This window comes from Zonotrichia leucophrys, chromosome 7 (assembly GCF_028769735.1).
Source record: "Zonotrichia leucophrys gambelii isolate GWCS_2022_RI chromosome 7, RI_Zleu_2.0, whole genome shotgun sequence".
In the NCBI taxonomy this organism is placed as follows: Eukaryota; Metazoa; Chordata; class Aves; order Passeriformes; family Passerellidae; genus Zonotrichia; species Zonotrichia leucophrys.
The window spans coordinates 8,613,985-8,685,914 of record NC_088177.1 but is presented as its reverse complement, the minus strand read 5'-3'; the positions used below and the strand labels follow the sequence as shown (position 1 = coordinate 8,685,914).

The 71,930-nt window shown below is 40.3% G+C and overlaps 2 protein-coding genes across 4 annotated transcripts in view; one reads left to right on the top strand and one right to left on the bottom strand.

The window, feature by feature from the left end:
* Positions 1-2,395, bottom strand: part of INSIG2 (insulin induced gene 2) — an 11,928-nt gene extending 9,533 nt beyond the window's left edge. Inside the window, exon 1 of one of the 2 annotated variants that reach the window (XM_064718235.1) lies at positions 2,240-2,395. The gene's annotated coding sequence lies outside the window, so the exon portion shown is untranslated. Of the gene's footprint in view, positions 1-1,689; positions 1,912-2,239 lie in introns of those variants that run through there. The other variant, XM_064718236.1, reaches the window with a different exon arrangement.
* Positions 2,396-36,448: 34,053 nt separating this feature from the next.
* Positions 36,449-68,782, top strand: CCDC93 (coiled-coil domain containing 93). 2 transcript variants are annotated; one of them, XM_064717647.1, is made up of 23 exons: positions 36,449-36,657; positions 37,658-37,771; positions 39,510-39,604; positions 42,117-42,228; positions 44,650-44,748; positions 45,769-45,825; positions 47,431-47,531; positions 48,405-48,444; positions 49,822-49,914; positions 50,383-50,433; positions 51,404-51,490; positions 54,517-54,633; positions 56,048-56,110; positions 56,294-56,367; positions 56,918-56,999; positions 57,363-57,434; positions 58,569-58,640; positions 58,909-59,017; positions 61,526-61,608; positions 64,668-64,705; positions 65,519-65,603; positions 66,260-66,373; positions 67,528-68,782. In XM_064717647.1, exons 1-23 carry the CDS (start codon positions 36,616-36,618, stop codon positions 67,579-67,581), a joined length of 1,854 nt encoding a protein of 617 aa, XP_064573717.1. In that variant the 5' UTR covers positions 36,449-36,615; the 3' UTR covers positions 67,582-68,782. The 2 variants fall into 2 exon arrangements, with proteins under 2 accessions (XP_064573717.1, XP_064573718.1); XM_064717648.1 differs by lacking the exon at positions 36,449-36,657 and adding an exon at positions 37,111-37,237.
* The last annotated feature ends 3,148 nt before the right edge of the window (positions 68,783-71,930 follow it).

Below are 71,930 nucleotides of genomic sequence, written 5' to 3'. Positions count from 1 at the left end.
ATAAACTAAACTCTTAACTCTCCACTTCACCATCCCAAGGGCTTTTGGCACTTCCTGAAGTCTGCATATCCCTTTTTTTAAATGCATGACCCAAGCTGATATATTAGGAAGCTCACACTTTTAGTTCTTCCTCTAATGAGCAGCACACAGGATAACAGTTTCTTTTTTCAGTCATAAAGTGAAATGTCCTGTGACCCTTTACTTAGTCAAGTCTCCCCTCCTTCCTGTTCCTGCAGTCCTTGTTCCCTGGCACCAGCTCCAGACCTTGCACACTGCATTTCAGCCCGTAGGTGCCACTTATGTCTGACAGCCAACTTCAACCCACTTTTCCTGCAGGATCTCTCAGTCCTCTTTGGCCCTGCAAATGCTTCCAGCTTTGGGTCATCAGCAAGCATCTCACTGCATCCTATTTTGTGCACCAAGCTTATCAACTAAAATAAAATCATAGGATGTTTTGGATTGGAAGAGACCTTAGAGATCATCTAATTCCACTCCCCAAATACTGAGAGAGATTGGACTTCAGTCAAAGTCCTGTCTTTCACGAAATCTAGAAATAATTTCCCTACATTGATTATTTCCCCATTTTACACTCTCTCTTGGTATCTCTCCCTCTAACAAGACTCTGCTTCTTGTAATTCTTCATCTACAGGAATCTTCAGCCTAACTAAGAATCATCAACTATCCTACATGGCCATACTAATGTAAACACTGATTGGCTCTTACTGGTTTTCCTCCTAGAAGTGCTGATGATCAAGTAAAAGTCCAATTTTATTCCCATATAAATCACTTTCAAATCATAAAGCCTGCATTTGTATAATTTCCACTTTTTCAATATGCCATTCAGCAAATGCATATTTAGTTCTGAATGCTTATCTAAATGCAACAGGAAGGAAATCACTCACTGCTTTTTCACAACCACTGCAGGTGCAAGTTATTTAAGACACCAGAACAGATTTTTATTAGCAGGTAAACAGCCTGACCACAGCAAGGGCACCTGGGTAGGAACATACTGACAGATGTTTATGAAAGTAATTCTAAGTCCGAAACTAGCGTGATGTAGTCGTTTGCACCTGGTGAGAAACCACCACCTACACATATAATATAGTTGTTTTATCAGTTTCCAGATTTTCCACTGACCCTGAGACCTTCTGGCACGCCACAGAGCAACTGGGGAGCACAGCAAAGGGATCAGTGCTCAGGAAACATTCTTCATTGCCCCAGACAGCCGAGGTTCACAATACCCTGGCACAGCACAGATATACACTATCATCGCCTCTCATGGAAATTAAATTACCACCTCTAAAGACTCCAGTTCCTTCTGACTAGGAGGCCACTGTTCCTGCAGACAGCAGAGACTCTGTCTCTTTTAAGCCTTATGTTTTACTGCAGGTTTCCTCTCCGACAGGAACTGATCACAACATATTGAACCAACACGATTTCTGAGCCTTCATTTCCTGGGGAATGCACATTCCCAGCTGTAGTACGGCACCGAAAGCCGCAGGCTTGGCACTGCCGGAGCCTCAGCTGCCCTTCCCTGTTCGCTGGCACACGCGGACTGCAGCCCGAGCTTTTCAACACACCGCGCACCGTGCACGGCTCGCAAGGCAGCCACACGGTGTCTGGCATTGCGCAAAAAGTTAACAAGTAAATTATCACCCTGGACATTTTTAAAACACTTAATCACTTAACTGTCTCCTAAGGAGAAGATCCCTCCTGCTCCCTTGTGCTCTCCCTGCGCACCGAGAGCGATTCACAACTTCTGACACCGCACAAACACACTGGGCACGGCGCGCTGAGGCCGACAACGAGAGGGTTTATTTGGGCAACACCACGCAGGAGACGGCAAGAACCCATCCGTCTGCAGCGAGGTAACGCCAAAAGCAAACAAAACCATCGCCTCTCAACAACTGGGCGGCGGTTCTGCCCCGAAGCCCAGCCCGCCTAGGCAGCGCCGGCACCTCCAGCCCGGCCCGGCCCGGCCCCGCACGGCCGGCGGAGGGGCCGCGGGCCCGGGCAGCCCCGCCAGGCACGGGCTGTCCCGGCTGCCGCGGAACGGCCCCGCCGGCCTCTCCCTCCCTCTCTCCGTCACCCCCGGCCCTAACGCGAAGCACCGCCCCGACCCGCGGGCAGCAGGAGCCGAGGGGCGCCGCTACCCGCCCGGCTCGGCCCATTCCCCCGGCCCTCGGCTCCGCAGCCCCGGCCCAGCCCGGCCCGGCCCCTCCGCAGCGACGGGACTCACTCGGCCTCCGCCATGTTCCGCAGTCCCCGCCCCGCGCAGCCTCCGCAGCGCCCGCCGGGCCTCGGCCGTGCCGGGCACGGACAGCGCGGGGGGGCAGAGCGGGATGCGCGGCCCGGAGTCGCCCGCTCCGCTCGGACAGCGCTCCGTGTGTGGCTGTGGCTCTGCAGCGGGCCTGGAGCAGTGCACGGTGTTTATAACAGGAGGGCTTCACTTTGAGTGCTGTGTGCGGGAGTAATGGATGCAAACTGAAAGACAGGAAATTTGGGTTAGATGGTAGGAAGAAATTCTTTACTGTGAGGATGATGAGAGCCTGGAACAGTTTCCCCCGAGGGCTGTGGGTGCCCCAAGCCCAGCAGTGTTCAAGGCCAGGTTGGATAAGGCCTTGGTCAGTGTGAGGTGTCCCTGCCAGTGGCAGGGGGTATCGGGACTGGATGATCCTTAAGGTTCCTTCCAACCCTTAACATTATATGAACCAGTATTTAAAAGAAAAGCTGGATGTGTTGGGCTGTTTGCCCCATGGCCACGCTCCCAGCTGGGCTGGGGGCAGTGCCACAGCCTGTTCCACCTTCAGGCACACACATGGTGGGAATGAAAGCCTTGTCCCCAGTTGAAGCTGCCAGCCCAGCTCCGGCCCTCCCGAACGTCTGGTCCCACAAGGACTCTCCCATGCGCTTGGCTCTGTTGATGGAGAACAAAATTGCACATCTCCTTATTCCAGAAGCCACGGTTTCACCTCCAGTTTGGGCCTTTTGGGGAAAATGTACATGGAGCAGAAAACAATTTGCTTTAGCCTGTCTTAGGGATGGTAAAGGCATCACAAGAAAAAACACCATTTATGTATGCGAGATGGAATATGTGAATATTACATTCATTTACATATCATATATTCATATTATTGTACTAATGAACTCTTCCCTTTCTCACACTGATACTGAATACTATTTATTAAAAAGATTAGCATATTGCATTCCCCCAAGCTTGGTATTTCACTGCAAAGACTTTGACAGAGCTTTCCATATTACAAGGTCTGCAGAAATTCAGTGCCTATCCCCCTATAGTTCTCAGAATAATGACTGGGTAGGATGAAATTTGTAGCTGATCACTGTAGTGGTATCTTTAGTGATAACTGTGGTTTCTTTATGCTGGTATGTTGTGATCAGCAGTGTCACCAAACATGCAAACTCAGAGAGGAGGATATGGGTCTATAACAGAGATATTAAGAATAGAAAAGGGAGACATTTGCAGCAGCAGAAACCCATTGTGGTTTAGATGAGCAATAAATGAATTTTCAAATCATTCAACTTTGGCTTTTGTCACACAGAAACAAAATCTTTTTATTTTCAGTAATTCTGCTGAGCTGTCTGCCCTGTCTGTGGTTTAGATGGTTATTTTGCTGTACTTGAATGTCAAATTCTGGATCAAGAAAGACAAAAGTTTTTTTAAATCAAATAAAATATCTTTCTTTAATTTTAGATAAATGCCTTTGGCCAGCCATATGCCTGAAGCAAACAAAGTGCCTTATTTATTTGTGCCTTAAAGACCAGGACCACCAGAAAGCCTGAAATTAGAAACTTTGGAAGCATGAAGTGTGTGCTGGAGGGAGGAATGTATGGCATAAGTAGATGGAGACTGCCAGTGATTGCTGGATCTTTCCTTCTCCAGACACTTGTAAATATAGCCAGGTAATGACTTGTATGTCAATAAATTTGGATTAGTTGCAGTCAGGTCTGCTGCTGTGTTTGGTGCTATAAAATCACAAGATCTTCCTACCAAAAAAAGTGACCCTATGACAAATATTACCCATATTAATAGAGGCATATTAAAACTAATATGTGAGAAATAAATAACCAGTGCTGGTGTAAACCACTGCAACTCCAAGGACTTTATGGCATTGCCAACTCACAGCAGCTGAAGTCTCAGTCCCTACACCCATCTGATTATCTCAGAGGGCACAATATCCTATTGCATGAAAATGGGAAAAGCATGAGGGAAAATCATACAAAATGTATCTAAATTAGAAATTGCCAAAATAATTGCATTGCCAAATATTTTTACAGAGAAAGGAGGCAGAGATATGACCTGAAGAGAAATAGCACTTGCTCTGAATTGACTGGAATTGCTATGAAACATCATGGGAGAATCATCTCTTGGAAGGCAGCACAGAGTTGTTTGATTGCACTGGCTGCAGAACAAGATAATACAGAATGTTCTGAATTTAGTTTTGGGACATTGGTATTGTTCTGGATATAATAAACCTGACTGTGAAAAACTCAGGGAAGTTCATACAAAGCAGAGGAGCCTAAAGCAGCCACATACCTATAGAAAAAGTGGAATTGCAGCCACATACCTATAAAAAAAAGGGATTTCTCTCCTGTCCCTAACAGTGGCTTTTTAAAAGCTGTACTTTGTAAAGGCCTTCAGAGCTGCCTGAGACACTCATTGAGTGAACCAAAGCCAGTTGATTTGACTGGAGATGTGTCCACAGCAGGATAAAGGAATAGTAAGACAATAGATTCATGGATATATGGATGAGTGGGTGAGAAAGTGAAAAAGAAAATAAGAGAGGAGGTAGAAAAAAACTTAACCCGAGTCTTTGTGTGGTGATCCATGATAAAACATAAGGTGTTTCTGAACCTGTATCACGAGTAACTTGGGAAAAGCCTATCTGTATGGCAAGAGAAAGCTTTATGTAGAAGTCTGACCTGATTCCTGGTAGGGCTTCCAGAATTTATATAAATAAAGGACAACATCAGGTCAAAGTTTTTGTTCTTTCCCAAGGCCTTTGCTGTCCAGTAATGGGGCAATCACAGTGCACTTTTTGTAAGAAAACCATCTATGTGGGAGCCTTGTTCCCAGGGATTAGGCCAGGTTTGCATCCTGTCAGGTGTATGAATTAATGTCCATAGAGCTCTTTAAGCACAGTCTGCAGATCCTAAATATCTATGACAGCCCTTCTGCAGAAGGCTGTTTGTGAGCTGTGCTGAAGCATGGCCAGTGACCAGCAGCAGTTTTGCAACAAGGAATTCCTGTCCCTCCCTCATTCCACTTTGCAGACAACTATATCAAGTACTGCTGTTATCTGGGGCCTTTAGCTAGGATTGTTAAAAAAAAAACCAACAAAATCATGCTGTAAGTTCTAAATACTCTTCAGGAATATAAATCTCTTCCAAAGCCTTTTTGGAAGTTCTCCATCCATACAGAAGCCTTCTGGAGGGCCTTCATAAATAAAGAATAATAGAACTGAGCATGTTTTCCAGAAATGCCTTTAATCTCACTAGCTGAGGATGCTGTTTTGTGGTTTTTTATCTGCAGCAGGAGGTGCAGCAGCCACCCAGGTTAGCACACAGCTGGGCCACAGGCAGAGAGCAGCAGGGCAGACAAGTCCTGCAGCACAGGAGCTTGTTAGGCACAAAGAGCAGCATGCTGTGAACTACTCTGGGTCTTGGCAGCAGCACAGCGAGCAGTGCACATGTTCTATAAAATTGATTTTCCAATAGTGTTGGCATTTTGGAGAGGAAAGGGAAAAGAGACAGCAGCAGTGTGAAGCCATTGGATCACATGCATTCTCACGTATGAAAAGGGCTTGTGCTTATCTCAGGTCAGCAACAGGATATGCAATTTTAGGGCAGCTATCAAAGGCATTTTTGTTTATTTATTTAGCCACTTGCAAAAGATGCTGGGTTGTCAGCTCCAGGGGCTAAAGTCCTTTATTTACGTGCTGAAAGGTGCTGCGTGGACGAATGCAGCCGTGTCACTCTGCCAGTGTGGCTCAGCCCTGATCTGGTTTCCACACTCATTCAGCACTTGCTGAAATTGTCACCTAGGGAGTAAACACTGCCAGCCACAGCCATGGTTTCTGAGATATGGAGTCCAGCCCAGGCAGAAATTTGCCAAGATAACCTCATTGCAATGCATGCCAAAGATCCACAGACAGCTGGAGCATTGAAGGACTGTGACATATAAACAAGATGCTGAAAATGCAAGGTAATCATCATCATGTTAGAATGCATCCAAATGTGGAATTTAGAAATTAAAGACTTCCTACCACATTTTTATATATGCACCAGGCAACATCTAAGTTCAGGGGACAGACTAAATAGCTGGGACAGTGTATTTTTTCAGTGGTAGTTTTTTTTTGGAGGTGGCTTCTGGTCAGAAGCAAGGCCAGTGTGGAGCCTGAAGGTACACAGGGAATGTACATTCATGCATTCTAGTCCGGTGAGTGCGTGCATCTGTCATAAGTGTGTCACTTGCTAAGAGTCAAAATAAGGTCAGTGCAGTTGAGTAAGTTTGTATAAAAAAGGGCAGGGAGGAAATGCATGTCAAATCAAGCTAAAAATAGATGGCTGAGTGGATGAGGAAAATGGCATAAGAAATGCAAACAGAAAAACTGCAGTCTAGAACAAAAGCAGACTTGCACAAGAAGTTAATTCTTTTTCTGGGCTTGGTTGAAAGTATTTTAAATATGTGTCATTGAAGTTAGAATGAAAATTAACTTAAATAAGTTTGGAGGTTCACAGTTTCTCTACCCATTAATCTCTCGCAGATTCTCTTCCTTCCTGCCTTCCTCCCTCCCTTCTTTTTCCTCTCCTCCTTTATTCCCTTTGTGGCATCTCAGATCCACAAGGAAGGAGAAGATTCTAGGAACTGCACTTGAAAGCTTCTGCCCAGGATCCCAAGGCTTTCAGTGTAGTCATTAGCAGGCAGTCACAGTGACAACTGCATTGGGCAATACTGTTGACAGAATTTATTTCAATTGGCACTATATTTGTAGAAATACAGACTTTCTACCTAGGCCTACAAAAAATACCAACATTTTAAATTATTGTGAGATAGGGCAATAGCCCACCCTGTTTTGCCCTTCAGTGTATGAAGGCAGAGTGTGAATTTCTCAGGCACACATCTTGGGGTGCTGCTGTGCAAGCCCAGGAGTTGGACTTGATCATTGTGGATCCCTTCCAACTCAGGATATCCTGTGAATCTATGAACAGTTTCTACTCCTGCAGATTTACAGTCCAGAGAGTGCAACAGATTCCTCTGCAGGTGGTAGAAAGAAACAGCACACACAGAGTGTAATCATTGTGCTCATTTAATGCATCTATTTTAAATTTAAAAATTTTGTTCTGGAGAGGCCTGTTTCTTTCCTTCGCCTGTTGCAGATGGAAAAGGTGCCAAACTTCATAGACATCCAACTTTTAGGCCTCAGAATAAGGAGATAATGATGTTATCCTGTGTAATTGGCTCAATAGCCCAGGTTATCTGGGTCAGTGTTGAGGAATGTTTGTGTTGCAGCAGTCTCAGGCACTTCTGTCAGACAGCAATCACTGCTGGCATTGACAGTGCTGGGAAGGACACATTACAGAGCAGTTTGAAAAATGTCTATTCCTCTTAGCCAACAGAAATCTGCAAATTTACAGTGACAATTCAAATATCACAAGTTCTCGTTTGCAACAAATATTTCCATTTTGCAGCATTCAGCTTCCTCACAAATTTGACCTTTCCCTCAGAAAGCACAAGATGCAAATGCAAAAGTGAAGGAACCAAGAGCTCACTTGGAAACACAATTTTCCATTAAAAGCAGTTTTAATGAAATATATTCCATCAGCTGGAGTTGCTTTTGACAGACAGTAAGAGAGGCAGGTGCCTAAACACAGGATTCATGGTCTGTCTTAGAAATACTTTAAGGCATCCAGGACACCTGCAAGGAGCTGGGGATGTGACATCCACCTGCAAGAGCCTTGCTGAGGCTGGGCTGGGGATGGGGAGGGACACTCCAGGGCATCTGGAACAGCACTGCACACCCTCTGGCTGCACAATTAGTCCCAGAATCTCTCCAATTTCAGACAATAAACCATCCCATCTGATGCCATTACTAGTGGGCTGTCAGAGCCTGATAAAGGAGAGGGGGCAGCAGCACAGTGCCCTTGAATCTCAGCCTAAATCCATGACACTCTTTTGGCCCCTCATGGTTATTTTGCACCAGAGCAGCCAGAAATTCCTGTGCTGTGGCCTCCAGCAAGTGCAGCACACTGGGAGCTGGCTCAGCCTGTGCCTCCATCCAGCCAGGGCAGGAGGCAGGGTGCAGGACAGGCACTCTCAGCAGGAGCCCAGGCTGTCCTGGGAACACTTGGAGCACATGGCATGCAGCCACAGCCAGCTTGGCAAGAAAAAAAGAAAAGTCTGGTGTTGGGCAACTGGATTGTGCAAGGAACACCGGGATAAATGGAGCAGTAACCAGTAATCAACTCCGTGAGTCTCCCTGAAGCTATACAAACACAAGGAGGATTAATAATTGTCTGAGTCAGTATTATTTTATATATATATTTATTTTTAATTTTTTTAAGTCTCAAGGTCACAGAGGCAACACTGGAGAGCCATGTGGTAGAGAAGGAAGATGATAACAACTGGTACAGACTGGCTGCAGCTCTGAGCAACCTGGTCCAGTGGCAGGGGGATTGGAACAGGATGATCTTTAAAGGATGATCTTTAATGTCTTTTCCAACCCAAACCATTCTGTGATTCTATGGGAGTATAATATGAGTGGAATTGGAATTGTATAGTTCTCAGGCCTTTTCCTGTTTCATAATTATATTACCACTTCTGCTATGATTGCTGTGAAAAGATAAAGGATTGTCTCTTTATTCTATAATGACCCACTAGTTGGTGTCAGCAAAGAATTGTTGGGCTGCCCTGGATTTCTGAGCTACTGCTTAAACTTGACCTTTTCTGATGAAAGCAGGGGCTTAGCCATGTTGTGTAAGATTTGATGTTACTACGAGAACATGGGGTATGAACCTTCTGAACTTATATTTTAATGTGATGGCAAATGGATCTGTTAACGGCATCAGTTATATTCTCTTCCACATATTTTTAAGCTTTAATGAGGAAGGCCTAAGAAGGTTTAATGGGAAAGATATTTTTTTAATTCTTACCCCTTTTAGTAGAATTATCACACACAAGTTGAACTAAAATACACAGGGCTTCAGAGGTAATGAAAAATACGTTCCCAGCTGTGTTGCTGATGTGGAACACTGAACTATGACCAGCTTAAAGTGGCTTGTGGGTTTTGTCTTAGCCCTTTACTCCTACACTACACATTTTGAATGTGAATTTCTGCTGGCATTGTAAATTTACCCCAGCGAAGAATTTGGCCTTCGTGTTGCAGAGACAAAATCTCAGTATTGTGTCTGTGTTTGGATTGTTCTTAGTGGGTTTTTTTGGTAAGTTGTTTTCTTCTTTTTGCTCGAGTGATTCATTTATGAAACAAGATGATGAGATTCAGGTTTCTGATGGTCTTTCCATTACCCAGGAATTGAAGTACTCTGAGCAGGCCAGGACTTGCATAAAGATAAACACACATGCTCAAAGGGAGCACAAACACTTTAAATACAGCTTGTGCCCTGTGCTATTTACCCTGCTGATCTTCTGCTGGGGATTTATGGCTGTTGTCACAGTACTTTCTTTTCTGGCCTTTCTTGGAAAAAAGCTTTTTCAAGAACTAAATTAATTAAATTCACAGAGTGGTAAACTAAAAATATTGTCCATACAGATACACATATATACATGCATATACCTACAATTAGAAACCAGTTCTTCTGGAGATTTGATCTAATGGCAGATTAGAATATTTGATAATTTTAGTTTATTTTGAGTTTAGATTTGCAGGGCAGATGCTCGACTCCAGATAACATAATTACTTTGGGTAAGAGCACCAGCTTCTCCAATATGCATCCTTAGAGTCTTATGAAGGTCCATTCCAAATACATTCAAAGCCATGTGTTAGTTGCCAAATGTATTATTTTTAAAAGGGGAATTTCATGCACCACTCTTTTTGAGAGTAAGCTGCGTATACAATTTCTGGACTCTTACCTCATTTTCCAGCATTTCTGGTGCAGCAGAATAAAGATCATGTTTTATTCCAGTTATTGAGATTTTAGCTATATATTATTAGAGGCTTTAAAAGTAGTTTTACATGCTTGTAACCAGAACATGGGCCAAAATGAGTAATGTTTTGCCATTTCTGCTGCTTCAGAAAAAGTGATCTTAACTTCAGAACTAGCAGTGATGTTACATCTTATATCTTCAAAGGAAACTTGGTCTCATGTGGCTGTGCTGGAAAACTGATACATTTTCTGTTTGCTCTGTAGGCAGCATTTCAGTCATCCTGGCTTTCTCTTTTTCTGCATAATAAATAATGCCTGTCATTCAAGGGGTTTTTTTCTTATTCATAAATAAGAAATCTCATGTTCGTTTGGTGTAGAGCCACTTCTGATGCTTTACTAACATTTTATTGTCTGCCTCACTAACAAATACACTGTCTGCCCAGAAACACTGTGGCTTCCCTTGGATTGTTCTATTCATTTGGTTCAGGTGGACAATAAAACATGCTGAATGACAGAGTGTCACTGATGACTAGAGAGCTTTAAAGGAAAACCATTCTGCCCCCTGCCTTTTCATCAGTTTTCATGTATTTGAATGTACCTTGCACACACACATTGTATTTTAATGACCTTGTGGAAAAATTTCTGTGCAATTTTAGTGATTAAAAAAAAGGTACCCAGATGTTGAAGATTATAAACAACCTGCTATTGAGAAATGTTGGTTACATGTATTTTTGGTAAATTATTCTGCAGTAATTGGAGAAATTGGAAAACTGAGGGAGGCCCTTTAAAAGCACAAAAGTATATATATATATGTCCATCTGCTCTGGGCATAGTTGAAAGAGATGACTGAGAAATTCCAGTCAGTGACTTGTGTCAGGGGTGTGAGTTGGTGGAATACCTGGATTGGTAACAAAAGACATTTCTTCCTCTCAGGTTGGAGTTTGTACCACATTGCAGAGCCTGGTACAAAGCCAGCACCTCTCATGTTCCCTTTTGGCTCACACAGTGTGCTGGTCTCATGTGCTGCACAGGGATAAGGTATTATTTACATTTCTTTTTCTTTTTTCACTCTTCCTAGTCAAGCAGAGGTATAAGTGACTGTAATCTCTCTCTCCATTAACTAGATGTGACACTTCAGCAACTTTTGCCTGACATACATCTGCTTTTCTGGAGCCCCTTATCCTGGGGGATCTCTGGACCTTCAGATGCCCTTCAGGTATTAGATACCCACTGTGTGTGATTTTCAAGGTAACCAGGAGATATTTCTTTCTTTCTGAAATGCAGGTAGGGTTGTTTTTTCCTGTTTATCACATATTCAGGCTCTATGAGATGGATATGGTGTAAAATAGAGATGCATTGGGAGGAACAATGATGGCAGTACAGAAGAAGTAATTAAATGAACCATCTTGGACAGAGCTGATACTGGATGCTCAGAAGCTCTCCACCTCTTAAAATTGCATACACTCTTCACAAGACCTCTTGGTTGAGTTATTTATTTATTTAGATTTTATTTAGTTATTTATTTATCTAGAGTTTATTTATGTGGCTGCATGTGCAGCTGAATATGAACTCTGACATCCTGCAGTGCTGCTCTGTCTCTGGGTGAAGGTGTGAGTGCAGAGATGAACAGGACTTCCTTCTGTGACATTCCCATCTGCAGATACACATGAGCTGATAGAAATAACCTCTCGTAATACCCACAATTTTCTGTGCTTCTAATTTTTATTGTGCCTGCTGCCTGAAAGATGATAAGACTTATTCATAAATTCACACTCCAGTGCTTTGATAAATATATAACAGTCTGAAAAGGAGTTTCTTGGTGCAGTGCATGTTATTTATCAGGTCTCAGTTTTCCTTGGGTTTGGTCCTAAGCTTTGTTGTTGGTTTTTTATGTGTTTTTTTTTTGTTTTATTTTGACATTTTTGGCTGACTTCTCTGATCCTCTTCCTACTAAGAGCCACAAGGAAAAATAGCGCTTGGGACAACTAAAACTAAATTCATCGTGACAAAAAATATGTTTATATACCTTTATTATATTATCTCTTCCTCTCTATCTGATAAATGAGGAGGCCAGAATATTGTAAAGTGATATTCTACAGCAGGCACAACGCTTATCAGTTACTTTCCTTTGACCTTCTGCCTTAGAAAATTAATTCACTTGAGCTGTTCCTACACTAGAACATTAGGAAAAAAATAATGTTAGCACTGGTGAATATAATCTCTGCAGGAAAGCTGGGCAATTATTCAATGGTCTAATCTTATCTCTTGTTTCATTTTTATATGGCAAGCCTACATTTAAAGTATTAGATATACTGTGCTTCTGCTCAGTACCATCAAACCCCAGTAAATAAACGCTGCTAAGTGCCACCATGAGTGAAGGAGCTTATAATGAGAAGTGTGAGCAGCCCTGTGCACCATTCATCATCCTGTTCAGGCCCATATTGGGGCTCTTTTTATCAGCACTATTCGGAGCGGTGTCATCACCTCTGGAATAAATCTTCTGTCAGTGTCTGTCGTCCCCGTGCCCTATTAAACTCATGCTCTCACATAATCACCAAATGTCCTTTGGATGTCTTTCATTAACCTCTGACCTGAACCCTGCTGCCTTCCTCTTGGTAGGTAAATCTATAACATGACATTTGCTTATGACTCAACCTTTATCCTTGCTTAATAGTTGTGCCTTTCAATTTTTATTTATTTAATTTTTTTTGTTTTGTTCTGGAGCAAAAAGATAGTTACAATCTTAAGGCACAGCTTGGATTTTAAAGGTTGGAACACAATATTGACTTAAGTGTCTCCTAATAGATTTTCTAATATTTTTCCACAACTGCACATTGAATCTTATCAGTTGTAAACTGTGGCATTCACATTCTCTGAAAAATCCCTTTGCCCATGTTTTTTCTCTGAGGCTTCTCAGCTTCCCAGGAGAAAAATCCTGGGCAAAGGGATTTTTCAGACAATGTGAATGCCACAGTAAACTGATGCAGGATGTTGGCCTCTCGAGTAATAATTTCACTCCTGATAGAAGTTTTCATTCCCTCAGATGTTTTTCTTGCTGTGTTTACCTAATCAGAGATTAAAGATTAATTAATTCAAATTCAGTTGTGCAGCTGTGCCACAGCTTAGCCTAAAATTTCCGATCCTGGCTACTACTCAGGGATAATGATAATAAAAATAAAGCAAGATTTTGTTCCCATGAGGACCAAGTGGGCTGGAAAGTAGTTCCTGCAGCGCTCTCTCTGTGTTGCCAATGTCTTACTGCAAGGCCTTGGTCAAGCTACTTGCTTTTTCTATGACTCATTTACCTCACTTGTAAAAGGGGCCATGGTGGAACTGTGCCTGCAGAATAAAACATGAAAAATGGCTTCTATTTACCTCTTGTGTGCTCAGGAACCAGGCTGATGCTCTTATTAACCCTGCTCAGCTAAGTGTGTGTACAGAGCTGAAAGCATACTGAATTATATTTCTTTCCCTTCAGGCCTCCCTCCCCCCTGTGAATCAGCCTCCAGTTACTCTTAACTGTAATTAGTACCAATTAACTAAAATCCTTAGCAATTGTAGTGCTGCAAACCCATTGATGGAAGGGATTCCTGGCAGTGAAGAGGAAAGGAAGCAATGGGGTTTGTGCAGGCACTGGAATGAGGGGTTTGTGGGAAAGGCAGGAGTGGCTGCTGTTCCCTGCAGAGGCTTGGAGGAATGGGCTCAGCCTCTGATGGGAAATGGGAGGCAGGGAATGGGTGTGGCACCAAAGGAGCTCAGGGACACAAAATTCAGTATGAAGGGTGAGTGAGACTGTGGGGAGAGAGCAGGGGGGATAGGTGTGGTGGGGGTCTGTCTGCAAGGTGCTGTGGTGCTGGTTCAGTCTTTGGAGTGACCACATAAAACAGCATGCAGGAAAATCAGGGTAAAAATATGACTGAATGTACATGGATGGTTTTTGTAATTCTCTGCTAAACTGCTGTAAATCACCCTGAAGCAGTGGTTAAGTAAAAAGAGATTAGATGGCTTTACATTCTCCTGAATTTTACATGCACCTTTAATAAGAATATTTTAGCAGAATTGTGTTCGTATAAAAAATTCAGCTAATTTATGTAATGGTGACAGTGCTTCCTGCTCCATGTAATGCACACACACTCATTAAATCTGGCTTGATTTTGCTGTGCAGGAAGCTAAAGCAAAATGCCAGCAGTTTGTTCCTGAGATTGTCTTTTACTGTATTCAGGAATGGCAAGTAGGTTATGCTTCTCTTTCCTGTTCTGGTGTGAGGCTGTCTCCTCACAGCTGGAAGGCCCGTCTCTTCTCAGCTTGTGATCAAGCACCATCAAAATGGAGACAATTTCAGGGAATTGGGAATGAACAGATAAGCCATTTGTCTCTTTTTTAACCTACAGTGTTTCGATCTAGCATTTCTCCCTGGTTTTATCAGTGTTGCCCTCATTTCTCCTTTTTCTCTCTCATTTTCTTCTAGCTTGTGTTTGTGTTTTTTGATATCAAGGGCGAAAAACCCCAGTGTTGATATTTTGCACTTCATAAAATACCTGGGAGAGGTTACAGGGGTGGCAAAGGAAGCTGTAACAAAGCCCAGCTGTCAGCAGATCCCCATCCGTGGTGTTGGCTGCCAGCTGTAAATCCTCTGCCTCTCCGGAGAGGTTGGTGGCAAATTAAACCATGAGCTGGTGAGATGGCAGCTCCAAAACAGGGGCACACAAATGTCTGGCAAGAGGCTGTTGCCGGGTCAGTCTGCTCTCAAAGGGAAAAAAGTGGGCAACACATTGTGTGACACCATCCCTGGGCTATCAGGGCCTATTTAAATTGGACACTGACCCAGAGCCCTGCAGTGGCAGGGAGGCAGAACAGGAGCAGGGAGCTACAGAAAATGTGATGGGAAGCTCATTTCCCTCATATGAGCCTAGGGCCAGCCTTCAGTTGGGCCCAGCATCCCTGGTGGTGCCCAAGATGTGACCTGGTACCTGGGCACAGGTTCCCTGGACAGGGATCTGTTGTGTCAGGTGTCATTGGAACTGTTATAATTCCAAATAATGGTAACGCTAGTGACAATAGCCATAAGGTACAACAGTGCTCTGGAGCTCTAGCTCTGAATCAGAATTATATTGTGCCAGGCACAGCAAAGCCCTTTCCATCACCACTGGAGAGTGGGATGAATAAAATCACAAAAGCATGGGAATAGAATTAGAAAATGAAGGACTGTCTCTCTCTACTTTTTATTTGGATTTAGAAATACATTTGGAAATGGTTGTCAGGATCAAATTTGGCAAAATGCAGTTGAGAAACTCTGGAAAAAATGTATTTTGAGGAGAAATGTATAAAGCAAGTCTCTTAGATGGCTCCAGACCCACAAACCTGAGTGTGCTTTTGATCTGGCCATGGCAAAGCAGAAGATTTTCAACGGATGACAACAACTAAGAGGATTTTGGATGATGGCAGCAAAGAAACACAAAGGGGTGGTTAATTGTGTGACCCACGGGGAGCACTGGAAGACATTAATGGGTATAAAGAGGCCATATTTCCATAAGTGACCATTAGTCTTCTGCAAATGTTCCTTGAAATATAAAGGGATGATTTTCTCTCTCCAATTAATCATCCTAGAAATCCTCCTTCGTGTAATCTTGAAAACACGGGAGAGGACTTAGTATCACTAAATGTTGCCAGATGTACAAAATGGCAGAGTAATGTGTTGTATAAAATGATTTTGGGTGGCAGAAACTGGATAGGAAGCCAAGAATACTGCACCAACATTTGAGCTTTTCAGCGAGAGGCGTTGCCAGCCTCGGGAGAGAGCACTGGATAATTTATAGGTTAACATTTTCTTTTTATGTGAATAGCATTTTTTCTCATTTATAGTTAATTAGGTTAAGCATGCATGGGGAGTGAGGGAGGAAAGACTTTCAGAGAAAATCTAAAAGATTAGTAATTTGAATGAGGTAAAAGAATCTGCTAAAGGGTGTAGCTCTGGAATTAAATATGTTGCTATAACAAGTGTAAGTATCAGAAAGGAATTTTAAAGGTTCTTACATTAATTATAGCAGCAGCATAAAAAGAGGTAGAGCATATTTACAGATTTGGCACATGGATTCTTTTCCCAAGTAGCTGGTATTTCATTTTTCTAGAGGAGGAGAAACTATTTGTCCCACCATTTCACAGGTTTATATCTTTTGCACACATTTCTTGTCTCAGGGGTTTTGGTTCACACACAGGATCAGTTAAGGTGAATTACAAAGTAAAATGAACATTTCCTTAACCACTGAATTTCTTCAAATATTTTTTCCTGTATAAAATCCTCTTGACACTTTCTGGTTGGATGAATATTTTTTTGGCAGATTCTGTGTGTCCATCTCTGCTCAGGGACTGGAACAGTTTCATGTAGGTCCCTCTAAAAACTTGGCACCATATCTAGTCTGGGACAGACTTTTATGCAGACACTAAAATGGCTCAGGGTACTGAAATCACCTGGGCTGCAGTTTGTTTACTGGTGCACAGACCTGTCAAACCCAGCATGGCAATGGTGAGGGTCACACTGTGGGCTGGCATCTCCCACCACGAGGGTGGTGCAGTTCTCCTTTGCAGGGCTGCATCACAGGCTCTGTCCCATCCTGATGTCCCATCTCCCTGAACAACTCAACCCCAAGCCTGGCTTTTCCACTCTCTGCCTCTGCTGAGTGATCCAGAGCAAAGATGCTATGGCCAGAGACAGGATTTTGTGTCCAGGATATCTGCGATGAGCATTTTTACCTGCAACGCTTTCCACTGTGTTATTTTTGAAAATGCAAAAAACAGCTGTTAACTAATTTTCAGTACTCTTAAATGTTGGGTGGAGTTTTTAAATGTAAGCATGTAAGTTCAAATTTAAGCACTTTTATCCAAAGGATGTGATGTACAGATTCTCCCTGCTGAAGAGTGTGCAGTACTTCAGACGACCTGGCAGGACTTTGAGTTAGATACTAAATATAGATTTAACAGTTTATCCCTTGACACCCAAATGATTCTAAAGGTGAATGATTTATGATTTCAAGATATGAGTGATTATTTGTACTGGAAAACACTGCCATTTTTATTGCACATGAGCAGTTCCACATGGAGAGTTATTCAAAGTAGTTTAATATTTGTGCTGTGCCCATAAATGCCAGTTTCTTTTTCTAGACAAGGATCTTTAAAATATCCTAAAGGAATTGAATGCTGAGCCCAGTAAAAGTCAGGGAGAGATAAGCACTGAATTCCCTAATTTTAAAAGATCTGTGTTTATTGTCTTACCCCCAGCTGAGACAACATTATTTTAGGATAAATTTGGGAGTTTTCTAACATGACAAATGTGGTGCAATGAGTTTAAATGCCCTGCCTTGGGTCACCCAGGGAAGCAGAAGCAGAAACAGTAGAACAGAGGCACCTGACTCAGAGCCCATTCACCTCCTGAAGCACAGCCCTTCTCTCAAAGCCAAGGGGATTCTTTCACAGTGGTAAAAATGGCAATATCCAAGGAGAGGGATCAAGGAGGGATAAAAGAAGGACTGGTGTGGCATCTCTTCAAGACCTGGATCACACCACTGGCAGATGAAATGCTTCTCCTTGGACTAGTTGGTTTTCCCATCTTTGGGAATGGCTCCTTACCTTGCACCTGGGCTTTGTCTCTTCTCCACTTCCACACTTGATCATCAGGGCAGTGGGAGGTGCTGGGTGCACTAACAGTGCCTGCAGAGCTGCATTTGATAGATTCCTTGTGGAATCTATCCTGGATCCTGTGCCAGTGGATGTTCCAAGGCCTGGCTCATAGTAACATTCCTTTGAGAAATAATGCTTTCACTGGGAGAAGTTGCCAGGACATTAAAAATGTAAGAGGGACAGCATTTTTCACACAAACACTAGCTGTCAATATAGATAATGGTATGGTGGTGCTGGTTTCCTTCTTGGGGTGGGAGACAAAGGAGAACTGGACTGTGTGCTGAATGGATGCTTGTGAGAAGCTGGTGCTGTTCAGTGATTCATGAGCAGCTTGCAGACATCAGGAGTAAAGGTTCGTTACATCTCTAATTTTTCTCTTCCTTTGGGCAGGTGGCCTAACAGCCCAACAGCTGATCCTACGTTTTAAATTTAATTTTAATTGAATGCACTGTTAGAGATGCCTTAAATTGACTCTTTTTGTTTGAATTTCCTAAGGGAATTTGCCCCAAGACCTCTATCCTAGTGATAACTTATTCTGGCCAATGGAGCCAGTGTGTATTTATTGTACAGCTCTCTGTCCCCTCTCTGGCTCCTGCTCCCATGAACACTGCAGTTGCTGATGACTAGAAAATTACTCAAGTGTGAACTGTTTCACTGTCTGTCACTTTGCTCATTAGGCTAGTGAGAAAATGTATCTATGGCTCTGTCACACACAGCCCTCATTAGGTTAGCAGCACATTGAGATCATTGCCTGTTTTAAAGATGGCTGCAGGAAAATGGCTGGGTACTTTGATACTCCTCAGTAATAAGTGGAAGTAGCAAAACCAGGGCTTGCTGCATTCCCTTCTGAGATAATTGCATTGTTTTCAGAGCCTGATCAATGGAATGAAGGGATACTGGGCAAGGCAGCATAATCCCACTTCTTACTCTGAGTGGAAAGGGCAGAAGGTGCTCAAGATAATTCAGTGTTGAGGACAAGGACACTCCATTTTTAGTGTGGGCTTCTCCTCCTTGTGCCTGTTAAACTGGAGGAGCCCCACTGAGGGTGGAGTGCTATTGTTTGTGTCAGCATGAGCAGAGTTTAGGTCTATCAGCTGTAGCTCTAACTGGCAATGAGAACCACCAGGGGTTTCTAGTTCCTACCTCCAGCAGCTGGCTAAAGTAGCACTAGTCAATACAGAACCATTTTAGCCATCCTAGAAGGCTGCATTTACACACTTTCACTGGCAAATTTCTGTGCTGTGCTTCTGCTAGAAAAGATGTGCTAAATGACCACATGCCTTCTCTCTAATTAGTGCTGTCTTTCTAGTATTCTTCTTTTCCTAGGCAAAGAGTGCCACTGCCTTCCACACTGGCATTTTCCCTGAAGTTGATCCATTAACTGTTATGTGGTCTGGAAAGACAGGTTGTTGTTTATTCCAACCACCAGAGCAGTGGGAATTGCAGTAGGACCAGAGTGTAGGATGGGACCTTTGCATTGATGGGAGCTGCTGCTTGCTTTGCTGCCAAGGGTGATTCTGGGAGCTGCAGCACAGCCCTTTCTGCCAGGGCTTTGGTGTGGACAAAGTCTAGCTCAGCATCTCACTGTTAGCATTGGTAGATGACGGTTTGCATGTCACTACAATTGCTCAGAAAAGTAATTTTACATGAGGAATTTCTTCCGTGCTTTCATTGTAAAGTATTTCTACTGGTGGTTTGTTTTTGTGAGGTGATCCCCAAGACCTGAAAAGCAGTTTGCACCCACAATTTTGCATCAAGGGAATCTTTGTAGAAGTGTGTGGGGCAGTGTCTGGTCGCCCCACTGGACCTGCAGTACTGATGATCCATCTCTATTCCACCACAGAATGTTCATTAGAGGATCTGTGGTGTTCTGTAGCTGATTAGGTTCATAGCAGATATGTATCCCCAAGGGATAAGATGATGAAAAAAACTTAAGGCCTTTTTGCTTATTTAAAGTTGATATCCAACTCCAAGTTAAATTGGATATCAAGTATTTGACTTGCTCTGCATATATTCTTTTCAATTCCATATACATAGGATTCTTCTCATTATCTGCATTTACAAATTCAAAGGCAATTAGGCCTGAAATAGCTAGAAATGTAGAGAAAGAAATGTTTGAATTTTTATTTCTCATAAAGTTCACATTTTCTTTTTCATTTAAGTGGAACTTTAATTTCTTTTGAAGCACATAAGACAAGTGTAAAAAAAAAAAAAGAAAGTCCCTCATGGGACAGGAGGCTGAAAAGAACAATTATCATGAAATAGAATATTTGCTTCCTGGGCTGGTGATTCAAACACTCTTTGAGAGGCTGAGTTTATATCCACATGTTGAGAGTTCTGGGAGCAATGCTGGGTGTTTGTAGGGTGTGTGTGCTCAGCCCCAGCCTACAAGGTCACCACAAAGCACAGCCAAAGCTGCAGCACCACACCATCTGCTGTGCCCATCTCTGCCGTGGGCTGGTGTTCAGCTGGCTCCACAGTACCCAGCAGGAACTCAAATTGTTATCCAGGCCAAGCTTTGGAGCTACCTGTGCGGGAATAACTGTGTCCAGCCAGAGGCTGGGTGGGTGCTAAGGGCTGGGTGGGAGCAGAAGAAAGGGCTCAAAATCTCATTTGAGACATAATCCTGGTGTATCCTGTGTGAAATAGCCACCCCAGTTCCAAAGGAATTGGTGTCTCCATATGAGCAGAGAAAGCTTGGCTCTCATGAACCCAGGCCCTGAGCAGCCACAGGACAGGAGCCAATTGCTTGGATTTTCCCTCTGTGTCAGAATGGAAGCAGTCTGGAACAGGAAAGCTGAGCTGTGGCTGCAGTGGGGGCAGCTCAGGGACCTGTCCCCAGCTCTGTGCCATCACATCATCCCTGCAGAGCAGGCTCTCCATCCCTGGGCTTGTCCCACCTGGCCACTGGGAATGACAGGTTCATGCCCTGTGTGGATTTTGCAATTGGCTTCAGTTTTATATTAGTATTTAAGTTTCCTTTTCATACATAACTTGTCTTCAGACACAGCAGCTTTTCATGGAAGTAATTAATTTACAGCAATATCACTTAGTCCATCCAGCTGGCTGGTTGTGCCTTATTAGTGCTTAGGAACAAGACTGGGTTTTTTCTTCTTTCTGACAGGGATTCTTGGAGCCTCAATGAGCAATTAGTTTAAAAAAGCTGTCCTGGGGAGACAGAATTAGTACTAAAAAGGCCCAAGACCTAACTTGAAAATCTTTGAGATGTCTGCAATTTTGTTATTCTTTTTATTTATCAAAGGATACATTATTAACTAACAACCTTCCTCAAGTACATATCACCTATTTAAAAAAATAACAGCTTTTTTAAGGTGTACAAGTTAATTTTAATAATTTTTATTTTAATAAAAAAATACAACATCATATTCCAAGAGATGAATGAGTGTATTCTGAAGAGGTGATGCATCAAGTGTTGTTTGGGGTTTTTCGAAGAATGTCATTTTTATAAAGAAACTTCCCAAAGCAGAATTACTGCAGGAGTTGACTTTCAAAGGACAGTTGGTGGCATCAGTTTCTTCTTTTTATTGGAGCTGGTGGGACCCAAGACTAGACTGTAGACTTTTTAACTTCTGTAAACTCCGCAATATCTGCTGCAGTAGGAGAATAAATAACCAACAGCAATACATGAAGACATTATAGGTAACATGGCCTGAACTAGTACCTCACTAATGTGTACATAACCTGCTTTATAAAACCATATCTTATCCAGGCTAAGCACTTAATTATTATTGATTAGTTCTGCCCACTCTTCCAATATCAGTCATTATTAAAATAATCTCCATATCCCTCATTAAACATGCATCTGTTTCCATGGGAATGCATTTTTAAATAAGAAGTGCTATTTGAATATTATTGGTTTCACTGGTTGTTCAGGCACTTGGTACTGTGGTTGCCCAATCTGTCATAGTTAATCAACTCTCATCTCTTAACACTGGCTGCAGTTATCAATGAGTTGAGGATTAATATTCTGGGCGAAGCAGATGATAAATCATTTGTATATAATTAGTGTACAGCAAGGTTACAGCTGACATGAATTTTTATCTTAATTATGAGAGAAATTTGTTCCATTAATTTAATTTAGTTTGCATGAGTGGCTAGACACCTAACAAAGTTAATCTTACACCTGTCATTACAGCAGTAAGGAGAGGCTCATTTTCAAGCTGTAGACACAGAAACTCTGGTATATAAGGATAATGTTGCTCATTCTGATGTGAAAATAGATGATCGTAGACAGAAGATACAGAACCTGCTCTCTTTAAAGGCTTCCCAAAGGATTTATGTGTGAATATTACAGGAACTCAAATCTGGTTGCTTCTGTACCAAGCAGACTAATTTTCCTTCATTCTCCTTCTGTACTTCTTTACAAGGGAAGCATGCAGTGCCTACAAACAAAGGCAAAGATTTTCCTTTTATTTTCATTTTAATTACTTGAACTATGTACATATAGTTAACATGTGACAATACCATAGCCCTTGTGTGACATAATATCTGCATTAATAGCTATGGGTGAGGAAATTCTGCTGCCTGCAATCCAGCCTTCATATTTATGTGAAAAAGAATTATTCATAACTTCATCTACTACACAAATGGCAATTATGCAGGCATTCCTGAGGTTTCAGCAGACTGAATAAACCTAAATTCTGTGTTAATTATCCAAGCAATTATCAAGTCTGATAAATCATACATGATTGATAGATAAGGTGGGGCTGTTTGGGTAAGAGGATATGGTGTTAGTTATTTTGCTGATAATTAACCAAGCACTGAAATGAAAGAAGACTATTTGTGGCATCTCTTATAAAAATGTTTATCTTTATAGATTTGTTGATTATAGTTATTTTATTCCAGTAGGATGACATGGAAAAAGAAAAGCCAATACCTGAGTCTTTTTACAGCTAATGAGATGAGACTGAATACAGTGGAGAGAGAAATATAAGTGAAAATTGCATTCTGCACTAGCTCAAGTCCAAATACATATTTGTAATACAAGCCACAGTCTCCTTCACATTTGCAGCATAAAAATAACCCTCAAACAGAAACATTAATTGAACAGTAACTCAGATTAATGTTTTGTAATATTAGTTCACAATTATTACTCTCAGCTAAGGTCAAGAAGTATATAGTTGGATATTCACAAAGAAATGACTGATTTAAAAACAAAGAGCTCTAATGGAATTCAATAGTGCTTTTCAGTCATTCCAGTTGGCATCTCTATTACCTGAAATGATTCACAGTCCATTATGGGAGCTTCCATGCTAATAGAATGTCTATCTTCTGTAATACAGACACATCAGGGCACTAACTGAGAATCTGTCACAATGAATTTCATCTAGATTTCACTTCATCTCTTCATGGACTGTAAAATTTGCTCTTGTACAATGCCTAAATTTACTGTGGGTAATTGAGAGAGATCTATAGATGCAGCACACAGTAAAAAGCAGTTTTCCAAAGATCTATTGTAAATTGTGCAGATTTGGTTCAGCTGGGAAAAGATTATGAAATGCTGGACACCACTGGCTGCTAATTAAATGTTTTTGGTGAGCTCTGAAAATATTTTTAATGGATCACGATGAATAGAAAAGTGAAAACAGCAGCCTGGGTAAAATATCTGTCTTGCAGCTAGAAAGGCAATGAAAAAGCTTTTGAAATCTAAGAAACCCAAAAAAAGAGATAGGCAAATGAGTAAAAGCAAGCTCCATTACCCCTTGTAAGACTTATGGATCATATCAAGTAGACCTATGATATTTTTTTTCTCTCCTGTGTTTACACAGTGCAAAGTGGGATATTATCTACTTAATCTGACTTCTTCTAGTTCTTTAGAAAATCCTTCTTACATAGGCAGGCAACTCCATTTTATTTTTGCAACTGAGAATATCCATCCTATCTGAAAATGTTGATGCTAAGTTCTATGCATGGATTCTTGATAAAAAATTAAAATAACGTTTAATGCGCGGTTCATTTTTTTCCCAGATGAATTGCTCCTCTGCTCATGAAACAGATATTCTGAGCATTTTCAACCATTTATATATTTTTTTTTAATTTTACTTGTTTCAATTAATAGCTAAACAAAGTTATTGGTATCCTTACTGATCACAGGCTTTAATATTTGTTAGCCAATTGCAATTGTGATACATTCTATAGCTTTTTTCCTAAGCCACAAACAGAATAATAGCATCACGCTTCACTGCAAGTGAAGTGATCTCAGCCTTTACATTAGGAGAAAATCAGAATGGTATGACTGCAGTTCATTACTGAAATAGGTAACTGATGAACTGAAAAGACAAAGGGCATTGTTAAATGAAATGTCATTATTAGAGCTGCTCATGTTTAACAAATGTACTGTAAGTTAATTCAGTGGTGTTTTCTCCAAAGTTCTCTGTAGGACATTCACCATTCATGCTTATGTCTTCACATGTTCCAAGTATTTTTATTTTCTTTGTGGAATTAAACATTGACTAAATTTTAAGTAAACATCAGTTAAACTGTTGTAAAAACTGCTACATCAGTTTTTGGCCAAGGTTTACTTCCAGAGCTATGGCTCATCCAGTGAGCTCTGAAAGACAAGCATTTTTTAATGTTTTTGAATATTTATGTATATTATGTTTGAATAAATGCCTTGTTTTCCTTGAAGGAAAACAGAAGGTAAATCCAGAATTTCATGGGAAATAGGTTTAGTCTTTCGGCTTCCATTCAGCAATTTGTGACTATGCAAAAAAGCACTTTGGCACGTGTTTAATGTCAGGACCTGAAGCATCTGTTTTAATATGTTGCTGAATTGGGGCCTTAAAGCACAAGCAGAATCTTGGACCTTGTATTTTAAGAGCTGTGTAAAAGTGGTGTTCTGATATCAAATAAAAAACATGTCATACTTTCAGCATCTGTGGGAAACTGTTTGCATTGCCCCAGAGGTGATAAAAATAATTTATGGACTCGGTATTTTTCACAACAAGGAAATGACCTCAGCTTTGGCAATCTGAGGTAGTTAGTGAAGCTTTTCTGCTACATTTATAGATTTACTTGAGCTACATATTCTTTGACCTGTATTTGAGATTTATTGGCAGATACAGAAGTCACAGTGAATAACCTAAAAAGAAATTGATGCTCTGTGCATTTTGTGCATGGATTGACTGACAGATTATGAAGGGCTGCTTTTTCACAAGTGATTGAGGCCTGTGCCCTTGCTTGTTATAAATATGTCTGCTGGGGTGTCATGTGAATTTTTTACCTAGAAGTTTTAATACAACAGGAAGATTAAAAGCATATTGAGACTATTGGATGTGTGAATACGAGCTTGAAAAGAGAATACATGCTATGGATGCCACAATAAGGCATCAAACCATCCAACTCCTGGGAGCAGCCCTCTCTTCTCTGAGCAGTCCCAGTGACCTGGCACCTCTTTAAGAACAGGGCTGCACAATCCAAGTCTGTGTGGCAGAGCATTAGTGATCCAAAAGAGCAGGACAGGAAGGGTTCCTCTGGCTTCTCTCCTCCTGCTGTCCCAGGAGCGACTCTCAGGTCAGCACTGGGAACAGCCAAGGCTTCACCCAGAGCTTGCTTGGTCTTGAAGGGGTTTGGAAATGAATTCTGGGCCTTTGAGGTACATATTCATGGCACTCCTCAGTGCTCTGCATGATCCTGCAGGATTGAGTGGTTACCTTGGTATGTGAGGCAGGGAGAGTCCTCCTGGGTTTCCTCAGGTGGATTGAGCACTGAGCAGTAAATAAGGGAAGTAGATGCTCTATTTATTTGGTGGTCTAGCATCTGACTGGAAATCACAGACCACACAAGCACCTTTTTTCATGACACTGCCATGGAACTAAGCTATTAATGACATTATATAGATATCCATAATATCTTTTCATCCCTTTTTCACTTTAGGCAAGGAACTTGAAGCTGCAATCGAATATCTGGACTGGCAGTTCCATCATTTGCCTGATGGAGATTGGAAAACAAACAGACCCCTCTCCCATCCTGCCACCAGAAGTGAGACTAATTAAAGTCAAGACTGTAAAAGTTTCCTCTCAATCTCTGTTCTTGTGGCCTTAATAACCCTTTCACACAGTTTTTTGGCGGCAAAAAATAATTGGCAATATTAAAGTTTTAAAGCAACCCATGGTTCTGTATCTTCATTGTCTTCAAAATCTTATTGTCTTAATAAAGAGTAGAAATTCACTCACTTGAAGCTGAGCTTCGTCCTCATAAGTTCAGCTATGCATAGATTTTAAATGTTTGAAAGAAGGATGTAAGAAAGAAACTATAACAGATTCTCTCTGTTCTACTGTCACCAAAGACATCACAAACAAAATAAACTACTTGGACTACAAACAGCTATGGATGAATTAATATTTTCTGCCTCCTGAATGTGCTACAGGAGATCTCTGCATTGGAAATCAACCTTGCACTGTCTGAATATGCCCAGAGCTCTCTGAGCTATCTGCAGCAACACCGGCCACCAGGAAAAACATATTTTCTCGATTTATTTCCACTCATTTGTTTAACTTCACTGCCATCTGCTGTTAAGGAAGAGAACCTGGCCTGCAGGCCTGGGAAATGGCTGTGATGGGCCCAGGTTTGGCTTGCCAAAGCACTTCCAACTCTTACCCAATTTTACTGTGTTGTAAAGGACAGGAAGGAAATTGTTGTTCATAAGGTTTGTGTCCTGTGCATCCTTACCTCATCCCAGGGAGTGTTTTATCCCTGTCACACCGTGTGAATACTCCAGCAGCACCAAGCTAAGTCATGCCACCATTCCTTGGGCATATTTTCCTTCTGCATCTTCCTCCCACTTTTGCTCATGTTCTTTTTGACAGTTATATTGCCCTATATTCCTTCAAACAGATCCTGGAAAATGCCATCTTTTCCACCCAGCATAAAAGTACATAGAATAAGGGCTTGAAAAGTAATCAGTAATTATGCCATCTCTCATTTTGTGCAGTGGAAGCACCATCAGTTTATCAGGCAGAGAGTGCTGAAGCAGATGGATCATCAGCTTCTGTCATTCTGTATGTCTAGAAGTTCCTTCCAGAATAGTTACTTCATCCTGGCATTTTCACTGCATCTAAAAAATAACACTCAGTGTGGATAATGGGTTGCGTCCAGGAAAAAAAAATACACTCAACCAAGTGAACAGCATCCACTCAAAAAAACCCCAGAAATATATATGTATATTTAGGCTATGAATTGAAAAAATAGTCTGCTTATGGAAAAAGATGTCAAAAGAGGAATATATTCTGCTACTGATGGGTGCAGCTAGAGACAGGAAGTCTGTGAAAGCATGACATTTTCTATTGCTTCTTATGTACATGTTTCCAGCTCTGACTCAATGACTTAATTCTTTGGCCTGATTCAATAGGAAACAACAAAACTTTCCTTTGACCACAGCGGGCTTTGGCTGAGACTGCTAGCAAAATTACAGTGATATTTGAGGATTAACATAAATGTTGTGTTCAGATAGTTAACCTAATGGCCTTGAAAGGAAAATGATATTACAGTTATACACATTTATTACAAACAGTAATATTTTATTCTGCAATGTCAAGAATAGGCTCTTGTCAGTGGCAGTTTACTACTCTGGTATTAAATCTTTCCTCATGGCAATGCTTTCAATCTCCTTGCTTTTCTGATTTTCTTTTTTTAATTACTAAAAGGGCTGATGATCAGTACAGATATAGAAAAAGCAAGATATAGTCTATGTCCTTTAAGTCCAAACAATAAAATTGCATTTCAGTCCTGATCTCAGAATATCTGTTGCTATCAAAGCTAAGTTATGAACTGAAAAAATGTAGCTCAATTTTCAGATGCTGTGTTAAGTGCAGACCAGGCAGTTAGAAAATTTTATTCTGCTTTATAAATGGAGTGAATTTGATATGGAGTTCAGTGAAGAAGCATCAGAATGGAACACCAACGTGCTGGTTCCTTAGCAGAACAACATCCCTCAGGGTAGCAAGATGTATGTGAAAAAGTCTTGTCCAGCATCTGGTAACTGTTAGCACAGGAGCAGGTTCTGGTGGGCAGAATGCAGTGACATACTCATGTCCAGATCTCCTGAAAAACCTCAGTATGAGATGTGGAACAAAAGACTGAAAATGAAAGGGTTATATAAAACACTGCAATAAAAGTTGAGCTAGAGTTCACCATGGTCTAAGGCCTGAGACTTTGCTTTTTCTTCCTTTATGCTCTATTTCTCCATAAATCATTTTAAATACTTGTTCTGAACCTAACCCTTTCCCATGCATTTCTTTCTTTCCTCAGTTTCTCCTATGAAACAAAAGGATGCTGTACTAGAACATCCATTCTTCTGCACAACCCAGCATATGTGGAGGCAGAATTCATGAGCTAGACCTCTTCAGATCTGGCTCAACATTTGAAATTCTGTGTGTTTGCAAGTTTGTGGTACTTGGTAGTTCTGACTTACTACATGGCACAAGAGCCACCTCTGTCCTTCTCACTTTGGAGCTCCCAGTTCACTTTGTCTCCCTGAAAGCAGCCTTGGCTGTTCTGTCTCTCACAGACCAGCACAGACCTGTTTTCCCTGAGCCATTCTCTGAGCCACTGTGAAACATGCTGCTTCACTTCATACACACTTCCAGAAATAAAGGCAGGAGAATCCTGATGTGATGTTCTGATAGAGCATATGCACTTGATTCATACTACTTTCTAAATCAAAAAATTGCAGGATTTTTTTTTTTGCTATACAAAGGGAAGAGTATAGTCAATGGATTGACTAGATGACAGCCAGTTAGGGCAGCAAAGACAGACAAAAAAGAAAATGCACTCTCAGATTTTTCTTTAAATCTGCATTGAAAAGGGAACTGGGAGGTAGTTTCAGCAGAAGAGATGAAGACAGAGAAATGGCTTTAAGCTCAGTATAACAGTAGGCAAGGTAAAAGGTTAATTATTCCTTTGGTGGAAGTGATAGTCCTGAATTAATGGGAGTAACTTCATCTCCTCCCTGGAAGCAGTCCCTGGGTTCAGTCATTTTTCTGCTCCCCATGGCTCCAGTTACAACACTGCTCTGTGCTCTCTGCTCAGCTTCCCACCAGCCCCAGGCGTCCCAAAGTGGAAGGAAGTCATTTCTGCTGAGTCCATCAGTAGGAAATGAAGAGTTTGGCATGGCTTTTTAGTTATAAAAAGTCTGAGTAAGAGAACCAACACATCTCTACAACTGCAGGACATCACAGCTTTTTAGTTATAAAAAGTCTGAGTAAGAGAACCAACACATCTCTACAACTGCAGGACATCACAGCCTGGAGTATGGTAAGCTGTCAGAGCAAGGCCAAGAGAGGGAAGCTGGAAGAGGTTATATTCCCTCACAGAGACAGATTTAGGAACCAGGATGTAGCTGCATGCCTATTTCTCATAGTGAGTAAAACTAACATGGATCCCAAGAAAGGAGGCAGCAGCAGTGGGCAGCAGAGCTTGCAGGAGTTTGTAACATTTGCCTTGTGACTCAGCTGTGGCTTTAACAGCCATTCCAAACAAACTGTGATGGACAACACTTGGTGCTGTGTCCAGGTGTGCCCCAGGTGTGTGTGTACCTACAGGAACTTTCCTCCTAATTTCAAAAAGTCATGGAAATTACAAGGCATCCTTTTCCACCTTGTTTCTAGAAGGCATAGTTCCTGATAAGAGGGCATGCTTTGGAGATAAGCAGTGTAACTCCAAATCTATTACTTCCAGTCTTTCAAAATCATGAGGATATGAACTACTGGAGACAGTGGAGGAATTGCTAGGAGAATTCTACAACAAAAGACTTCATTAGCCTTGAACTGTAAAAAACTCCAACACAGTCACCAGAGTCAGCCATGCTGCTGCTTTTGAGGTGACTGATAGGAAAAATGCTGACAATCTTGGAGGTAAATCTTTCTCCTGAGTGTCCCTGCATAAAGGATGTGAAGTTGCATAATAAGGCATTGACAATTCTTATTTTTATTATGAGGCCTTGCAATATTTGATGTTTGTTTATAGCCCAGCTCCCAGAATCAAGGGATTAGGTGAAGTTCTCTGTTTTAATTAAGGAACAAAGGTTTTCTTCAATTTTTCCACCCACTGTTGTGAGATGCTGGGAGGAAGCACAACACATCACTTTTCCTTCATGGTAATCATGAGATGCTCTGTGCTGACTTATTCAGACATGCTATTCAGTTTTATGCTAGGTGACATTCTGAGGACAATCTTTACACTTTGGTGATGTAACTCTGTATTATCTTCCTAAATAAAATATTAAATCAATATTATGTGGACCAGATTCATATGATAAATTATAAAATAATTTGGTAATTACATGGCCATTTTTTCATGAGTTACATACTGAATTACAATTAAGAACTTCAGTGGTTTCAACATTTTTTACCTTTACCTAGTTTTTGGCAAGGTTCCCTGATGTTTAGGGGCTTTGCACAGCTTTTGAAGTGTGAGAGAATCAGTCTGCACAAACCCCAGCCTTAGAAAATCAGTTCTTTGCAGACTAAAATTCCAGAAAGTGTTTCCTAAAGTTATTATAAACACTAAATGCTTTTATTAACTCCTGATGAAGCTCATATTAGCTTGCCCTTGGATTTTAATGAAATGGGTGCCATCAGCATTGAGATGAAGAATCCATTCAGAAAAACCATGTATTTTATTTGTTAGCATATTTGGCTTCTATTTGTGCTGAAATTAGCTATGATTTGCAAATAATAGTTAGGTTAAGATTCATCCTTTTTCCTTACTTCTGAATAGCTAGAACAGCAAAAGGTAATTCATTTTTCTTAATAATTGCTTCTGTGGAAAATCTTTGAAAAGACAGCTCAGCCAAGTTTCTTGAACACTGTAAGAAAACACTTGGATCACACTCTGAAAAGCCTTGAACTGTCCAGCGCAATAAAACTTGGGACTGCATTTCATGGTGCCCATAAAACCTGCTCCAAAGCCTCCTAAAAAATGTCTCAGAACAATTCAGAAAATGTTTGATTCAAATTACAAGAACTGGGTGATTTAAGAGGCAGAAGTAAGGTCACTGTCATCCCTGATGACATATACCCTATGTATAATCGAATAATGAGTTAAAAGCTACTAAATGAAGCCCATCCAGGCGGATTTCCAGAGCATTTCCCGCTGGCAGCGGAGCTCAGCCTGTGCCTGCTGGCACCAGAGGGTGCTCTCCCACCATTTGTCAGTGGCTGCCTGAGTGCAAGCAAGGTCTGGTTCTTAAAAAGACGTGGTTCTACTGGCAGTTCTGGATTATGCCAGAATCCCCTGTTTAAAAGCAGTCTGAAGATGGAGGGAGTGGTAATGAATGGTAGCAAAGTTTGCTTTTCATTTAGGGTTAAATTGCAGTCAGGCTAAAATTCCTAAAAAACATTGCTTGGTGGGGCTGTTTCATTTCAAAATGCACACATGTATAAATCACTGATGTTAAACTGGATGTCTGTTTCAGAATCTCTGCTGGTCAGAGTGACTCTGAGATATGTACAAGCTTCTTTTCCCAGCCCAGCCGTCGAAGAAGGAGTCAGAATTTTTCTGTTCTCGTCCTCAAGGTTGTTTATTATTTCTTATATATAACATTCTTTCTCTGACCCGATGCAGGTCTGTCTGGGTTGAGGCACATTGCTTCTCTTTAGGGCAGTGTTGTCTTTTTATACAAAAAACTATGTGTACACTATTTACAATAACTTCTCAATATTTATCACCTATGTTAGACAGTGACTTCTACTTTAATCTAAAAATGCTAACAACACTTAGAAGATGGAGGCTAGGAAGAAGAAGGAAAAAGGACAAGGCATGCTCATTCTTCTATCTTGGGACTTTGAGCCCCCATTCTAAAAACTTCAAAATCTATTTTCCACCTTGTGACAAACTAACTGTTATTCTACTTAAACTTTCTTGACTTGTAATTCTTCATATAAAGGTTGGTAATAGTTTTTTCTAAGGGCTAAATCACAGGCACAGGGGTCTTGGGCTCTGTGCTAAGGTCTCCAAGCCCCCTGGCAGAGTTTTGAGTCTTCTAGGGCAGCCAGAGGAATTTCTTGGGTTCTGACATCTATCTAGATGGTACACAGCCTTTTTTTTCCTGCAGGCTATTTTCCTTTTTGCTTAACTCTGTCCAAGGTTACACTCACAGTGCTCACCTCAAATCTCTACAGTTCTGTCTTTTTTATCTCTACATCACTGATATTTTATCTTGCTTCTCTCATCTGCCTTTTCAATTCTCTTTCAAAAAATCAACATGGAAGAAGAAAAGCTAAAAAAACTCCTCCATCTTAGATCATCATTCTCCTGGGAGTGAGGTGTACCTGTGAGAAGTCTGTTACTGTTTCAGACTCTCTCACTCCATTGGGAAATTAACTGTTCATTCTTACAACTATTTTAAGTGAAGGATGTGTCATAGTATTATGGCATGTAGAAGGTAAAGTCTAAATCTATATATTTTGCCTAAGAATGCCACAGTGAAAATATACACCTCTCTGCCCCTTTGTAAGCATTTGTAAATCAGTAATCCAACAACCTGTAGTCTCTTATTCTTTGAACTTCAAGTAAATCTTACAAGTGATTCTGTTTGGAGAAGTTTTACCTTTCACAAATATATTATAAGTTCCTGGGTACTTGGTTTTCCAACAATTCTGTATCAGATTTGCTCAGTCTAAATATAAAAATGAAGGATAACATTTCTTCACAGAGCTGTGATCTGAAATTTAATATCCTGGCTCAAATCAAGGAGTCTGTGATGCACTTACAGTGCAAAGGTTCTCATTTTGTTTGTTCCTTCTCAGGCTGAGGCTCAGTGAATCAGATTTAATTAGTTGTTCCATGGATGATATGTGAGTTAGAAAGACCCACTTCATTCTCCTGGAGATTAATTTATTTTGAGCACAACAGCTACAGATGACCTGTGACTTTCAGAAAAGTTGTGCAAAGGCACTGTCCCAAACAAACCTCTCAGTGGGTGAGTGCTCTGTGTCAAGGTGTGCTGTGCCTGTCCTTGCCTGGACTTTGCAGTGTGCACTCATAAAGAAACTGAGAAACTCCTCAGCAGCCTGGTTTTCAAAGAGAAAACCCAGCCTCTCAAGAATTGAAATAGCCAAAATGATTGGCTACTTGCATATGGTGACTATAGTCTTTGAGTCATGCAATCAAAATCATGACATTGTAGAAAGAGAAGTCTGATAAAAACTTTATATTCATCACATACTTAGTTATAATGTTCTCATTACTCTCCAGGCAGACTTCTAGACCTGCCATAGATGAAATTGTGGAGAGGAGTGGCCACCAATTCTGTCAAGTTCTGTCATGTAGACCATGAGGGAGCTGTGATTTTTTTCTTACTAGAATCTCAATATTTCCACTATCAGATTACCTTTTCCTCTACAAATTACACAGGCCACAAAGTCTTTCCTCTTCCAGCTAAGTGAGCTAAAAATGTTTGTGTTCATATTGCCAGTCTTACAAAACAATATTAAAAATTACACCAACACAATTTTCAAGAAAAAGATGTCTGCCTGTATGTTTTAAACTATTAAGTGCTGAAAAACAGGAATTGTTCAGAGACTGAACAGGACCTTGGCTGGACTGGACCTTCTAAATGTCACTCATGGGTACAACAGTGAGCATGTTTAAAACTCCACTATTTCCTGTTATATGTGAGTGCTGAAAGGGCACAGTACCTTGTAAAGAATATCAGCTGCTCTGATGGGATGCAATGGTCTGCTGCAGCCCCTTACTCAGTGGCCACTGTAACAGCTCTGTGACTTTTTCATTTCACAGTGCACAGTCTCATTTTCACTGAGGATAATTGGGAATTTGCAATTGCCCACTGAATGGCTCTCTATGCCTACTACATCTCAGGAAAGAGATGAAGGGGAACTGAGCAACTGTAAGGAGATGGGATACAACCAAGACAACAAATTAAAAGAGCAAATGCATGCAGAGGAAGATACTTGTGCTGTTACCACAGTACTGCTGATTCCAGAAACCTGGATGAAAACCTTTATCATAGGAATCATTTCATTAGGGATCAGGGTGGAAGTGATCTCTGTGCTGGGGCTGCCAGGCAACAAAATGAGTTGAAAAAAGAGCCCACCCAAGATATGAGCCCCAGAAAACAATGCAAAATCTGATACTGAGTTTGGAAGGCTTGGGCTTAGTTCCCTACAAGTGGCTTCAGCTTCTCCTGTAAGAAGGAATCCAACTGGAAAGATGCAGCCATGGCAGTACCAAGGTCCATGGCCTGATGCAACCACTGAGATCCTGTCCATTTACTCCAAGATCTGTCCATGACACTTTGTTTTATGGTATCCTTAAAAAAAAACATTGCACCCTCACAAGAAATGCTGTACAAAGGAGCATTGCACAGGAAGTTATACATACTTTATTTTATCTATCATGCAAAATGGAAATAAATCTCTTTTAGGCCTTCTCAGAATAGAGAACATTGGAAAGTTACTTAAATTACTTTATCTAGCTGTGTATGCTCTACAAACAGTGGAGCCCTTGCTGTTGCTGTTACAACTCCATCTCATGTTTTTATTTTTATTAGAAGAAGAAACAAATATGTGCTGAAAGTGAGATCTACTGCTACATTTTCAGCGGTGACTGAGTTTAATGTTGTCACAAGTCCAGGCTGAGCAGCAAAATGAATCACATGGCTATACAAAAAATGAGGAAGCTTTTTAGCTCAGCTTTGTGGGATCAAGATTAATGAAAAAGAAAGATCAAGACAGGATTGCTGAAAGCAGCTGCACCAAGAACCAGAGCTCACTTACCTTCACAGATCAAAATAAAGTAGGGAAAGGGAAAACTAAGCCTAAATTGAAACTGCTAGAGATTTGCAAGCACAAAATTGAAAAATTTGAAGGAAAGGAGGTTTTTCTTTTTTAGATGGTATACCCCTCTTGGGACTCCTTTTAAAACTAATTGATATTTAGAAGATTGATTATCCAAATGTCATAGGAGACAGCAGCTCTGTCTAGGTAACCGAGTGAATTTGCATCACAATTAGGTGTTGGAAAGCAGTGCTTTTGCAAAGTATTTTATTGAGGTTTAAGTGATCCAAGATGACTTGTAATGACCATAGATTGTTGTATTTTCATGCCTTACTCTTTTCTTTCCTAACTACATACCAGATGAAGGAAAATTCCAGCCTATAAAGGAGAAAAATGTTTCCAGTCTTTATTGTCTCATAGACATAAAACAAATTAAAAGAACCTATTACATTTCTGTAAGTACATCATTTCAAGCCAGCTTTGTGATTTTGGGGGCCAGCTGCATGAGTTATAAAGTTGATAGCAGTTAATTAGCCCTGTCTCCCTCCTTTGCCTTACTGTGCTTTAAAAAGTCAGACAAACAGCTCCATTTCCCAGGGTAGGTTAGTTCCCTCCCTTGTCTGATACTCACTTACTACTTAAGCCCCTAGTTTGGCTTTTTATTCATCATTTTTGTTTATTTCTGCACTTGCTGCTGTGTCTGAAGGTCATCTACATCCCTCCCTAACACTCTCCTGTTTCAACCCTTCTCTTTGCTTTTTGTGGGCTTCAGTCTTCCTCTGCATGGCGGTCAAATTAGAGCCATACAGTTCTCTGTGAGGAGAAGACGGACAAAACACAGAAAGCCCATATTGCTGTGGTGACCACATTAACCTCTGGGGCTGTGGAACAAAGTTCTGAAACCCTGTTAACAATGTGGCCTGTGGTTACACCACTACGTGGCTTGAGCTGGTCTGGCCTATTTTTGCTATAATTAATTATTATTAGTATGGCGTAATTTTGCTATTTTTATTTATTTATTTATTTTGATCACTCTGTCAGAGCAGCAGTCATAATGGACTGGCTCATGTATGCTCTGCTGCCCTCCAAAGGATGGGAATGCTGCACTCCTGTTCCTTGAGATGCTTCCAGCCACAGCTGAGTGCAAGGTTATTATTTTTTTTTTAATATTCTGTGTGTGGCAAAGAGTCTGGAAACAGAATACCTGTGATAGACTTGAAAAGACACACTTGTCAGGTATTTCCTAAGCCATCACCAAGAATGCTACCCAATAAATACTGCCATGGTTTGCTATCTAGCTGTTCAGCCCATCCAATCCCTGTGCATTGGTGTGATTTTATTCATGAATAAAGCCACCATCCCTGGAAGTGTTTAAGGAAAGCCTGGAAATGTCTCTTGATGCCAAGATCCAGTTGACATGGTGGTGCTCGATGTTGGACCTGCTGATCTCAGAGGTCTTTTCCAACCTAATGGATTCAGTGATTCTCTGATCTGTGTGCAGGGGAGAAAAAACAGAATTAAACCCCACTTCAGCTCTTAGGGCACCAAAGGAAACACAGCTGGCAATGAAGAAGTATCAGCGCCCAGCGGAGCATGAGCGGCCGTGAGGCGTCTCGCAGTCACAGCACTCAGTAACTTGTCCTCCATGCTGGCGGGAGGCCTCCGGACCCCTTGCAAAAGGAAAAAAAGGAGAAGAGAGCGGCGGGCGAAGGGCAGCGCCGCGTAGGGGAAGCGCCCGGGGCGGGCGGGGAGGAGCCGCGCTCTGCGGGGCCGCGGGCATGGGGGCACCCGGGGGCGCCCCCAAGGGCGCAGCCCGCGGGCGGGGCTGCGGCCGTTGCGCTCCGCGCAGCCAGTCAGTCACATGAGCCGCCGCCCTCCTTCCCCGGCACCCCTCGGCCGCGAATGGCACGGCCCGGATGCGCTTGTACGCAAGGAGGGTGCGGGCGAACCATTGAGCGGGGGCGGGGGAACCCGGCAGCCGCCGGCCGGGAACACCCCTTCGCCGGGGCGCTGCGGCGGCGGGGAGCGGACGTGACAGCGGCGCGGCCGGCGGCGGAGCGCGATGGGGGTCCCGCGGGGACAGGAGCGCCAGGCCCCGCAGGAGGTACCGGAGCCGCGTCTCTCCCAGCCCCCCGTCCCCCGGGCGCTGCCGAGGCCCCGCTGCACCGGCGTCCCCGGGATCCCCGCCCGCTCCTGCCCCGGTTCCCGGCCCTGGCCGGCAGCGCGGGGGTCGGTGCCGCTCAGCGCGCTGGGCGCGGGGGACGCGGAGGCCTGCGGGGCTGCCGGCAGCGCTGTGCAGTCACCTTCGGTGCTCCATCGCCTCCCGTGTGCCCGCTGCAAGCCCGGCTGGCCGGGTTCCCGTGAGAGGCAGCGGGGAGGAGGAGGGTGCCCAGAGGGGTGGAGGCAGGCAGGTGGGGCCGTGCAGCCCTCGGGCACACCTGGAGCCTTGTGAGCGGCTCTCCGGCCTAGGGCCGAGCTGCCGGGAGCTCTGTGCTTCTGGGAAATCGCGTGTATCCCCGGAGCTGGGGGGTTCCATCCTCTAAGGGGGGGGGACAAAAGCCCTGGGATGGGCTGGCTGTGCTGGTGAGGCTTCGGAGCACCGGGACTGTCTGAGCTGCCCGTCACAGTTCACTTTTGTGACTGCCCTGCTTTGAAATTGCATTGCCCAAAAAGTGGAATTCCGTGTGAGCGTCTCCTCCCGGTTTTGTAGAGGGATTAGAAAAGCGTGTCCTGGTTTCGGCTGGGACAGAGGTTAAATTGAAGTGTGTGAGTTTATGAAGCCTGAAATTGAAAGAAATGTGTGAAATGGAGAATAAGTTAACTGGTTTATGGCAATAGGACAATCTTAGTAGCTAGGGGCAGGCAGTGGACCAGGAGTTTGAACAGCAAAAGCAGATTAAAGTATTTAACTGGGTGAAAATATTTCTAAATGGACTTAACATCACATGTGCTACCTGTTTCTTCAATGTCTTTCAAATTAACAACCAGGTTGCTAATGTAAGGCAGGTTTACCCTGATATGTGGTCTGTGCCAAGGCTCGGAAAATGTTCACTCTTCAAATGAATGAGAAAAACTGAATTAGTGTTTTGTTGTTTGTTTGTCAGGTGGAAACAAGAGAAGATGAGGAACAAAACATCAAGTTGACTGAAATCTTGGAACTGTTGGTGGCTGCTGGGTATTTTCGAGCAAGAATCAAGGGGTTATCACCCTTTGACAAGGTGAGGCCATTACAATATTTTAAACGCTTCTTTTAAGTATAAGAGGCTTATACGTTTTGCTGGTTTGCTTAGCAATTCTTTATAAGACAGTTGCAATTTATGAGGCTTCTCTGTGTGAATAATTCTGCAAATGACCTAGTTTCAGACAGACAGGACCTCTTCAGTCTTGAAAGACAATTTTGTGCAGCAAGGCCTGTTTTAAAGGTGAAAATTGGATGCAAACTTACTGCTGTCTGCTTTTTTTGGGTGCTATGGCCTATGCTGGAGTTGTGTGCAGGGAATTTTCCTCTCTCTCCCAACAGCAGTTAAAATAGGTAATCTTTGGATACTTGGAGTCTTTGGATACTTGGAGATAGCATGGTAATTTTTAAAACAGCATTGATGAGAAATGAGGAAGTGTCTGTGTAAGAAAGGAACAGTTAGCCTGGTGAGATTATTTTGGGGCTGTTTTTGCATATCTTTAGAATGTCATATTTGTTAACCTTTCATTGTTGTAGACAGGAAATGTGTGATGCTGACAGTGAGCAAAGTTCAGGTTGAAGAGAGATTTCTGATTTGCTGTAATGCGGACTCTGTGAGAAATTCCTGAACCAAGATTTAAAAACACAGAACTACAGCAGCCTTGAAATGGATTCTTCTGTTTTTTGCTCTCTCTTTGATCATAGCACAGCCTCACTTTGCAATACAATTTTATTTTATTCAAACTCTTTGGTATTGCTAACAGTCGCTGCTCAGGAGTCTGTGCTTTCAGACAGAGAAATTTCAAGGAGACTGCTTTGGATGTAACATTGTTGCATTTGTGTGTAGAAATCCTTGCATTTATGTGTAGAAATCACTTACAGGTACTTAAATACAATTGCAAAGTTACCATTTCATGACGGTTCCCAACCTCACCAAAATGAGCCTTGCTACTGAAAATGATCACACTGCTAATGCAAAAGGGATGTATGGGTTATCATAGAGGGGAGTGTGAGAGGGGAGTTTGTCAGAAACCTTGTTAGAAACCAAGCTTCCTAATCTGCTGTGTGATAATGGCAAGTAATTCCACATTTTAATCCCTTTTTCTCTTCTTTGCCTTTGCACACATTTAGGTTATTTTGCACATATTTATGCAAGGCTGTCTTTAAATGTTTCTGTAAAGTTGATGAAACGGCTCAGGAGTTTAAATATGCCCATGTCAGAATAGGGCCTGAAATACAGATTTCTGCAGAGCTGGGGATTTCCTGTGTGCTGATGCTGTGTCTAGCACTTTGTGTTGCATGTGTCAGCAAGCAAGAAATAATAGTAGCAAAGATGTATATAAAAAGGTAAATATAAGACTGCAGTAATTATGATCCTTGATAAAACTTTGATATGGTCCCTTTTTGGAGGTTGTGACATTTAACATACTGTTGTGTTTTATCCTTTTGGTTGGTTGGTTTTCTTTTTTCAATCTGAGAGCTGTTCCAAAACTAATATATAAAGCTAAGAGAGGAATTTAGGTTGTCAATAACTGCTGGGTTGGTTTTTGTCTTCTTGTACACATGTGCTAGTGTATAGTACACAAGTGTACATGTGTATAGTATTGTATGAAGTTGGTGTGGTTGTGTTATCTGAGTCTGTCTCAGAGCAGAGAGGATACTGAGGAGGGTGAGATTACTGAGATGTAGTTTCTAAAATAAATGAAGCCTGGAAGATTCATTTGGGTTTACCTGTTCAGTTTAGAATGGCCCTGACCATGCTGTTGCTCCTTTGCCAGGTGGTGGGAGGCATGACGTGGTGTATCACTACCTGCAGCTTTGACATTGACGTGGATTTGTTATTTCAGGAAAACTCTACTATTGGTCAAAAAATGTAAGTTGATTAAATGGCAAGTGGGGGATTTTTCTTCTTTTTCTTAGAAAATAAAACGTGGGTGGGGAGGGGGATGTTACCTGATGTGTTTCTAAGGAAGAGTTTTAGTTCAGATTTCCTGCTTTTGAGGACTGCCTGTTTACAAAAGGCACAGGTTTCTGGGTTTCTCAGACTGTAGTTCCACAAATTCTAAATCCAGAAAGAAGCTTATTTCAAACCAGGCAGGGCCATTCTATTTGGGCTGCCATGCTCTTATATCCCTACTAAGCACTGAAAGCATTTATGTGGCTCCACACTGAACTGAATTGGGAACTGATCCAAATTAAAACCTACCAAAAAAACCCTGAAAAACCAAAACCCAAAAGAAAAAAAAAAAAAAGATAATAGTTTTAACATGAATGAATTCCTGGATCCAGTTCTCTATGCAGCTGTACGGATGCTTGTGCTGGCACAAGGGGGTGATGCAGAGGCCAAAGCAAAGGGTAGAGGGAGACCACGCTGCTGGAAGCTGCAGTGCAACATTAGAAGGCCTTCCCTGAGCTCCCTGTGTCTGCAGTTCTGCTGTGTAAATAACCCTGACTCCCTTTTATGGTTCTGGGTTAGAATTGTAGCATCAGCAAACAGAATTTAAAGCATGTCACTGTTGCCAAAATAGGTATCTGCCCCATGCTGAGGAGGAGGATTTCCTTCCTCAGGGTGACCCAATGAGAACATTCTGTTTTGATTCATTTCTTATGCATGGAATTTGCTCATAAGCCAGCTAATTCCAGTGCCAGAGAGCTTATAGACATTGTTTATGCTGGGAAAGGGAACACATTCTAAACTCCATTATTTCTTTATTTATATTTGATAAAAGAGGCATAATTAAAATTTGCAGGAAATAAGTTTAGCCTGATAAGTTACAGTGGCTTATTAAGAGACTTATTTACTTAGTGTAGTTAAAAAGAACATCTTGCTGTGTATTCTTGAAAATCATAGAGAATTGGCAAGGGTTTTCAAAATAAATATTTGTGGGTATTGCAATTGGAGGCACTCAAAGATATAGATAACTAACTACATAGATAACTAACTACATCATAGATAACTAAGTACATAAAGCATTGCTGAGTGGAAAGAATTAAGTAGAGACTAGGAATGAAAATGGTAGTGGTAGTTTTTTTGTCTTTGCTATCCTTAAAAACAACATGGTCGGAGCTGGTTAAGTCGTTCTCAAAATGTTCTGCTATTTTTCCAGCTGACTGGATGCCAAACTGGCAAAACAAAAATCAGTCTCCTCTCCCAAAACAGCAGCAATGATTTATTTGTAAATCTAAAAGTGTTCAGAACATAGGAGCATAGGCTGTTTTGATGTCCATGTAATGTTTGTGTTGGTAGAGGCTCAGGGCTTCCGTGGTGTTTTCAAGATAAAGCAAAGTTAAACTGTGTTTTCTCAGTATAACTCCAAAGTGATGGTGTTACACCATTGTGATGGTGTCCTGTTATTTAATTGCTGGGCTCAAATAAACATGGAAGCATACATTAGGATAAATAGTTTTTTGTTTTAATTGCATTTGCTTTGATTGTGCTTCACTTCCCTTTAGGAAGTAAAATGTTTCAGGCTCTAGTCCCAGATTTTGGTCACTGTCTCATATCTCTTGATCCCCTTTTGTTCTTCCAGGACCTTAGTTGTCCATTTGGACAGTGCTAAATATCAGTGAGGTCAGTACTGGAGCAGTTAATTTTTTGTCCTTCATGGGGAAATAGCTTTGCTTTTCCAAGTAAAGTTCTCATCCTCAGTGGTTACACCTGCTTTAAAAATGTACTTGCCAACATTGACAGCAAAAAAAATTCTTGCCTTAAAATTAGGTATTCAGTGGAAACAGGATGAATTTCTTACAGATGGATCCCTTGTGGCAGGGTAATCCTTTCACTTAACCAGCTCTTACTGAGCTCTAGAATGAGATTGCTGCCAGCAAATTCAATTTTTGTCGCTTAAAAATATGTGAAGTGCACTGTGTATTTAGCTTCTAAGTGCAGTATCTGTTTAAATTCAGAAAGTTTCAGGTGTAACATCAATATTTATTTTGAGAGTTCTGCTAAATAAAGTTTTAAGTCCTTACATTTGTTTCTGGACTTCCTTGGAGTGTACATCTCTTACTTAATGTAACTGTTCTTAAAGCTGCTGTTTATTCATGTTGGGTGTACCCTATAACATGTAAAGGTGTTTGTGGTGGTGTATTTTATATGGGTATTTTCTCTGTCCAGAAATGCAGATTTTGAAATTTTCTGTAGTAGTTAAATGAATTTCCAAGGTAGGAGCCTGTAAGTGGGGCTTAATCACCTCTTCACAGACTGATGATATAAATAGTGCCTGTAAAAGCTGTTTTGGAAATGAGTTGGATTGCTTTTCATTATATATAGTGGAAGTTACTAGAGGGAATCTTGGCACTACCGTGTTTTCAAAAATAATCTGTAATTTACAAAAGAAAATTGTAGCATATATACATCTGTCTTTTTGTTGTTTTTATAATAGTGCCTTAACTGAAAAAATTGTGTCGGTATTACCAAAAATGAAGTGTCCGCATCGTTTGGAACCACATCAGATCCAGGGACTGGATTTCATTCACATATTTCCTGTTGTACAGGTAATAATTTCATGCTGTATTGATACTTTGCTGAAAAATTCATAAAACTTGCATAAAAAATAGAACAAAGCTTTGAATTATTGTTTGGCACTTTATTTAACTTTGGAATAAGTAAGCAGAGAGAAGTCATTTGTCTTGATGTTTTTAAAGAATGAAGTGACATTATGGAAGATAGAATTTTAAAGTATTGTTTTATCCACATTTAGAAAATAAACAAAACTAACTCTCTGAATTCTTTGCAGTGGAGTCAGATTGTGCCTATTGTGGAATGCCTTCTGAAAGGAACCTGAATTTAATCTTGTTGTGGAATCTGATAGTCTGCTTTGGCAGATTAGGAAATAAAACAAATGCCTTCCAGTCTCTGTTTAACTTATGGAGTAAGTTATGCAGAAAAACCTTGAATCAGAAGGATATGAATAAGGCAGAAGTCATTGGGGTCATTTCTTTAAGCATAATTTATCCTTATTTCCTATCACTTAAAACTGTGCTCTGACAAGTGATCCTCTTACTGTGTATTTGCTGAGCACCACTGACTCACCATGTGCTTCATTCTCAAGTTTATTAAGATTTAAGCTAACACCTGATGTGTTCCAGTTACATGTGGTATTTTGAGAATCCTTGGCATTTTTTGATTTTCCTTTCATCTACACACAGAAAGGTATCTTTGACAAATAGGGAGAATGAAGACTGTTAAGCAAGCTTCTTTTCCATTAAATATCTCCTTACCTCGTGCCTGTGAAGGAATTTAGCAAGAAAGAAGAATCTAAATTTCAATCTGTAAGAAGTGGGGAAAACTTTCTGGTGCTCTTTCCTCTTCTAGTTGGAAGCTCCTGAGGAAAACCACGCTTAACTGCACTCCCCACAAAACATTCTGTGGTGTGTCTGCTCTTACACAGCTTTCAGGCTGTGGAAAATTTGTATCTTGCTAATGTGTGTTTTTGCTTCTGAACCCTTATTTCCTATACAGAAGAAAAAAAAAATCAACCCAGGTGAGTTTCTTGCCCTGGTCACTGGATGGCAATGAATGGTTACATTTATCAAACACTAGGCTTCTTTCATGGGATATATATTCCTCCTCCTGTAAAAACAATAGCACTAGGTGTTCTTTTCTGTCACCTGTTTTATCACAAATCCTGGTGTGGGATATTGCTTCTGGAAAGGAGAAACATAAATTCTAAACAGGGAGGAAATCTGCTTCTGGGTTTCTCTGAGGGCAGTGACTCCCAGTATTTGTAGCTGGCCAGTAGGTGGTAGAGCTGACCCATACAAGTCTTTTTTGGGATGTAGAGGATCTTGATTTAAAAATTATGGCTTTCTGTCAGCTCCCTGTGAAGTTCTGCCTGCTCCACATAATCTAGGTTCCTCATTTCATCCCAGCCAAGACAGACTTTCAGGAAAACTTTTTGGTGTCACCAGAATACTGTTCTGAAAAAGACCATGCAAAATATGAAATGCTGACTACACCATGTAAGAATTATGTATTTGGTAATGGCACTTTATTCAATGCCCTGGTAAAATCACGATTCCACTTTATCTGTAAATCTCAAATCAGTTTTCAAATAGTACAAATGCTTGCTCTAAAGTCTGGCATTGTGTCCCATTAGCTCTTGCACTGTCCATGAATTTAGGTGGATCCTTCCCTACAGGAAGAAATTAGGCTGAGTTGGCTCACTGCCATAAACTGTAGCAGAACTTTAAAAAAATACTAAAAAATCTTACAATTATTCCATTGGGCAGAAATGTCATTGTACTTCCTAATAAATTCTGCATATGATCACAGGCAAAAGTATGTACAGTCTTGTGTTGAGATGTTCTTGGTAATTAATATTCTTCATTTTCATCTCTTGTTGTCATCATGTTCCCCTTACTTTCCAGGGGTTCATGGTTTATAGCACAGGAAACAGTTGTTGGTTCAAACTTGAATCCCACAACTGATCTCATCTCATCTCTTCTGTGACCTCCTGCACAGGCTGTCAACAGTCTGCAAGATTTATCTTCTCCAACATTGTTTAAAATGTACTTCAGGATTTTGTGGCTTTTTGTGTGGTCTTATAAATGTCAGAAGAAGCCTTTTTTCTTGCACAGGCATGTGGTTCTTCATGAGCACTTCATAGGCTTGAAGATCTGTCTGTTCATGGTGGAGCTGTAGTCTTTTAAACCAGTGAGTGATCTACAGTAGGAGAATGTCATACAAGAAACATATGCACAAATGAAAAAGAAATGTTTGTAAAGTCACAAATACTGACACTTTTTGTTAGGGTTAGGCCAAAGAGTTGCCATGTTTACAAATAAATCACATGCTCTTGTTTCCATGCTTAAAAATGTGCTTTTAGCTTTTATCATGTATTAAAAAATAGAGCAGCAGTTTGGTGCTTGCTGCTATTATTCTTTTGTTTTCAGCTAATACGATTTTCTTTTCAGTGGCTGGTGAAACGTGCAATAGAAACAAGGGAAGAAATGGGAGATTATGTCCGTTCTTACTCAATATCACAGTTTCAGAAAACTCACAGGCTGCCAGAGGTAAGATTGAGGCAGTTCTTGTTTCTGTTATATGTCAGATGTTCAGCTGCAGTACCATCCTCACAGCTCTGAAATCTGCACACTTCACCAGAGTAAAGTGCCGTTGTTTTGTCAGTGTTAGAGGAATCCCCTACAAATTTATCTGGGAAAAAAATTGAAGCATTATTGTGACAGAAATTTTGTAGATTCTGGTTAAGTTTTGCCTAATGATTGCCTTAGTTTTTCTGCAGTATTTGGTATTTTTGTATCTCTGTGTTCAGAAGCACCCAGCATGCTGTGGAGAACCTAATGTAGTTAATTGAGAATGAATATGCTGTTAATACTCTATAATTTGGGGTTTCTTTCAGAGTGTTGAAAGGCAGCTCTTGTCTTCCTGTATCCAAACCCCAAAATTTGCTTCTGAAAACTAGATTTGTAAAAAACTTCATTCAGTAACTGAACTGTTCTTCAGCAATGAGATGAAGTTTCCTTCATAGAGGAGGAGAGATTGAATGAGCTTGGATATGTGCCTGTAGTGCAAAGCCATCAGTTCTGTTCTTACATATCACAAGGCAATTTCATTTTTAACATTTAGAACCTAAGTTTTGTCCCTTTGTAATAGGATTAAAGATAGATGTCCCTAGTATTGGGATAGACAGATTTAATTAACTTGGCATGCTTTAGATTTTGATTTTTTTTAATAATTATCTTTAATGCTTAGAAACTAAACAGTAGAGGAGACTTCTCTTTTTCACATCAAGTCTATCCCAGTTCATTTCTTAATAGTGTATTAAAGATTGAAGATCCCAGTAGTGGGCTGGGACTGCTTTTGTGTCAGGCTGCTGATCTGGACACAGTTTTGATGACCTATCTCCCATCTGAAGGCAGAAGCAAATACTTTTCTTTTTACAGCAAATCACTAACATTTCACCAAATCACTGGGAGAAACTGTTTGACAGCTTTGTTTCACAGAATCATTAGAATGTTGGAGATTTAGTATCCATTCCTGGTGTTTTAATTACTTCCACTAATGTTTTTCAGGATGATGAATTCATGCAAAGAAAAGAGAAGGCACTCAAAACAGTTACTGATATCTTTGTAAGTATGTTAGATTTCTTTTTTTTATGGCCAAGTGAGTGGTTTTAGTAATGAAATGGATGTGGTTAATTGGATTTTCTTATGAGAAGATCCCAATTAAGTTACATGTTGATCATCATTGAGACAGGTCTCAAATGCCAATATATCACATTGATAGGTGGGCACTGTATGAGGAGATAAACCACATCCACTGCCTGCATGGGCTGTGTGGAATCCCACACTATCAAACAAAACTCACAGGGCGGCCTTCAGATTGTTAAACCCTCAGCAGACTTAAATGTGTGCTTGAAGCTATCAGCAGTTGTGCTATTTGCCTTGAAATTGGTTAATATGGTGATGATCTCAATTATCTGCATTTCAGAACTTGACTTTTTCACTTCTTGTACTTAGCAATGGAAGTAAACACTTTGCTTCAGAAATGCTTTCTTCGAGTAGCAGATGTTGGTTGGGAAAGGTGGTCTCACCTGTGTTCTCCTTTTTCACATGCAAATCTCCTAACTCTTGGATAAACTGTTTGTGTATATTTTTGGAAGCTTGTTCATGAACGCTACAGAGAGGTAAAATAGTAAAACACCTGGGCTCTCTCACTCTCATACCTGAATTCAGATGTCTGGCTGCCAACTGCAGTTTCTGTCCTTGCTTTCTAATTTCCCTCTTACTTGGGACTATCAATTCACCATTCTGACTCACAGTAGTTCACTACTGCTTTGGGGGTTTTTGGACCATCTTGATAAATTCCAGGGCAGCATTTGACAAGAGAGGAGAAATCTGGTTTTGCTTTGAATGGCACATTTTCAAGGCTCTTCAATAAATAGTGAAACCCTGCTCTCCTGAGAAAATCCCTGTTTTTCAGACAGCTCTAGCCAGGCACCCTGAGCTCTTCATTCATAGATGGAGGTGCTCAGTGCTGGTGTAAGGAGCCACATGAGAGGCTGTGTAATGGGCCAGACAAGTCACCTTACTCTTTTGGCAGGTTTTGGAGGGAGGTAGTTGTTTTTCTGTACAAAGGACCTGAGTGTAATATATGTGGTTGAATTACAGCATGTGTTTGTATAATAACATTGCAATGAAAGTCTCCAGGTGATGACCAATGTAGCTCCTTTGTTAATCTATTTGAATAATTGTCCTTGCTTTGGAAATTTCAATTACAGTTTCTAAAGTGCTGTTCCTCATGTTTTGATTGGGTTTTTTAATTATTAGCAGACTTACAATGAGTCTTTTACTCCAGCTAGAAGCACTTGCCTTTCCAGTGAGCCATGTATTCTGTTTTACATGTTAGCTTACCCTCTATCAATTTGTTCTTGTTTGAAATCTCCACTTTGGTGTCACGTCTTTGAAAAAGATGGAAAGCCATTTCAGCAGTGTTATGGTGCAGGAATTGTTTGTTGAAAATAATAGTTTGTGTGGTATGGAAAGCCAGATTTAAAAAGAAATCTTCTCCCTTCTGTTTTTAAATTGGAAGCAGCTCTATCAGTACAATATATTAATTGTGAATTCTTGTTTTATTTGATGGGCTGTTGTTGAGCTAATGGATCACACTTGGATGGCAGGAGATTGAAGTCATTTTACTACCAAACTTCTTGAGACTTTTTCACTGTCTTGCAGGAGGTTTACAAACCCCAGAGAAAATACAAACGTCAGACAGGGGCTGAGGAGCTGCTGGATGAGGAATCAAAGGTTCATGCCACACTTCTGGAATATGGCAGGTGAAAGGCTTCATTTAGCTCTCTCTTGATTTTATTGTGTTTTTTATAAAAACAGCTTAAATACATCATCCTTCCAGATAGTGTGTCAATCAATATTAGGTATTTGCAAGCAATCCACTGAAAATTTGGTGAAAAAGGACCTGCAGTTGCTGTTGCTTCTTTTTCTCATTCTCACGTGGCTGCTGCATCAGGAGGCTGAAACATGGTTGAATGTTTTGTGTTCTCACTTTGCTGCAAACTTTCATTCAGAGACAAAGTTACCAAGGCTTTCAGTTTTCTATTATCTCTGAAAGTCCCTCTGGTTTACTGAGAGCTCTCCAAACACATAAAAATGAAGTTACAGAGCTTCTGTTTCTAGTTTCTATTTCCAGTTTTCCTTTCACAGTTTAGTGGTAAGGACATCTTGTCTGCTGTCTGAGCTCTTAATACTTAACAAGTGCAGATTACATCTGAATTCCATTTTGTATCTTCTGGGGCTTCTTTTCCCCCATAGCCATCGATTTTTTGATTTGTCTCACTGTTTTGAGTACTTTCCTTTTAACAGTAACCTGGAGTGTAGTGTAATAGCTCAGGATTAACTTTCAAATGTGAAGAGAGCATTGCCTTTTCCTCTCATGAGCTTTACATGATAATATTTTATGGAAAGTCAAGATTTGCAAATCTTGATGGGATATGGAATATCAAGATAATGCCTCTGAAACCATTCTGTAAATATGCTCCAGTACCTGCTTATTTAGTTTACAAAACATTTCAAAACTAATTTGGTCCTGGCTCTTGGTGCATATCTTATGTTGAAAATTGAAAAAAACTTGATGTATTTGTGGAAGTCATAAACAACAGTATTTTTCCTTCATGTTGCTATTGTTCTTTTAGGAGATATGGATTTAGCAGACAAGCAGGAAAAACAGAACAGGTAAAAATATACTAATTTAAAATACTCAAATTGTGGGAAGAACTGCATTGTTGAAGTGTTGGTTACTGTTAAATCTTAAAATACAGCAGAATAGACAGCTATAACTTCTACTGTTAACAGATTTTATAAATGGCTAACTGCAGTTAAAAATCTGCATGCCATGAAAGGTGGATTACCCTTTTTAAAGGATTTCCTTCATCTCTGCTTACAGATCACATTTTGCAAATTTATTTTTTGTTTAGAAGAAAGAGGGTGTGGGCATTGGGTTTGTTTTGGTTTGACTTTTATTGTTAGGTAATGACATATTTTGTCTGTTTATATTTTTCAACTGAGTGTGACATAATGTGATCATTAAAGGGTCTTTCTTTTTAAAGAACCATTCAGCTTGGTAAGAAATATTGTTGACATTTATTACAAAACACTTTGTTTGATGTGATAGAGAAACTTATACATAAATAAAATTATAAATAAATCATTGTCCTTGTGGAAAATTAGCATCCTTGCTGTGCTTTTGATGATTATGGCATCTTAAAATGTCCATAAAATGCTGGGTACCTGCAGTTTTGTGATTTCAGTGCAGATATTAATTTGGCTTCAAGTCTTTATTACAGAGATAATGAAGGTAATGCATTAAACACATCATGGACCCAGCAATACATTGAGTAGATTAAAATTGCTCTTCTTCATTATCTCAGTATTCCACATACAAATGTGACATTTATTTTTTTATAAATGGAGATATATCTCCAACTAGGCATGTCTGTTTTCCCTTCAGAGTCACCACTAGTCATGTTTATAGAGTTTATTTTGTTTCTTCAAAAGTTCTGTTGCCTTTGGGATATTGTATATTAGATGTTGTGGAAGCTGAGCCTCCAGAAAGGCAGAAGTGAACAGTGAAATATGTTAGTGGTGTGGAAGGGTGACCTAGAAACTGAGCCTGGCTGTCCCCAGTTCTCTTTGCTTCAGTGGTACAAATTCTTCTAACTGAACCAGGCATGTTTGCAATTTTTATGTTGGATGTTTGTTGCACCGATATTAAGTTGCAAAAATGATTTATTAAAAAAAAAAATCAGTCCTGTCTTGTGTAGTAGACATCATATTCTGGGTTGTCTGAGGTTGGCAGCTCTCTCTCTGTGCAATAAGGAATCTTCAGACCAGATAAGTCCATAGGAAGGCAGAGACACAGTTGGAATACTTGTGAGAAATCAGGAAGGCTTACATTTCATTTGGCATGATTTGGAGGGTGAGGATGTTCCAGTAGCTGAAATGTAGCTGTTCTGTTTATATGAATACATTCCAATTTTCTCCTTGATGTCTTTCTTAACATTTTATTATACCTAGTTCCAATATTCTAATGTCTTAACTTCTCTTGAAAAGGCTGAAGATAAAAAAGCTGTGCTACCTCCAGGGCTTGCAGCAGCAGGGAAGGCAGAGCCTTCTGATGAAGATGACCTTCAGGCTGCTGAGGAGGTGAGCCCCAGGCACAGCAGGCATGGGAGTTACTGACCTGGGGGAGAGATTTCAATTTTCACTGCCCAGTCATTCTCCAAAAGAAGGAAAATCTCCATGGTTAGTTAAAGTGAAAGTCGCTTCCCACAGGAGAATACAGAGCTTGAAATCGATCCACAAAATTAATGTTTTTTGGTGTTTAACACCCAGAACTTCTTTATTATTTCTTGAATCTGAGCATTTTTTTAAAAGGTTGGTTTTTGGTTGACAGTGGGAGTGGAATAGTCTGAGTGAAAGTTTACTATTACAAGAAATTTTCCTTACATTTGGTAACTTTAGCCACCTCTTCTTTTCACAGACTTAGGGCCCTGTTGCATGTTTTAAAATACACACTATATGATACTAATTTTATGTGTGTGTCCCTGGCAGAAAGATAACAAAATGTTAGAAGTTAAATTGTTATGTGTAATTCTTCATGTTTTGCTGTAGCTTCGCATTAAAACTCTGATGACTGGCATGGCTGCAATGGCAACAGAAGAGGTCAGTAGCATTTAAAACTGATACAGCTTTCTTTAAATTATGGTTGATTGTGGTAATTATTCTTAAAATCAGGCTGCTGATTCAGGTCTGAAGTCATGGAATGACTGTGTTTAAATTTTCATAAGGAGAGTGCATAAAAAATGGTTGAATTAGGAAAACAGTAAATTTTACAAGGCTAATTAGTTCACTATTTGCCTTGAAATGATAATGACAAAATATAAATAAATGCCTATTTCAAATGGTTTCTACAAGAATTTCAGGGCAAAGACATCACTCTGCAGCTACCCAAGATGCACTGTCTTACTTTATTCATCTTGTGAAATTATTCAGAGGATTACTGGGGCGAGTGCTGGAAAACTGTGCCTTTCAAGGTTCTTTTCAAGGCACTTATAAATACAACATTAGACTGAGACACAGAAAATACTGGATATGCATCTTCTTTTCTTAGTTTGTTGTATTTAATGAAATAGTGGAACTTGTAGTCTGTTCTTTGATTTCTGGGCAAAAGGACTGGAAATAATTTCAGCTGTTAAACATTGTTTCTGTTGATGCTGGAGTCATGAAAGAAAAGGTAATAATTAGTCTAGTCTCAGAGTTGACTGACATGCTTTCTACTGAAATCCATTGTAGAATTCAGTTCTGTTTGAAAACTGGTTTTATACATGCATGCAGTTTAAAGGTGAATTCTTGCACGTGCCTGCATGCTTAAAGGTTTGTTAAGCAAATGCAAAATTCAGTATAAAGAATAAAAGTTTCTGAAATAAGAATAATTTGCTAAAAGGATTTAAGTGAGACATTTCTATCAGCAAGATTAGGTTTGGGGGGATAGAGTGTTTCCTGGACTTTTCTTGTGATTAGAGATTTTTACTCACTGTGCAAATTTCTGTTTAAAATTAGAACTTACTGGAAATTATCATGTAAAAGTACAGGCAGTTCCAAAGCTCCAAGCATTTTCTTGATACAATTGCAGGGCAAACTGACAGCAAGCACAGTTGGCCAGATTGTTGGACTCCAGTCAGATGAGATCAAGCAAATTGTGTCTGAATATGCTGAGAAGGTAAGTGTGTTACCTGAGTGGGTTTAACCATGTGGTGTTTGATAGCATTTTAATTTAGGCTTTAAACTGCCAACTTCATTGCCATGATTCTCTTGAAACACACTTTTTAATACATGCTGTGGGCAGCAGCACAGCCAGAGTTCAGGAAAGTTCTTCAAAGAGACTTCAACATACCCAGGCTTTTGGTGTGATAGTACATGTCCCTGAATTGCATTTGTGACTAATTTGGGTTTAAGACCTGCTTAAATCCTTTCATGGATGAAGAGGAGCCTGAGTTGTATCTATTCAAACTAGAGGCCTAAATTCTTGATGTGCTTTAAAATGTTCAGTGTTAAGCACAGAAATACAGCTCTGAGGGCCTGCTCAGAGAAAATTCTAGGCCTCCTGCACTCAGATTTCCAGATGTTTGCACAGGGCTCCAGTTCTCAGTCATGCTCTGTATCTCAAGTTTTGAATCTCATCTCATCAAGCCCAAACCTTTGTTGCTTTGAGAAGTCAAAGCAATTAAATGTGTGTGTTTGCTGCAGTTGCTGTGTTCAGCTGTGATTGTTTTCTGCAGTAATGTGAAAAGAAAATCTGGCTCTTCAAGCAATTAATGCATCCAATACATCACTGCCAGATATGAGTTATAGGTCGCTCTTACTTGTCCAGCAGTCTTCTCATATTTCTTCCTTTTTGTTGACACATTTGAGGTATGGAGCTTTCCCATTTTGGAGATAAACCCTATAGCTCAACAGCAAATTCTTGGCCTTTCTTTATTATAAAAGATTGGAAGAACAGAAGCCCAAGGGTCATATTTCAATGTTACATTTCTTCTGTTCTGAGAACAGGGAGCAGGACCTTGACTATTATAGTAGAGCAATGATTAATACTCTGAAAAGTAAGAACTGATTCAAGTCAAACCAAAAATAGATCACTTTTCAAATCTATGGGATGTGATAAAAAAACCCAGAATTTCTGTGCACGTATGCATGCACCAGGAAAAGAATTAAGGATGTTATCAAAGAGTTTGTTGAAGCATCAGCAATGTTTGGATATAATTCTAATAATCTTAGCCCCTGGTAACTGTACATAGCCTGAGAAACACAGCAGTGCTTATTTTTTTATCAGAGTTTTGTCTTACCACAAGCCCTGTAAAGATCCCTGACAAGCCAAATTCTAGGTCTGATGTTGCCATGGGCCAGGACCTTTCTTACAAGAGGCATTTTTGCACAAGGTCTATGCTTAGAATTTTCTGCATTTGCCCCTCCATTCTGCTGCCATGTTAATCTGCTGAGTGAACTAGAGGAAGGACTGTAGTGTCATTCCTCACCTTCTGAAAATACTGGCAGAAAATTATTAATGAGTAGCAAATGGATCATCTTTAAACAGTCAGAGACATTAGTGATGGTTCTTTCCCATTTTCAAAAAGCAAGCTGTAAAGTTCACTTCTTGAAATATGGTCCACTTTTTTTTAATGGCAAAGCTGTACTACATGAATTTTTACTATTTCTGCAAACATCAGTCTCAGGCTAGTTTAGCTCATGTTTGTTTCTCTTGCATTTCCATTTTTCTCCATTTGTGTCTTATGCATTTGAGAGGCTAAATGTGGTGGTGAGAAGGATAAGGTTTTGAAATGCATAAGATGGTGAAGTAATGGGATTTGACTAAATAATGAGAGGAATAAGTAAGACTGTATATTTGTTGAGTAGTTCAGGGTCACAGGTGTTGCTTAGAGGCATTTCTTCCTTTCCTAACAACAAAAGCAAAGAAAGCCTCTGAATTGTTGGGTTAAGCCATCAGAATTGGGCTTTTCTTGCTGTGGATATAGAAACATAACATCATTAAGCTGCTCTTCAATATGAATTACATAGAAAATGTAGAGGAAGAAGACAGGCTTTGCCTCTTATTTTCATTTAAAATTAAGCTGCTTACCCATCTGCCTGGAGTGGAACCAGGAGCAAATATGAGTGAAGAATATATCACATTTCTTGTAGCATTTTAGCTGATTATGCATTGTAGCAGTTGTCAACATTGGGTAATTATTCAAAAAGCACTTGGTATTGAAGTCTTTGACAGACTATAAATTTGCACTTGAGGTACTTGAAAATTAACTGGTTTTCTAGTGAAATACTGGAAAATGGATTAAGTGAAAAAAGTCTGAGTGCATGAAGCAAATTAGGAAAACAGATGGATGTAAGTATCAAAGTGAAGACTTTCAAAAGGTACAAATAATCTTAGGCAAATAATCCCTTAGAGATCAAGATATCACTGCTTTTTAATGATTCTTTTGTCTACTGCAAATATACAATTTCTATTCTAAATGCTTTTTGTAAAGAATGTTTCTGTCAGCTTTGCTTTCACAATTCAGAGAGAAGAGGAGGCTGGATCCAGATTGCTGTCTCTGTTATCATTTATGAGACACTCTTGGCAATGCATGCTGGATGGAGTAGTTCTCAAAGGTGGTGTCAGCAATACACATGCACACACCAAAAAAACAAAAAAAAAAACCCAAAAAAACCCCAAAGTGGAAAATGCATCTGCCACACTGAGTATGTCATTGTCATTCAGCATGGAGATGCAGCCAAGCCTCTATTTCAGAATACACTATTGTTCAAGGCTTCTGAAAATCCTGGAGCTGCTTGTTGGAGTGTGGAACATCTCTGATTCAACAAGTTCAGTGAATGCCATGGCTTAAGGTGTTTTTTAGTATACTTGTGGTTTTTTTTCATTGAAGAACTCTACCAGGTTTAACCATAATACTGATGCAAAAAAAAAATCTGTCTTCTAGTACACTGTAATATTTTCCACCTGTCCCAGGGCAACTGACTTTTTTAGCTTACTTTACTTGCAAATTTTGGAATATAATTCAGTTGTTCAGCTGCTTGCTTATTTTGATGTGAGGTAAATCGGTAAGTCATTCTTTTGGATAGACACAGTTGTTGATAAGGAATATCACAGGTGTGTCCCACTTTGGTATTTCCTGAGCTTCTGAAGAAGCAGAAAACAATGCTGTGGGATCCAAAAGGCTGTTATTGGTTTTTCAGCAATCTGAGCTTTCTGCTGAGGAGAGACCAGAAAGGCTTGGAGCTGCCCAGCAACACAAAAGGAAGGTGGCATCTCTCAACAAGCAGATCTTGCAGAAAACCAGACTCCTCGAGGAGGTAAGTATTGTGTGTGTAGTAAAGAAGAAAACATTGATAGAAGTGGTTGATCACAAAGTTTTTGCCATCCAGAAAAGACCTGCAAGCACCAGCAATTTGTCATGCTGAACACTGATTCCTCTGCTTGCTTTGTCCTTGGATTGTGAGAACAGGTTGTGTTCCTGGGGGCAGTTTGCTCAGCCTTAATTTTGGGAAGAACCATGATTTTTCCATTTTAACAGTTGAGGGTCCTTTAATTCTGTGCAGCTTGTTTTCAGTACATAACAATCTCAGTGCTGTTTTTATATGGGGAAAAAATGTACTGACAGCTGTAAGCCAAATATAATCCTTTTATCACTTTACTAAAGTAAGAATTTCCTGGCTGAATTTCATTTACCACTTGCCAAAAGCAGCTTTTGAAACCAGTGACAGTCAAGAACCCTGTCTTTTAAGAAATATTTATGGAGTTCTGGCTTCAATACTGCAGCAAGTTTTGGCAAGATTTCTCAAAATTAAAAATTCATGTCAGTTTTCATGAGATGTGGACTGCAGACTTAAAATTTTTTAATTAGTTAGAATAAAATTTGTTGGTGAACTCTTGGTAAAAAAAATATGAAAAACAATGAAAAAGCTTTATGTTTATAAATTTGGAAAGGGAAGAGTGGAGCATTAAGTCACAGCTGTGTGTTGTGAACAGCACACTAAAATAGCATGAAAGGAAGTGGAACTGAGCTACATGTGCATTTTTTGTTTGCTCACTTTTGCTCCACTTTTGTAAACCACGTCCTGTTTTTGTTTTACTATTTGCAATGTTACCTTAAATCATAGGGAATTTAAATAAGGATGTTCTTCTAAAATTAGCTTCTGTAAATTAATTGACAAGTGGAATATCTAATATTTGTTTATAATACATATTTTGCTCGCTGCCTTATTAGACTTTTCATAGTTACACAGAAGAGAGCCATAAAGCAACTTGGTTATTTGGTGTTGCAGTGTCTGTAGTTTGGTGCCATGGTGCTTCTGTGCAAGTCTTGAATTGCCCTGACTCATTTGGAGAAGTACAAAATGGGACTCATTCTTAGCTTGCTGTGAAACTAGGCCAGTACAGCCAGGCTAGAAAAGTTTGAGCAGTTTAGCAGAGATTCTGTCCAATTCTGTTGGCCTCTAATTTGGAAAAGCTGTTGTTTATTCTGGGACTTTATGGACCTAAAGGATCAGATGGTAAATGTTTGCTATTAGTAATTAAATATTCAGTCAGAATTCTTGCAATCAGTTGCAAGAGTAGCTGACAAGAAAAAACAGTGTTTGTTATGCTTGGCCTGCTGTTTGACAGACAACCATTATGGACAGCTCAAATATTCTCTGTTCTCCATTACAGGTGTAATTAGTGTGAATATAGAATCCAACTCTTTTATTTTTTTCTCTTTTGTAACAGTTGCAAGCTAAATATGCTGATCTGCAGGAAAAATGTACCAAAGCAAAAGAGACATTAACAGAGGTAATCTTTGGTTTTTTTTCTGTGCTGTTTGTAGCTGAAACTTTTTTGAGAAATTCTGTTTGTGAAGGGATGTATTAAACACTGAAGGTGTTTGCAAGCTTAACTCACTGATCTCATGGTGTGGGAAAGTCAATTTATTATTAATCAATTAAGTATCAATTTATTATTAATTGCAACCCTTAGGTTAAGAGTCACAGTGAAAAGCTGGACAAGGAATTGGCAGCCTTAGAAACAATAGAATCCCAAGCAGATTCTAGGTAAGTTTCTTCCTTTGTTACCTTTGAAATTCTGAAAAATAATGGTTTTAAAATGAATCATTCAGTGATTCTTGGTTTTTCAACCTTAACAAATAACTAAAATTTAAAAATTAAATTATCCTCCAGCTTGCTTTCCAGAGACAGGGAAACGTTGCAATAGGATTCAGTCAGAATGAGAAGTGTCAGTCTGTAGTTCAAAATAATTGTGTTTAAAGCAGAAGAACCCTAGACACATCTGACAAGTAGATGAGGCCTTCTTGATTTATTTTGTTCATATTTGAAGCCTTCATCTCACATAAATTAAATGGAAGTCTCTCAAAACTTTCACAGTAATGAGGTTAAAACATAACAAAGCTATCAGAATATTCAGTGTAACACTCCACCTTTATTTTGACCTTGGTATATCAGTGCTGATATTTGGGGTTTTAATTTACCCAGGTTTTATTGTAAATTTATTTAGAACTAAGCTTGTTTTAATGTGTATTAATTCTCCATCTGTTTAAATTAGAAATTAAAAATTTAACATAGTTTACTGGATCTTCAAATTTAGCATATTACAGAGTCTGAGAGCACTGGTGGCCATGAATGAAAACCTGAAGAGCCAGGAACAAGAATTCAAAGCACATTGTAGGGTAAGTTGCAGTGTCTCCTAGAAGGATTCATTTAAAACTTGGTAAATTAGCACTTTTCCTGGTGTGTTGTTGTGCTGTGTGTGCCTGTCTGTCATCTCCCACCCCCCAGGTACTGCTCACTCCAGGTTTATATTGAATATTAGCACCCCTGGAGCAGGGAGGAGTGAGGAAGGATCTGAGCTGGTCTGGCCTTCCTTAATACCCTTAAGCAGGGAATGCTGTTTAATCTTCCAAATTTAAATAGTGTGTGTGTGGTCAGCTCTGAAATTTTGTTAGAAGTTGTGTTGTCAGGATCCTTCCCTCACCTCTCTTAAGAGAAGAGGTCTCAGTTTAAAAAAAAATCCACTTTTGTTTGTTTTAAAGGAAGAAATGGAGAGACTACAACAAGATATTGAGACTCTGAAAGCCGAAGCAGCGGAAGATGGGGAGGAACAGGTAAAGCAAAAGCCTAAGTTCTTATGTTCAAATTGCATTTTGGAATGTTTGTTTAAGTCTTTCTACTTCTGGGACATTCTTTTAAGCCTTTAAGTATCTGCTGGAATATTTAAAAAGTTCTGTAAAGCCACAGTTCAGGCTAATAATCCTAGAAATACAGGAGTGTGCAAGCAGCAACAGCATTATCTGTTCTTTTCGCAGAATCCATGGGGCTCTGCTCGTAGATGCTTTTGTGCCTTTTACTTCTTTCTCTGTAGTACCAGAGAAGAATCCCTGGGTGTTGTGCTAAAAGCTGTGCATATCTCTGACAGAAACATGTCTTCCTCAGAAAGAATGTCTGGTTTGGTTGTTTTTTTTCTTAGAAGTGGGGTTATCTGAAGGGTGAAAGCACGAGCTTTCAGTGCCTCAGTGCACTGCATGCAGTGAGCAGCTGTCAGAAGTTAGACTTTAACACAAGTGCATCCAGACTGATGGCAATGAATAATGAATGAACAGGAAAGGAAAAGCTTCAATTACTTTATTTTCAGTGGGTAAACATTTGATGCATCCCTACCTCTGGAACAAGGCAGATTACAACTTCCATGATGCTGCTGTCCTCTTCAACACAGCGTGAAAAAAATTAAAGTGCAAACTGAAATCTTAAATTTTTTCAGCAAGGAAAAAAAGCATATCTAACATTGTTTACTGGATCTTCAAATTTAGAAGCCCACACTGCAGGAAGTTTAGAACACATGTCAGAGGGTTTATGTTCTGTTCAGGTGCCTTGTTTATTCTTAACCCCACCAGTGAATCAAAGTATAGACACTCAGACAAGGGGTACCGACAATCTCTGGATTTGTATCTTCATTTAAAGTGTGACTATTGTAAAGCAGTGCAAAAGCTATTGATAACTCTTAAAAGCTGAAATATCAAAAGTTAAAAACCGTTTAAATGTCCTTGTTTAGAGTAAATGATGTCAGACTTTTAATACAGATAATGAATTATTATTCTAAAAAAACCCAAACAATAAATGTGGTGTTATTGTAGGAGCCAAAGATGGGCAAAACCAGAAAACAAACCAAATATGCCCATTTTTGCACTGCAGCTCTCGTATGCTACTGTAATACACAATTGTTTTGGGTTCTCAACTTCCAGGAGCCAAATAAGATTATAGAACAGCAGTACAAAGCTGAGAAAGAGAAACTTCAAAAGATCCGCCTGCTACTGGTGAGTTACTCTTTGTGTCCTTACTTGTGTAAAATTGCTGATGTTTGTCCTATCTTGGAATTTCTAATACTTTGTCTTGTTGTGCTAATTTTAACAATTGTTTCTGTCACAAATCAATTGCAAAAAAAAAAAAATTTGATCCTCAGCCAAAGCTTTTTGTTTTTTAAATCAATTGTTTGATAACAAAGTATTGCTGGGGGGGCTTCATCCATTTTAAGAAGAGAACAAGAAGAGGCTTTGTTTTCTCCCCTCCTAACTTTCTATTCAGGCACGAAGAAACAGAGAAATAGCCATTTTACAGCGCAAGATTGATGAAGTTCCCAGCCGAGCTGAGCTCACACAGTATCAGAAGAGATTTATTGAACTTTACAGTCAGGGTATGTATATCAAGCAGGACCATCCTGCTGAAGGCTAAAGCCCTGAAAGGAGGGCAGTTGCATTTTAAGCATATGGCATGTAACAACAGCCCCTGCTCATTTGGTGGTATTTTAAAGGTTTTTGGTGTTCACGTTACACATCATATTTTTGAGGTTTTGTAAGCTGGGCTTTAAGAATACGCCTGAAGGTGAAACTCAATGCACAAGATCTCTGGACTAAATTTTGTCTGCAGCAGGTTCTGTCATTTAGGTTAATAGCCATTATGTTCTGAAACTCCTTAATTCACCATTTACAAATGAGGTTGCTGTGAGGTTGAATCGTGTTTAATTAATTTGCCTTACCATTAGATTGCTTTTATTGTTTCCACTGACGTGGCATAACTGGTTCTGAACCAAATTATGTCAAGAACTACCAAGTAAAAACAGTTTCTTGAGGGGATCGACTTCTTTCATTTTTAATTAACACAATCCTGCTATATCTTGGTAGAAGCAGAATACAAATTGTCTTTAACTGTTATGATCAGAAATTGTAAAATTGGAAAAGGTGCAAATGGAGTAAAATTTCAAAGTTGTTCCACTAAACTGGTAACAGACCAGTATGCTTACTGGTGTATATTTAACTAACTTGTGTGTTAGCATGAGAAAACCTAGCTAATGATTCAGAGATATTCAGCATTTATTAAATAAATGTGTGAAGCAAGCTCTGGAAGGGTGAGCAGTTCCAAACTGGTTATCTGAGTGGGATCCAAATCCCCTGTCCTGGTGAGGCATGTCCAGTGGCACAGGTCAGTGCTGTCCTCCACAGGTATTGTGCAAATACATGGAATAGATGTGAGTACAAGTCCAGTGCTTCTTCCCCCATTTGCTGTGCCATGCAGTTTATTTAATCAAGTCCAGCTATAAAGAGTTTTGTTGTTTTTGCTTGAATTTTCTGCACATTCTCTGTCATGTCTAATTCTCTGTCATGTCTGGTCAGAGCTACCTGCTCAAAAGATGGAGCTTCCTTTATATCTGAAGTACAGAGAGATTAGCATCAAAGAGACTTGGGCAGCTTTGGGGGTGGATTTAAGATGCTTTTATAGGACTTTGTTTTCTAAAGTACAAAGTGTGAGTAGTATCTCAGGATAACACACTGCTCAGTCATGGCTGGGAACCTGCATTGCACAGGCTGAGCTTCTAGAGAAATGAGCTGGAAATCTCTAGCCAGTTTTTCTGTGCATTGTTGTATTTTTAGAGGTACTTAGAGGCTTTTCCCTTAGCCAGATTCAGGTGACCTTCAGTTGCCAAAACATGGGTTTTTTTGAGCTTTGCTTCAAGGGGTTAGACAGGACAATCTTCAGCACTAATTTCAAGTGCTGAAATTTCTAATTTCTTAGTGATTTTGTGATTTTTGCACGAGAATACTTTTCAGCTGTATTCAGTGTTTTGGTTTTCACCTAACTGAACCTCTTCCATTGAAAATGTTCAAGAGAATCAATGAGCCAATTGGTTCCCTCTTCCCCCTTTGTTTTACCCTGCATGGGTTCTGGTGTGTGCCCATAAGGCTCCATAAGTTGGCACAACTTTCCATCACAAAAGGTTTTCTGAGTTGTTTTGTGGAATCCACTCATGAAAGACTTGTGACTACCACAGCTGCTGGAAGAGCAGAAGGAGATGCATGAAGGAAATAGTTTGGGAAAGGCCTCTTTCATTTGGCAGCAGTTCTGCAAATCCCAGACTAAATCCCAGACTAATGAGTAAGATTTCATCAAGGTTTATCATTTTTAACCCATACATTTTTTCCAGCTTGTGGTTTCTAGCCAGAATTACTTTTGCTGCCTGTTGAACTCTTTCCTTGGGAGTCACAAATATATTGGACTTCCTTAGGCAATGAAGAACTAAAGGCTAGAGGAACACTCAGCAGATTTGAGTATCATCTTGTAGACCCAAAGGGAAGGCATGTCTGAGCCTTGCCTTCCCATCAGAGCTGTGACCAACATCTGCTGTAACCACCTAAACCAGAAAGTATTATTTAATTCTATCACCACACATAGATTATATAAGATAAAAAGACTTTAAGACAGCAAAATCTTTGTTGGGCATCTTGCACATGTGTAGCTTGACATTTATAGTCTAATGCACTTTTTCCCCACACAGTCCTACCAAGATTATCTGCTCTTCCCTGTCCCTGCTGAGCCTGTGCCCCTCCCACAGCCCAGGCAAGGCCCTGTGAGCAGCACAGCTGCCTGGTGGTGTCAGGGTATGGTGCCAACATGGGCTGGCAGAAAGGGCTGCCAGCAGTTGGGGCTTAATTTAGACACTGAGCTGTGTTGTTCTTATGAGAGATGAAAGCTGGAGCCCTGCTGAGAGAAACTCTGGGAGGATGTTCCCTCTGCATGTACATTAGTGCCTGTGTTCCATTATTGATAGTGGAAAATATGTTATAGAAAGCCTACAGAGTATTTTTACAGATTCCATTTTACCTCATATTCTTTTATTATTCTAACCCTTTTTTTTTTTTGTTTGCAGTCTCAGCAACTCACAAAGAAACCAAGCAGTTTTTTACTCTTTATAATACACTGGATGATAAGAAAGTATATTTGGAAAAGGAGGTAAGAAAATGTTATTACTATTTTCCAAGTATTCAGTCTGTGGGGAAGGAAAGAAAAAGTTTTTGCTTGGCTTTCTCCATATTCAGTCCTGTTAGAGCAAACTTACTGGTTTTTGTAAACAAAAATGGAACAACAGAATCATAAGAATATTTGTAATCTTGGAGGGGCAATGGTCTGTGTTGTAAAAGAATTGCTCTTAGTACAGCATGTTTAAACACTCACTGTGCTCTTGAAACATGAATAGCATTTGATCAGCAAATATCTCTGTAATCATAGCACCAGATTACCCTTTTCTCTCTTTTCAGTCAATACCTTTTATTATGAACCCAGACCACAGTCAGTAACTTTGGAGAGCAAATTCCAGCTGCTGTCAGCAGCATCAAATTTAGTTCTCAGGGTCTGAGCTGGCTATACTTTATTTGCTGGTGATTTCACTGGGTCAGAAGAGTAGTTTTCATGAAAGAATGGTTTTTTCCCCTCCTCTCTCCCATCTATGTAGAGTTCATTTCTATCTTGGGCTTAACTGAATGATTTCAGTCTTCTCTTTTTGCAATGACAAGTGTCTGATTTCAGTAAAGATGGAGAAATAGGAGGAAACAAGAGGATAAATAAAAACTATGACTTTTAAAATACAAAATGTTTTGATAGGTCAGGTTTCTCTGTTTATTCTGATAAAATAAGAACAGATTAGTGAGTTTTGCATTATTTAGATATATTTCTTTAGTTTGTGAGACAAGCAGTGGTCAAATTTCTGACTATGTAAGGACACTTTTTCAGTGTCCTTTCACATCCTGTTTTGGAGGTCATGAGCAACCATTTCCTTCCCTTAAGCAGCTGATTCTAATCCACATTAGGTAGTTTTCATTTTTTCCATTCAGAAGAGTCATATACCATATTTTTAAAAATGGATGAAGTACAAGCTATATTATTTAACATTACTTTAATTCCTCCCCTACATTAGTATTTAATACAGACTTATTTGTTGGGGGTTTTGTTTTATTTTTGGGGTGTTTTTTGAGGGTAAACCTGAAAATTTAAAAATGATAGAGAGACTGGTTTTGAAATGGGGCATAAAAAGTAGATTATAGAGAATAGAGAAACGGAATGCAGAACAGATTTACGTCACAGTTGTATAAACTGGGACTACTTTTGCCAAAATAATTCAATGCCTTTGGGGTTCACAGGGGGAATTCTGAATGTCTTCTGATGCCATCATAACTTAGTTGAATGTATAATATTATTGAGATTTCCTTGAGATGCATTTAATATCAGACCCAAGGTTTCAAAAAGTAAATATTGTCTAATGCATAAAACATGTCTTTGGCATCTGTGCTTCACAAAGATTTCTGGAATATACTTTTACTTTGTCTTGTTCCTGGTTTTGGGGAGATTTTTTCTCCTTTTTCCTCCCCTAACCAGCCCTTTTGTAAAACACATTGAGCATCATTGCTTGAAAACAATAGTAAGAATTGTTGTACAGTTGAATTTTGGCTATGAGGGTTTTAGTTCTTCTGTGATCATGGCTCATATTTAACCCTATTTTGAGAAAGATGCATTTTTAAAAGCTTTAAAAGTAACTTTTTCATAATGTTTTTCAATTTTGGGGTGTGTGTGCTGATTTCACTGTAGTGTGACACATCCACATTCTTCCTATGCCATGGTTGTGCAGCACTGCTGGGCAGGGCTACTTTTCCTGGCTTGAATGTGTATATATATATATATATGTATATATATATATATATATATCTGTATAAACTGTAATTATGTTCTCAAGCACAGGCTTAGTGGAATTATCTTGAGGCAGGGCTGTGAACATGGCAAATATTGATGAGTAATGCAATATTTTTGCTGCTGTAAATTACAGGAATTCTTAAGCACCTTGGCTGCTTGGGAGTCTGTTCAGAATTTGTTTGAATTTATCCAAGGGAAGGTCAGGAACACCTGCAGATTCTGCCATGCCTGCTTATTTCTATCTTTCAGGTGGAGGATTTTAGATTTAGGAGAGATGAGTTCAGCTTTTTGTGGCAGTGGGGCAGGTGGTTCTGTTTGCAGCCCTTGGCTTTGCTTAGTGCAGAACTCTTCAAGAACTCATCAAAAGGAGAAACTGCTTGGAAGGCTTAACCACAGGAGACTTGCAAGATGCATTCAAAGCTAAGAGAAAAGATCACATTAATTTCCAGTTGTTGAATTTTAATGCTCTAGGCAATATGTAAAAAACAGGGAAAAAAATCAAAGGCAGTTACATAGGATATATTCCATATAGTTTTATTAGGGGAATTTATAGTTTTATTGGGGGAATTTATACAAGCAGCAAAATATTCCTGGGAATAAATGTTATAAATGTTTATTTTTGTCTTCATTGGGTGCAATGCTACTGTCTTGTAAGAGAAGCCACACACCTCTGAAATGCCATTCTGTGTTTTTTGATAGTTCACCTTTTAGCACCCAGTGAAATACACATTACAAAGTGAGTAATGGTGCCTGGCTGGTAGGGAATCTGTAAACCCCATCTGCACAATGAAAGCAGTGCAGGAATTCACCTGCTGCTCCTGCACTGCTTGCAGAGTCTTCAGAGCCCTGGGTGGAAATAGATTGTGTTGAGTGGTTCCCATCTCAAAAGCAAAAGTGTTTTTTCCTGTTTATTTGTGATTGCTTGTGCACATGTCAGCAGTCACTGCTGAACACTGGACCAGCATCTGCTTTTATGTCAAATTCCAACACATGTTGAACACATGTACAGGCCATTTTACTTTATTGCTTTAGTTTGGGAAGGCATCATGCTGGAAAACTCTCGGTGCTATAATTGAGTGCCAGTAAAATTAAAAATATCAATTGTGGTCCAGCACTTCTACTTCTGTCATTCAACCAGTGGGATAGATTCTACTAAATCAAAAGGATTGTGGTTTATCTTCTGAAAGAAAACTCAAGGTGATTTTTGCAGATCTGTCTGCTTTTGAAGGCATTATCTACATAGTAACTTTTTAAAAAATAAAATCCATCTTAATGTCTGTGCAGAAAAGACAAATGTGTATTTTCTTTTTTTTTTTTTCAACTCACAGGTTAACTTACTGAATTCTATCCATGACAACTTCCACCAGTAAGTTATGGTTCTTTATCTCCTAGTAGTTGCAAAGAGTGGTAGAGTTAGCTGGACAAATGGGAGTGGGCACCAGTTATAGAGACTAAAAATTTCTTAGAAGATTTTATAGTCATAAACTGATTTATAGAAGAGTTTATTAACTTCGTTCAAGCCAGTTTGGGGAATCACAGACTTGGAATTATGTAATTTTTATAGCTAACCTATGTTTTTAATATCTGACTCTTTAGATGTGGAAATTCAGTCATAATTTTCCTGGAGTTAATTTAAATCTTTTCCTCCTTTTAGTGGAGTTGTGGTTATTACATTATGTACAAAACATTAGACTGGGACATATTTCAGACATGTTTATTATAAACTACCTCTGTATTTGGAGATTTTGATATATTGTGGAGTCTGTGTAAAATTGTGGTTGCCTTGGAAGTTCATGGTCAAAGATCAATGTGTGAATCAGCCAGTGTTTATTTCTCTCTAATGATTTCAAGGTCTAAAATGACTTCTAGGTTTTCCCTATTACAGTGTGAAATTGTACATCTGCTGTTCTCCTAGACCTCTAGTCACCTTTATACTATTCACAACAGAGGCTTTGCTTAAAAAACTATGGTTTTATTAATTATTAGCAGTTGATCTCTGTGCCCATCTCTTTGGTAGCTGAACAGCTTTAGTGTCAGTGGTACCAGTGATTAAAAGGATGAATTTTTACACAGAACACAAAGCAATGAGAACTTTAGACATGAGTGGATGTGCAAGACAGCAGCAGCTGAGACACAGTGTCCCACATCCCTGTCAGGTGTTCCCTTTTCTCCTTTCCAGAGCCATGGCATCGTCCGGATCTCGGGAGCAGTTTTTGCGGCAGATGGAGCAGATTGTGGAAGGCATCAAACAGAATCGAATGAAGGTCTGACTCCCCTCACTTTCTTTGCTAAAAACTGGGAATTATCTCAGCAAAGCCTCTTGGATCTTTCTATGCACAATTATTATCCATTACATGAGGTGCAAATTAGGCAAGCAACTAAAAAGGATTCTTTTTTTTCACTTTTGTCAGAAATTTCTCACCACTAAATGTCAATGAATAGAGTATGAGAGAGGTGTTGTAACACCTCTGTCCTGACAGGAATCTTATACCCCTCAACTTCATTACTGGCACTGTAGTGATTTAAATGCCTGAGACAACTGAATGCCACTGCAATCAGTGAGAACTCTTCCATTTGAACTGTGTGGGTGCAGTCAGACCTGCACCTCAGGCACAGTTTCTGACTGTGGGAGCTGATTGAAACTTTCTGCTGCTGAAGAGGATCAGCAGCACCTCAGAATCACAACCATCGTGTGCCCTTTTCCCAATTGCACCTACAGTGCCACTGGTACTGAGACTTCAGCATCAGGCTCTTAATTTTTAAGAGCTGACCTAAATGTTCATTGCATTTCAAGCACAAGCCAGGGGTATCATTTATGAAATATCTGTCTCCCCTAGTGTGTTATAGATAGCTGTTCCTTATGCACTGTGGCCATGTGTACCCATACATCTGATCCCTTACCCTTCCTGCATACCAACAGATGGAAAAGAAAAAGCAAGAAAACAAAATGAGAAGAGACCAGTTGAATGATGAATACTTAGAGCTTCTAGAGAAACAGAGGCTTTACTTCAAAACAGTGAAAGAATTTAAAGAGGTAAGAACACTTGCTGCATTCAACTGTCAGTCATGTTCAGTGACCCATTTTGATGTATTTGTGCATTAACATATCCACAAGATTTCCTGATATGATGCTTATCACACCATGTTCATGATGTCCCTTGGTGGTTTTCTCCATGTGAATCTCGGACTCTGAATTTGATTCTGAGAGTTCTTTCGCTGCTAGGTTGGCACCTCTCCATGTTACAGGGAGAGGTTATCAAGCAAGTGGTGTATTTAGGTTTTCAAGTGGAATCTCATGAAGGTCTGTGAGCAGTTAGTTATTGGAGCAAAGAGGGGTGTGGAAATGTGAGTGAATGAGGAGGAAATGCAGGATCTTGTCATTAATCTTCAGGAACCAGCCTTGTTGCCTAATGATTGTGAAAGCAGTGTATAACACTTCATTGATTTAGCCTTTCCCAAGCTTTTAATCATCATGGGCTTCTGTTACTTGCTGTCTCCATGAGAATGAATGAATGAAAATGAATGCTGTGGGCGAAATTGTCATTTGGCTTCATATGTTTGAGGAAAAACATCTTTGTGTAATTATTCCTGCTTTGTTCTGAGACAGTTCCTTCCTGCTTCAGACAGAATGTCAGGGGTGTTCAGCTACTCTGACATGCAGAATTTTACATCCTACTTGCAGAATTTAGGAAGATTTATTGTTAGGTTTTTTACCTATTTTTCTTCCATTGCCATGTGAGGGAATCCCTGCTCAGCTCTGCTACCCTTAAAAATAAAAAAGTCATGGTTGTGGTACTGAACACAGGTGTACTTGTGTAAATGTATTTCCTGACCAAGAGCTGTTCCCTGAGCACTGACTCTTTTGCAAACTGTCCTAAGAAGTTCCGGATCATCTACAAGTAATGTCCACTTCAGATTTTTTCTACTTATAAGAAAAAGCTGAATTTGCCTTCAGATGGGTGGTCAGGCAGTGTTCCTTCTGGCTTGCATGTCATAAAGTTTAATGAGTATTGCCATTGGAATGACATTATGGATGAATCAGAATTCTCTTCAACTCATCACTCACTCCAAACTGCTTTGGTTGTGGCGATGTTTCAAAATGGAAGAAAGGGTTTGTTCTGTTGATGTGGAGATACAGGTGGCAGAGTTTGAGCAATTCCTCCTCACTTGTTTGCTCTCTGTTAACAGGAGTGCCGCAAGAATGAGATGCTGCTGTCCAAGCTGAAAGCCAGTTCTTCCTGAAGAGCTCCAGCTGGGGAAATCTAGAGAAGATTGTTCAGTCCATTGAATCTCTTTTGTGAGGTGACAGTTATAACTGCAATGTAGATGTATATATATAGATATATATAAAAAATATATATACACACAGCTGTAAAAGTCTGGTTTTTCCAGTATGTGTTCAGTTTACATTCCCTCATCACATGGCTGTATTATTCATTATTGCCTCCCCTACACAGTAAAGAGTTAACACAGTACAGCAAAATAGAAATGTCTAATTTTATTTATTTGGGTTTGGGGTTCTTTTTTTCCTACAGTAAGGACAGTGGGAGTTGGTTTTTTTTTTTGGGTTTTAACACTGAATTAAGTGAAAATTCTGGAATAAGTTTACATGTACTGTGTAGTATGTCCAGCACCCCACAGGATGAGCACTGCAGAATGCAGTACTTTGTTAATTTGGGCCCGAAAACCCCTTCAAACTCACTTTTCCAGCTAATAACTTCACATTATTTTAGTTTATACTCTAGCCATATATATAGGATTCCAGAGGATAACAATTAATTTCTAATGGCTAAGAAAATGAAAACTTACCTTGGATAATTCCTGGTGTAAAATTATAGATCTATATTTTTATAAAGTCTAGCTGTTGTATAAATTTCTTTGAAATTTCATTTTTATATATAGAGAGTGTGCTTGTTAAATTAATAGCTCCAGGAAACAAACACCTTAATACTAGGATCACCACGTTATCCCTGGCTGGGATGGAAATCAGAGTCTGTCACCTGTAATATAGGAAGATAAAGACTGAGACATTCTGCTCTAATGAACTGATGCTCACCTTTGAAGACAACAACCTACTTACCCTGCTGAAGACTTGCTCTTGAAAGTTCAGAAACTTTGTGGGACACTTTCTAAGACATTTTTATATCTGTATATCCAGTATTTTATAATTCAAACGGTTGCTTTTTGTACTTAACTCCAGGATTTTGGACTGGCTTCTTAATGTACATGACATCTTCAGGAGAAGAAGACCCATGTTCCTTTTCCCACTGACACTGATGACAGCACTGTTCAATTACTGTCTATGGCAGCAGATAGAAAATAAAGGATGTTTGGAATCCAGTGACATTCTGATATTGTGTTTTTAAGGTGGAACTGGCCTCAGAAGCTTTCCCAGGTCCTGAATCACAACTGCATTAAAAGATGAACTGTGTCCACAGTTAAATGAGTCACTGTGTTTGTGATGTCCTGCTCCTTCAGCACAAACAGAAAGGAAAGCTTCTGACTGAGCCAGCTGGGACCTTGCTCCCCCACACTGCTCAGTGAGGGAATAGATCTGGGCTGCTCCTCTTGGATCTGTTCAAAAAGTCAGTCTGCCCAGGACTGGCAAAATCAGATTCCAAGTCCCTTCAAAGAAGGAAAAATTTACACTCAGCCTTCCTTCAAAGAAGGAAACCTGCACTGAGTGCTGCTTGCAGACTTTCTGTAGTCAGCTTTGATATAGGAGGCATTATATCTGTCTACAAACTTTGCCCTCTATAAAAACAATAGAAAGCTCATTCCAGTTTGTAAATTGAATAACTCAGCTTTGGCACCAAGGAGACCTGCTTGGGAATTCAAGCTGTGCTGTGTTTGTGTACCATGCAACTCTAAAAAAGTAGCTTGAATGGGCATTTCACTTTGGGATTTATCCTTTTAATCACAATTGCTTTTCAGCATCAAGAAAAATTTCATAGGTAGGGTAAATAATGAACTTGCATGTAAGAGTAAGTGATGTGATTATTTGTTCAGTATAATGTTAAAATTTATGCTTACCTGCTACAAACACAGTACCCTGGAAACTTTCACAAGGAATATAAAAATGTGAACGTCTAAGAGCTTGTGATTTTGACTAAGATATAATTCTGAGGTTTGTAGAATGCAGTTATTGCTCACAAAGGATAAATCAGAGTCCAGATCATAACTCACTGTCTGCTGTAGATGGAGCCCAGGGCAGATGGCCACAACCTTTGGTGTGAGGCCCATGTGAAAAGGAGAAGAAAGGAGCTGGTGAGGGTGTGAAAACAGTTCCATCAGTTGTTTCTGCTTTCTGGCACAGGCTCTGTGTGCTGGGTGCCATTTCTCCTCACAGCTGGGGAGGAACTGACAGCAAGGAGAATCTGCCTTAATTCTCCATCTCAGCTGGTTGCAAGCAAGGAATTCTCAGAATTTTCCTTCAGTATTGCTGGATTTCCTTGTTGAAAGAAAAATGTCTTGCCCTGAACTCATTTGCTGTTACCCTGTAAGGCTTGTAAAGTAACATTTACAGGACTTGCAGCAAAACCTAATTTCTTCATTAGGGTTATTAGCATTGTCTGCTCACACTCATCTTCCAAAGCCCTTTCATTTCTGCACATTCTGGGCTCAATGCAGCTGCTGCAGGATTCTCAGAGCCTTGCTGCAGGATGCAACTCTGCCCTTCTGCCAAACAATAGGGTTCAGTAAATTTTTCTGAGAGCAAATTCAGTGTCAGGAAATAAAATTTAAAACTAGTAGTCCACTGCTTACAAGCAGAGATGATTGGTGTACTCAAATTGGCAACTTCTATTGGGGAAATAAATACATAACATCTAAGCTGTGCCAAATGATGTCCCTTTAGAATATTTAATTTTTTTTTTCTGTTTGGATAGCCAAGATACTGTGTCATTAATCTTAGTTCACATGGGAGCATGCAACAGGCACCAACCACTGATAAATATTTTCTTTGCCCCACAACAAGCCGTGAATAAAAACCAGAATTTTAAATCCCAAATCTGTGCTGCCACTCTTCTAAATGCAGTCTGCATTTAGAGCCAGTGTGGGAAGCTGATTTTGTTGAGAGCTTTCTAAAGCCACTGCAATGAAATGAAAGCTCTGCTTGCCTCTCATTGCTCTGGGTGTGTGGGGAGGCCGGCTGTGTGAGCCATCACTGTAACACTGCTGGCACAGGTGCTTGGGTGGGCACAGCACTGCCTGCTGAGCTTCAGAACTCCTCACAGCACAATCCCAGAGGCCCAGCCTCACCTCCCAAGGGACCTAAATCCATCCTTGAGGAGGAGGAGAGCTGTGCCAGTGCCCTGCTGCTGCTCTGCTGCTTGTGCTGCAGGCCAGTGTCTGCAGCAGTGCCCTGCATGTGTGGCTGCAGGAACTGCACAGGGGCCTTGCAGCTCTGTGGTGTCCTCCCAAGCTCCAGAGCCGTGGCAGAGGGAGCCTGCACAGCCTGTGCTGCCCCTGGAACTGGAGCCTGGAATGTGCAGCTGGACATCACTGCAGCCAGACTGGGATGGGCCAGGGCACCAGCACTGGCACTGGATTTGTGTCACAGTGATGGCTTGGCTTACCAGGCTCAGGGAGTACAGGCACTAAAATTTGTCCAAACCACGATTATTAGAAATTTCAGGAGTGCCACATGCAGAAGATTTGTGTGCTTTTCAACACCAGCTCAAGATGACCTCTGCATTTCCTCCTTCCATGTCATCTGTTTGGATTTTAAAGGTTTTAGAGCAGTGACTCTCTTACATGAAAAAAAATCAAGTGACTTGAAAAATTCATCAGTGGTTCTGAATGAGGCTGCAGGTTTTAGTAGCATTCAGTCTCTTACATATGTGCCTTCCTTCTGGTTTAATTAAGCCTCCAAACACTGGTTTGAATGGTAGCTATTCCATATGCAGGCAAGTTGAGAGTCACAAGGGGAAGTTATTTAAATCAGCATTTAAGTCTGAGTCACTGTCTAAGTCACTGTCTAACAACTCTTTGAAATTCTAGGTAATTAGAACTTCTGAATTCCCACTGAAATGGAGAGAAGCATCCTCTGCAGGAATGCAAGACACACAGGTGGCTGTGGGCACAGCGGGTCACACTGGACTGTCACAGCACTGCAGGTGTGAGGTACAGCACTGCCTGTGCTCCTGACATGCAGCCAAGCTCCCTTCAGCTTCCTGGGACTCTGTGCCATGCTAGAAATACTCAGTGATGTGTCAGCTCTCCCACTCAGAGCAGGGGAGGAAGTAAAACCCACCAGAGAGACAAATATGGAGCAAGATGGACTTGGCAGTATGCAAGGAAATAGATTATTTCTGTATATATTGTTGGGTCAGGGATGTTTGTCAGATCTTGGGAAAATTATTTCAGGCTTAGGTTTGAGTCTCTGGGTTTTGGGGAGTCACTTACACCTGATGGCATCAAGCCTTTGTTACAATAGGAGGAAGTTGATGCCAGCTGACAAATTGTGGCCTTCACCCAGGTTGGGTGCTGAGCACATGGATGGTGCCAGGGCCCCAGGCTCTCACCCACCACTGCCAAGCAGCCACACATTGCTGCAGCACACCTGGTGTGACTGAGCACCCTGTGTGGTG

Bases quoted from the DNA above. Each gene is read 5' to 3' on its own strand.
- CCDC93 (XM_064717647.1), top strand. From the start codon at position 36,616: ATGGGGGTCCCGCGGGGACAGGAGCGCCAGGCCCCGCAGGAG. The intron at 49,915-50,382 runs GTGAGCCCCAGG...GTTTTGCTGTAG, and splicing joins ACCTTCAGGCTGCTGAGGAG to CTTCGCATTAAAACTCTGAT. The intron at 56,111-56,293 runs GTAATCTTTGGT...TGCAACCCTTAG, and splicing joins CAAAAGAGACATTAACAGAG to GTTAAGAGTCACAGTGAAAA.